This window comes from Protopterus annectens, chromosome 7.part0 (assembly GCF_019279795.1).
Source record: "Protopterus annectens isolate FY-2018-M chromosome 7.part0, PAN1.0, whole genome shotgun sequence".
Taxonomy (NCBI): Eukaryota; Metazoa; Chordata; order Ceratodontiformes; family Protopteridae; genus Protopterus; species Protopterus annectens.
This window is the reverse complement of record NC_056739.1, coordinates 695,944,936-696,017,024: the sequence shown is the minus strand read 5'-3', so window position 1 is coordinate 696,017,024 and position 72,089 is coordinate 695,944,936.

Sequence of the window (72,089 nt, the reverse complement as noted above, 5' to 3'; positions counted from 1 at the left end):
GTTAAAACAAAGGCAGTTACTCAAGCAACTTCCCAAATTTACAGTGGATATAGTAAGTGTACACACCCCAGTTAACATGCCATGATTTTGTGATATATCACGAGACCTCAGAAATCAGGTCATAACATTTCCTTCATTTCATATGACATACATCCTGTGCAATCCAACTGAAGAACATACACATCAGTTATGGGTAACATATGGTAAATGCAATAGGTACAATAGGCTGACTGCATGCGTGTGCACACCCTCAAAGTAATACTCTATTAAAGCACTTTTTTATTTAATCACAGCATTCAGTCCTCTTGCGAAGGTGTCTATCAGCATCACACACATTGACTTGCCAATGTTTGTACACTCTCCCTTGCAAAACACCTCCAACTATGTTAGATTGCAAGGGCATCTCCTGTGCACTCCCCTCTTTAGGTCTCCCTGCATATTTTCTGTTGGATGTAGGTGTGGGCTCTGGCTGGACCAGTGCAGAACATTGCATGTGTTCTGGTGAAGCCATCCTTTTGTTGATTTGGATGTATGGTTTGGGCCATTGTTGTGTGGAAAGGTGGAATTCCTTTCTATCCACAGATATGTGGCAGACACCAGAGGGATTGGAGCTACAGGGGACCAGTGTTTGGAACTGTTCATAATCCCCATCCAACTTGCCTACAGCCCCAGTTCCAGCTTGTGAACAGCAACCCCAAAGCAGGACACTGCCATCACCATGCTTCACCATGGGGGTAGTGTTGTTGTGGTGATGCGCAATGGTGTTATTGTGCCATGCAAACCTGTCAGAATTGTGGCCAAGGAGTTCACCCTTGTTCTCATATGACCATAACACATTTTCCCACTTGCTTTTTTGAGACCTGATGTATTGCTTTCAGACTTTCTCCAGGCACCTGTATGAGTGTAACAGTTGTGTGCATGGTCACATGCATGACCTTAACATGCCTGGGATATTGGTGAGCCACAACAAGAAAATCCCATACTTACCAGCTTCAGGCTGCTGTCCCAAGTGCAGACCATAGGGACCTATGTATTTGTGGGGGAGAGGTATTGTCAGCAGATTCACATATGGCATTGGTACAAGATGAATACTACATTTCTGCACAGGTACAGTACACACTATGATATTACACAATTTGCTGTCCTTCACCATAGATGTGCACTTGTGTGCATTACTAAACCCCACCCACTAATCCATTTTGCACTGACATATGCATCTAGAGACTCTATAGAAGACAGTTTGACTGCTACTTCATTACATTCATGTGCACTTTGGTCTTACCTGCACGCTACTCGCCTGTTGCCTGGATGCCACCCACCTCCACGACTGGTGTTTCACATGTTTGATGTTGTGTGGGGGCTTCCCCAAAGTTGGCAAGGAGCTTCACTGTTGCAGTAAGTAGGGCCTGTGTGGCTGGACCCCCACTGGTAGCAGTACGGTCCCTTGCTACAGCAGCAGCCCTTTGCCAGGCACAATGTATCAGGTTAGTTGCTCTATGCCTGACCTGATTATACGTTTGTCCATTGTGGCCCAAGATGTTCATTCTGTTGACAAGATCATCCCACAGGGCAGTCCGGTCTCACAGATTTTGCTTGCTATGGCCAAAAAGAACAGCATAGTGCGTTACACAGTTTCCGTGATGGCTGCTGTCTCTGCAGCAGTGTATGTGGGTTACCTCTGCATGGCATCTGGAAGACATAAACAGGAAAACACATCACAGGACCTCAAACATTGCCCAGAGTTCTTTACAGATCCAGCACATGAATATTGCCTGTTGTTAGCCACAACTTACAAACACATCATACCCCTATACCTATCAGCACTGTATGGACATGCATTGTACTCCTTGTTCTGATGTGTCATGTTCCCCACAGTGAGGGCCAGTACATTACATAAACCACCATTCATCACTTACATTTGTTTAGAGGGATGACAGTGGCCATGTTCCTTGCAGATAGGATGTCAATGGTGCGCAGGCTTTGCTTGCATACAATATGTAATGGATCTGGAAGCATATGCCTGGGTTCATGTAGGATGCAGACAGGAATGTTATCAGGCCCCGAGGGAGCTTGCTTTATTAACTTTTATTAGGCATTTTGCACCTGATCCACGATGATGAGGGGAGGAGTGCATGTGCTGTGCATATCCACCTATACTGATGGTGAGCCAGGGTGATGTTTGCCCTAAACCTATCTACAGCAGGTTGGCTGTAGCTATGGTGTGTGTGTGTATGTGATGTGAATGACAACCATTACAGGGTGGGTTGGGTTGTTACCTCTGAGACTGCAAACATATATGAAGATGGCCTTGTGATTGCCCTTAGTGGACATGTGCAATTTGTACTCATAGTTAGCCTTACAGTAATCCACCTGTGACCTAATATGCTCATTCAGACAAAGGATGTCATGCTTCCCAGTTGGTAAATGATCTTACTTTGCCCTGTACAGCCAATATAGCATCCCATTATGTGCTTTATGCATTGTTGCTGTCCAGTAAAGGGGATTACTCTACTTTGGTGGAGACAGGTTTTACAAATAAGGTATTACTGAGGCCATACAGCTATGTGGGTGGTCATAAATCTGTTTGTGGTAGACATGGACACAAAGTCATAACACAGCTGGACACCTCTCCAATTTCAACGTGATACTCATGCTTATTCTAGAACCCATGTCTGTGTCAGGGCAATGCAACAACTATTAACTGTAGAAGTGTAACTCTGTTGGATGCACAGAAACTAATATTACACATGTGTACAACATGTACAGCTTATTCACCTGACGTTTTGCATCCCATGTCAGTTGTTATTAGGCAGCCAGGTACACCTACACATAAATACATATGCACTGATAATACCTGCTCTACATTTCTGTTCTATGTCAGTATGGCAGACTGTAATTACACTGTTGCTGCTCAGTCATTCATGTCAACCTATTAGGGCAGAACATCTGGAGGACATCACACATACATGGTGGGCTATGGGCCAAAATTAGTGACACTTTCTTCTTATTGTTGTAACACACATATGTCATTTGATAGTACAGTAGCCTTTGCATTCACAGACATACCCTGGAGGATGTCTGATGCTCATATGACAGGCATAGAGGAGAAAGGCTAAGAGTGTGATAGTGAGAGCAGGAACTGTTAATGTTGTGAGTATGACTGGTATGGGGACAGAGCTAGCTGATATGATGGACAGAGGAAAGGTGAATATATTGTGTGTGCCAGAGACCAGATGGAAGGGGTGTACGGCTGTGTGTATCAGAGTCGGGTACAGATAGTTCTATCATGGTGTGTACGGGAGGGGAACTGGTGTAGGGGTTAACCTGAAGGAACATTATGCCAAGAGTGTTTCTGGAGGTGCTAAGAGTGTTGGCTACAGTGATGTTTAGGAGTCTGGGAATTGATGGTGTAATGATAACAGTTGTTAGTGCATATGCTTCACAAATTGCATGTGTGATGGATGAGACAGATGTACTTTGGAGTGGTTGGATGAAGTGGTGATGAGTGCACCCATGGGTGAGAGAGTGGTGATTGGAGCAGATTTCAATGGACATGTTGGTGATGGGGACAGAGGGGATGCAGGAGTGATGGGTAGGTATGGTGTTAAGCAAATGAATGCAGAAGGTGAAATGGTGTGGAGTTTGCAAAAGAGGTTGAGCATGGCTGTGGTAAATATGCAGTTTTAAAAGACCGAGGGGCATAGGGTGACATACAAGAGTGGAGGAAGATGCACACAGGTGAATTATCTCCTATGCAGGTGGGCCTGTTTGAAGGGGACTGGAAACTGTAAAGTGGTGACTGTGGAAAGTGTAGTTAGGCAGCATGGAATGTTGGTCTGTGGGATGACATTGGTAATCAAGAAGAGGGGGAGCAGTGTGAGGGCAGCACCATGGATCAAATGGTGGATACAGAGAAAGAGTGATTCTGAGGTTGAGTTCAGGGAAGAGTTAAGACAGGCAGTGGGTGGCAGTGAAGAGTTAGCAAATATCTGGGTAACTACATCCGAGCTAGTAAGGGAGATGAGTAGAACAGGGCTTGGTGTGACATCTGCACAGAGGAAGGAGGATAAGGAGACCTGGTGATGGAATGAGAAAGTACAGAGGAGTATACAGAGAAAGAGGTTGGTGAAGGTGAAGTGGGATTGTCAGACAGATGAAGAAAGTAGACAGGAGTATAAGGAGATGGGGTGCATGGCAAAGAGAGTGGCGGCAAAGGCTGAGGATGGGGCATCTGAAGGGCTGTATGTAAGGTTGGACACCAAGGATGGAGAATGGGACCTGTACCAGTTGGCTAGACAGAGGCACGTAGATAGGAAGGATGTGCAGCAAATAAGGCTGATAAAGGATAATGGTGGAAATGTACTCACAAGTGAGGAGAGTGTGTAGAGCAGATGGAAACATTACTTTGATGGGCTGTTGAATGAAGAGAATGAGAGAGAGAGAGAGAGAGAGAGAGAGAGAATGTTTGATTATATGGGTATGGTGAATCAGGAAGTGCAACAGATTATCACAGTGGAAGTAAGGATAGCTATGATGAGGTTTAAGAATGGAAAGGCTATTGGTCCAGATGACATACCTGTGGAAGCATGGAAGAGTTTATGAGAAAAGGCAGTGGACTTTTTAACTGGATTGTTTACTGTAATCTTGGAAAGTGAGATGATGCATGAGGAGTGGATAAAATGTGTTTGGGTACTGATTATGAGAATAAGGGTGGTGTGCAGAGCTATAATAACTACAGAGGGATAACACTGATCAGTCACAGCATGAGGTAATGGTAAAGGGTGATGGAAGCTAGGTTAAGAAGGGAGGTGAGGATTACTGATCAGAAGTATGGTTTCATGCCAGGAAAGAGCAGTACAGATGCAATGTTTGCTCTGAGAGTGTTGATGGAGATGTACAGAAAAGGTCAGAAGTAGCTGCATTTTGTCTTTGTGGACATAGAGACAGCATATAACAGGATGCATAGAGAGGAGTTGTGGTATTGTATGAGGAGGTCAGGAATGGTGGAGGAACCCATAAGAATGCTACAGGATATGTACAAAGCTAGTGTTACAGCAGTGAGTTCTCCATTGGGAGTGACAGGTGTATTTAAGGTGGAGGTGAGAGTACATCAGGTATCAGCTATGAGCCCTTTCGTATTTACAGTGGTGATGGACAGGTTGACAGACATGATCAGACAGGAGTCCCTGTAGACTGTGCTGTTTGCAGATGACATTGTGGTCTGTAGTGAGAGGTAGGAACAGGTTAAGGAGACCCTGGAGAGGTGGATGTATGTTCTAGAAAGGGGAGGAATGATGGTCAGCAGGACTAAGACAGAATATATGTGTATGAATGGGAGGGAGGATAGATGAATGGTGAGGATGGAGGGAGTACAGTTTGCAAAGGTGGATAGGTTTAAATACTTGGGAACAGCAGTTCAGAGTAATAGTGAGTGTGTGAGAGAGGTGAAGAAGAGAGTACAAACAGGATGTGGGTGATGAAGAAGAGTGTCAGGAGTGATTTCTGTCAGACAAGTACCATTAAGAGTGATAGGGAAGGTTTACAAAAGGGTAGTGAGACCAGCTATGTTATATGGGTTGGAGACATTGGCACTGAAAAAAAATGCACGAGTCAGAGCTGGACGTAACAAAACTGACAATGTTAAGATTTGCACTGGGTGTGACAAGGGTGGACAGAATTAGGAATATGCACATTAGGGGGTCAGCCCAGGTTGGACAGCTTGGGGACAAAGCCAGAGAGTGGCAGGATTATGTGGGTTTGGACATGTGATGAGGAGGTATGCTGAGTATATCTGGGAAAGGATGAAGCTGCCAGGTAACAGGAAAAGAGGAAGGCCTGAGATAAGGTGTATGTATGTGGTGATAGCGGACATGCAGGTCGTTAGTGTGACAGAGAAAAATGCAGAGGACTGGAAGACATGGAGAGAGATGATCTGCTGTGGCAACCTCTAATGGGAACAGCCAAAAGAAAGAGAAGGTGATGTTGTAATGTCAGTGTTCACAGGTTTCCAATTATTTGCCAGACATAACACAACTCTTGATGAAAGAACTACAAATATGAGGCACACATATGATCAGTGTGCTTAACACTGGACAGTTGAATGGTATGAGCTCAGTATATCACATGGAGTTCAACACAGCTGCGACAGTATTTCAATATGCAAATACCCTGTATAGGTCCATCACATGTCTGAAACAAACATGTGTATTGTATTTGTATTCACAATTAACATATGGATATCTTGCACAGTCAGTATTGTTCAACAAACACTCCAGTAGCGGTCATATATGAGCCATCCTTTCCTGGGGTGACTCAGGGCCCTGAGTTGTGTTCTATGTCACTGCAGATAGACACAGATGCTATGGCTATAGGTTCTGATCAGCAATATATCAGTACAGCAAGTGTTGTTGAGACATAATATTTGTTGAACTTCCTATTTTCCACATTTACATACCCCCACTACATTCCATTACATGCTTAATAAGTTTGACATACCTGTTTTTTTTTCAATTTAGTTGGTATAATCCTTCACTTTCAGTGTGTAAGTCTTTCTGTCTGTCTGTCTCTCTCTCTATCTCTGAGACAGATGTAGGATATACATCTTATTTGCATAGGCAGCAGCTTGCCTTTTGTAGGTAATGCTCATGAGCAGCTGATGGCCTGTGCACCAGTTGGAGTCCCCCACTTGCTAATTGCATGTAGAACAGCTGTGGTATTATTCCTATACCCAATAGCATGGAAAGACACTCCTATAACTGAGTATTTTATGTGGGCATTGCCCCTTTTTCTTGCCTGTGAGAAGGACTTCATGGAGGTGTGTGACAAACAGCATCACAGAGGGTAGTTGTAAATATCTCTTACAACAAACACTGTGCAGACAGCCCAACAAACTGTGGGAGAATGTTCCAGACATAGGGACAGAATGTAAGTATTGCTGTTATACAATTGAAGTAATGATAGTTTGACAGGGTTTGTGTGGATATGGCTGCTCTGCATGATTTTAAGTCTGACAGTATTATGTGGTTGACATAACTCTCAACTATAGGGCTATCCGCAGACTGGCCAGAGTTTGGACTCTTATATTTGGTGTGTTACTCACACATTTTGTGCCATTGGAAATTCAGTAGCTTACTCTGAGTATTACAGTCAGTAAATGGTAACATCTATATATGTTTCTGAATTCATATCCCTCAGAAAAGATATGTTACAACAAACCCTGTTACACCAGCAACTTTCTCAGTTTCTAACAGCAATATGTCAATAATGCCCCTATGTTTCGGCCTCTTCCCCCAATTATGTCAGGGTCAGTCCAGATGTCATGCAGTAAGAGTTGGCTAGGTATGGTATATCATTATATAGTGACTTCATTCATGATATCATCCCAATGATGTATCAGACTGCCAGACATGTTATGTGTAGGAGGCCTTATATATGAGGACAAAGCCTGGACATTCTGTGGGACTCTGTACAGTTGAAAGGTCTGTGTATTTCTAGTGATTGTTGACAGACTGTCAGGATTGTGTAGCAGTGTATTGTGAATGTGTTATATGGTCTGCATAGGGAGGGGGTAGATGTAAGTGTTACGGGGCCTTTTCTATTTGACTTTGAATACTGCTCCAGTTTCAGGTGCTCGGTCAGCTGTATATGTTTGTAGGGGCAGACTGAGGCATGTCCCATACAACAGTCAGGCATCAGACTACACTGTGAATTGAGCCAGTATATGTAGGGGTAGTGTATGAGTGGCAAACATGATGATTTTGTTCACACAGTCCATATACTCCACTGTTCATCTGGCTTATCAGTATGTCACTGTGAATGTGGTGAGATTGGTTATGGGTATTCACTTTCACACTGGTGTCTGTTTCTCAGTGCTATTACATCCCTGTAGTGCCTAATATATTTGCAATTAGATGCATATTCCCCCATAGCAAAATTGGATTAGTGTTGTGTCAGTCTGCTTGTAGTTTAGACAGTGCTTGGTGACATGCCTAGCAGCTGAGTGTAGTTTCATAACTGTGATGTTATGTCCAGATATTTGTCAGATGTATCGTTGCCTGGCCCCATAAGCATTGTGTATTTCTGACACATCAGTGGTATAATGTGAAGATTTATGTCACTAACTAGTGGGAAGTAATTGGGTTTTGGACTTGGGCTATTCCAGTCAATATGTTAGTACTGACTGGAGGGTGTTACTGCATCAACTGTGTCACCTTATTTACTCCAGTATTTGGGATATGCCCCCATTTTCATGGCTTTACCCCCCCCCCCATTTGTCAAGCTTGGTCCAGATTTTTTGCACTAAGGAGTTCTGAGCATGCTTATAAACTGGCCAGATTGTTTTAGACTGTCCAGGTTTATTGCTTATATTTCTGGTCTTTTCCACAGAATCATTATTTTCATTTCTCTGGTAAATCACTGTGATGATGTGAGGATTTATGCCAGTAAATGATGACATACATTTCAGTTTCAGAACTCACATCCTTCAAAACATATATGCTGACACAAACCCTGTTACTGTAGCAACATTCTACATTTATAACTACTGTACTTGCATTATGTCCCTAGCCTTTATCCAAAATTCTTGCACTAAGAGGTGGAGAGGTATGGTGCTGAGGTAGGATTCCACTACATGTTATGAACATCTATCTATCTATCTATCTATCTATCTATCTATCTATCTATCTATCTATCTATCTATTTACTATGAAAATGTCTAACGCTAAATGGTCGAACATGAATTGGTTGAAATCACTATCTGCAGGAATTAAAAAGTTGAAACTGTTTTAGTCGAAACTCATAATGTCGAATTGCCCATTTCCCCACTGTAGTATGATCTCGGAGTTGGTATATATAACTGGTCTTTATACTCTGCTCAATCAAACCCTCTCCCCATTAACTTACATGGTTTCTCCCAAAACATTCTTTCCCCCACTAGAATTGGTCATGCCCAACAAAGGGAGACCATCATTGACTGGATTCTCACAAATAAGAATCCTAAAAACTATACTGCAGGGACCCTTCCTAATGACCTCAGTGACCACCTTGCCACCTTTATAATAAAACACAAATGTTCAACTACAAATCCTCCCATAACTAGACTAGTTAGGAACAGCAAGAATTTTGTCCCTGACAAATTTTTAGCTGAACTCAAGGCTTGTAACTGGCATATCCTAAAAATCATACCTTTAGATGAGAGCGTATCATACTTTAATGACACCTTCCTCAAGATACTTGACTCTCATGCTCCTAACCGACTTACTAGAACTAAGGTACGTATAGCACCTTGGCTAACACAAGATACTAAATCTAAAATTAGACTCAGAGACCTGGCCTGGAACAAATGGAGAACCACAAAACCCCCCTTAGATCGCATCAAGTTCCTGCAGCTTAGAAATTCAACCAAAGCAGCTGTTATGTCTGATAAAAAGCAATATTTCTGTCACCTCCAAGATAAACATCAGTATAATCCTAAAAAATTCTGGGCTGGTTTCAATCACCTCCTTCATCCAGGTGAATCTACTACCCCCACCCCTGAAAAACTCATGGATAAAGATCCAACTGAAATAGCTAACACTTTCAATTCTTTTTTTACTGAGACCATCCAGTCCCTCGCCAGTAAGCTTGCCACTTCCCCCTCGGTGGTAACCTCAACCAATGAATCAACCCAAACTACCTTCAACCTACCCCCACCTCCTATATTCGCATCCTCTTGAAAAAACATAAACCAACCACCCTAGCAGCTGACTCACTCCCAGCCAAATGCTTACAAATTGCATCTGATGCCATAGCCTACCCTGTCTCAATATTGATCAACCGAACCATATCAGAAGCTTCTATTCCCTCTATTTGGAAAATCTCTTATATCATCCCCCTCCATAAAGGAGGGACCTCCACTGACACTTCTAACTATAGACCCATAGCCATACTGTCTCCTCTAGCCAAAATTATGGAGCGCTGTGTCCACAAACAACTCATTACCCACCTCACACAAAATAACCTCCTATCCAACACCCAACATGGCTTCCGCCCCCATCACAGCACAACCACTGCTCTCCTCTCCTTTGTTGACTCAGTCAACCACAACCGCAATAACAAACTTATCTCCTCTGCGCTCTTTCTAGACCTATCAAAAGCATTCGATATGGTCAACCACCAACAATTGCTCCACACACTGGAATCCTTTCATCGTAGTAAACCAACAATAAGTTGGATTAACGCCTACCTCTCTTGCAGAAAACAGGCAGTTCAATGGCACAATAAGCTATCAGACCTACTCCCCACCAATATCGGTGTTCCCCAAGGATCCATCCTTGGTCCCCTTCTTTTTTCCGTATTTATAAACGGTCTACACTCTATCATTCCTAAAGCCACCTGCATTCAATATGCAGATGATTCCACCCTTATCTGCTCTGATGTCTCTCTTACCAAACTCCAAGTCACAACCCAAAACTGCTTTTCCACAGTCAAAAAATGGTTCTCAGAACTTAAACTCCTACTCAACCCAACCAAAACCAAATTACTTTTATTTTTCCCCACTCCAGCTACCGCCCAAGGAATAGATCCCCCAGACACCAACAATCCAACCTTCCACGTGTCCTCCAACAATGGTACCATAATCTACCCCGTCTCCCACACCAAACTGCTAGGGGTTACTATAGACCACAAACTTAAAGTCGATATGCATGTAAATCTAACCATTAAGTCGGTCAACAAAAATCTCGGATCCATGTATAGAATAAAGACCTTCTTAACCCCACACACCAAACTAACAATTGCCCGAACCCACCTCCTCTCCACACTCCTTTATGCCTCCCCAATATTCTCCTTCCTCCATAAGAGGGAGCTCAACAAACTTTCTACTACCTACAATCACATTGCCAGATTCATAACGGGAATGCCCTATTGCACACATCACTGCCTAAACCTAAGGACACTAGACTGGCTAGAACTGCCTAATATTCTCAAACTCAATCAACTCACTGAGGCTTTTAAAATTATCAACCATCCAGAAAACCCCCCTGCACTGAACAAACTACTTACCCCTTACTCCAACCTTACATCCCTCAGGTCCTCCAAAACTCTACAAGTATTTACCTTTAAATCTAACAACTCCGGTGGTGAAGCACTATATGCTAATTCCATTGGCAAATCCTGGAATGCCCTCCCAAACAACCTAAGACTTATGTCCTCTCTGCAACAATTTAAAATACACCTCAGAGCTCTCCTGAAGTCCCAATGGTTATGCCCTTACTCTAATCCAGACTAATAGTGAATGTCCCGACTTCACCTTGGCCTCTACAAGCCTCCACCCAACTCTATCACCTAAAAGTCCACATTATAGCCCTCTTAGTTCTTCTGTTCAAAGTCTGTATCTATCTTAAATTATAACTACTTGTTTGCTTTATCTTGCCTTTAAACGTCAGTGTATGTACTTGTTTCAACTTTGTACTTGTATTCGTTTTTGTAACCATGATCTTGGAGCTTTTCTCCCCGGGCCTCCACTGAAAATGGACATGTATCCAGTTGGACTGGCCCGGTCAACAAATGTAAAATAAAATAAATAAAATAAATAAGTAGAGGGGTGCAGGGGGCACAGCCCCCCACATGGGGGGTACACGGGGGCATAGCCCCCCTGCAAAATAGTAGAGATGGGCTAATTTTTTTGTCAATTAAATGATTTTTGACATTTTTCACTTTCAATGTTTTGATTTTTTGACATTATATTTCAACCAAATGACCATTAGACCTTACTGCATTCGACATTCTCATAGTGACCCTATATATGTATGTATATATATATATATATATATATATATATACATATGTATTTATATATACATATATACATTTCCTTTTTATATATCGATATATAGTTATATAAATAAATATATATATATATATATATATATATATATATATATATATATATATATAAATATATAAATATATTCTATATGTATTTGTTTTATATGTATATCTCAATATATCTGATGTATATACTTTTTCCTATTTATCTATCACCATACACAACTATATGTGTATACATTTTATATAGTAAACATGACTGATTCCACAGTTTGTTCCCTACTATTCTATACCTCTACTGAATGATATATTTGAAAAATCAGCATTCATTGCTACAGTTCATAGGGTGTAGTAGTACATTGCTCTGAATATGGTGTACAGTGTCCTGGGGTTTTGACTTGGGAAGGCTGATTATGTTGTTCCTGGGCAGAACAGTGGCTGATGGATACAGTGTGATTAAGGAAGTTGTAAGCAGGTTTGTGTGTCGCTAAGCGATGCCAGCACATGGTTAATTGTACAGGTGCTTAACCTGTGTAGGCATCACTTCACATCTTGCAAACCTGCTTACCCCCATGCTAATTTCTTTAAAAGAAAAGAAAAAGGGATGATAGGAAAGTGGTGAAAAAAGGGGCATACAGAGGGAAAAACAATATGAAACTTAGCTACGGATGTGTAGGATGGTTGTAAGGATAGTCCATACCTGTCTATTTCTTCAACAGCAACAGCTGCAAATGTCTACAAAATTTGGAGGTGAATTTGGACACTCAGACCCCTGAGAGCGGGATGAGGACAACAGTAATATGTTGTCAAGCCAATTGGACCAGATTATGTGTCCATTGGACATGTGTGCAAAATGGATAGCTATGTATGGGGAGTAATTTATTTTGGGAACAGATGCTCATTTTTTTTAAGGTGAGAGGGGGATGTTGGGAAAGAATAGTAGGTATATTTGGGGAGGTAAGTTGGATAGAAAGATGGACAAGACAGCAGATAGGGGAGGTATATGACACGTGGGGGTAAACACCTTGGATGGAGATGGTGGTTGTGAATTGATCCCCCATGAGACCCCAAATGGATACAGTGGGACTGAGGTCCCCAGACATGTGCAGTCACCACTGCACCTTCATGTCTCCAAAGGTGGCTGTGCTGGGGGCTGATCAGGAGGGGGAGACTGACCCTCAAGATGCACCACCTGGCCCTCATGCTGGCATAGCTGATTTCCAATCTCCTTTTGGAGCTTGCTACACACCAAACCCTGGAGCTGACTACTGATGACAGTTTTCTGTTTGTGCCCGCTCCCTGGGGGGCAGTCCCCATCTCCTGAGGCATTTCCACTCGAAGGTGGTGCAGGTCCAGCAGATGAGGAGGTCTTGGGTTGGTCTAGGACCCAGTGCCACAGCCAGATGAGGCAGGACAGGCAGATCTGCTGGGATCAGTCTTCCCAAATGTGCTATAGTATACATATGTTGGTTAGTCAAGAACAACACATTCCAAGATTAGTTATAACAGCATGCATGGCTGTTCCAACTGACCCCATAAAACAGATATGAAACAGTTTCATAGCAAGCAAAACACATGCATATATGGAACCACAGTGGCCATTATAATGGTATGCAAGTTACATTATAGCAACAAACCACCAATGATAGTATTTGAACAGGGTACATTAATAATCAAACAGTTAAATATTTGTAGAAGAATAGGACACATATCCTAACAGTAGGTTTGGAGAAAAACATACCCATTGATCTATGTGTATAAATTATTGGTGCAGTTAGGGATGGGGAGAGAGAGAGATGTCAATTAACAACTGTATATGCTTCAATTGTTCACAACTGCACTATTCATTACTTTACTCATTACTCTCCAGGCATGGCCTCACTTTACATCTACCTATGGCCTGGGGTTGGGCAGTGGTATGTTTGTACACATTGTATTACTAATGCCTTTCTAAGGCTAATATAAACATTTCCTTACCTGGCAGACCTGTGAAGGAAATATCTGTTAACACTACATGACTGTTTCTACCCATATTCACATATTCAGGGATACATATGTGACACTGACAAGGGTGCCCTGCACTCGTGCTGTGGGTGTGTCTGCTATTGCCTTACTCTGCCTTGATTTCTATCTGTCACTCTGGGTGTTGGCAGCAGTGACCAGTAGCCATGACAGTGTGACACTTGGAGGAGACTACTCGGTGTATGTACTTCTCTTGCTGTCATTTGCAGCCTTGGGGTTGGAAAGTAGGTGTTGTACACAGTGTACAAGTACAGCCTTCTTACAGCTAGTATAAACATTTCCTTACCTGGCAGACCTGCGGAGGAAATATCTGTTAACACTACCTGACTGTTTCTACACATATTCACATATTTTTTTGTGAAATTATGCAGATAGCTTACTACCACTCATGGGATTCGAACCATGCCTGTTTGTGCAAAAAGGGACAGCAAAGTTGTGTGCCATCACAATGAGCTATCAGAAAACTGCAGGCTTTTGTTTGGCTGTTTTCTACCTAATACTCTCCTGTTTGGACAATCTGACCTTGTAATTCTGACATTCATGCATGGCAGATAGCACTTGTATTGTGTAGTACTACGTTGACATATTACAATCTGGAAACAATGGTTAACACAACATTACTATTCAGGAATCAGATCTTGGTGCATGGAACATTTCATATAGTTAATCTCCTGTTGTACAACTCCACAGTCTTTGTCAGATGAGCCTCAATGGATTAATGCTGTCAGAGCCATAGTTGCTGGGCAGAACCTGTGAATCATACTACCAGAAAGTAAAATAAACACAACAGTCTGGGATTTTTAGCTTTATTGAAGAGTACTGACACTTTTATTGATATATACCCTGCACGTCAGTATTACTCTGCTAACTTCTCATTTACTCATTACAGACAATACACATTTTAACCTACTGGCAGTTGACATTCTACTCCTTTCTATTTATTTGCCCTGAATACTACATGCTAGGTTTGTACTTACCAACCTCACGACACAGCCTTAGCAACCTGCTGGCATGGGTGTCCACATTTGCGGCCCTGTCATCTGCAGCTGTACAGGAGATAAAGAAACATTTATGCATACCTATCCATCACATACACAGGCTGGACTTTGGCAAACACTAATTGATACTGATGCTTACACGTGTCTGGGACATTCCCTGCCCATGCATCTTGGACCCACTGGACCAGGAACTCCCTCTTCCTACTCTTGAGGTCAGTGAAATGGTGCCGGACCTGCTCACCAGTCTGAGGGATGCCAGTGACACTGGTGAGATCACATGCAAGACAGTCCCAGGCCTCCACTTTGTATTGGGAGCCCTGGTACTGGCCCAGCAGCAGTCTTCCCTCATGGTCTTTCACTAGGAGTCCAACCATGACCCTGGACTCATGAATGCCCCAGCACTGCACCAAAAAGCGTGATGCCTCACCAACTCTTGCCGTAGTGCCTGCATTGATGAGCTACAAATGGTTATGGGCTGCATTCCTGCCTGCAAGGTTGAAATACGGATGATTTCCTGCTCTTTGCCATCATTGGACCATTTCTGAACATGCTGAGCTAAGCTAAGTGATGGGCAAACCCGCTTAGCTAATGTTGGCAGTGCTTACAGGGTCAGATGTTGAGCACTGCTTACCAATGCGCAAATCCACTTAGCTGGTCTACTCTTTACTTAGAACTTCTATTTAAGCAATGCTTACACCAGCTAAGCAGAGCTGAGCACTAGTTAGCATTGCTCAAATTTCATTTTATAGACTATCAGATGTATGGGATTCATTCATTACTGACATACCATAATTTAATGTTTACCTTCCATGACACACCCTATATGCTTTCATTTACATTTATTTTTATATGACTATACTGTATGGGGCACTTGTATTTATATGAGGGTTTCACATCCTTTCTGGACTGACCCCTCAATTTTGGACCTGCTACACTACACTGGTTGATAAATATTATGCACTACCTCATTTAATAAAACATGAGACTTTTAATACTGCTTTTATATGTAAAAGTGAGCAGCTTTCATTAGTGCGTGAACTGTAAACCCTTGCATATAAAGCATAAGCTCTAACCACTGCACTTTCTCAATTTGGTAACTTTAATTGTATATTTCTATCTAGCACCTTGGGATATTTAAGCTATCCTAAGAACAGTTGTGTGACATGCACACCCACTCAGCTATACTTAAACTTTACTTGGGATGATACAAAAAAATTAAAGTGGATTTTAACTTTTTCTCACTTTAGGGGTATGCACATACCTCCAATCTCTTTGAAAAAGAAACTGGACAAAGCCATAAGTAATGGGGGGACAAAAGAATAAAAATAGGGATGATTTTAAAATTTTCTCTTACATACCTTTAAAGTTGATAGAATAACGGGTTTTGCATTAGCATGACTTTTCTGAAGTGTCTGAAATCTGTAACAAATGCCTGTCATTATATATTATTTTAGCCTTCATTGGCCAGATATGTGAGGCAAAACTCTAGACATTCTGCAAATATCTGTACAGTTGTGCGGTATGCCCACATGTTGTTTACATTTCAAAGTGCCATAACGGCACTTTCTGAGTCCAGGGGTGTGTGTGTTACATGTGTGGGCACTGCTGTAACACACCCCTGCACTCATTCACGTTTCATGTCCATCTAGATTAAATGGCAGTGCACCTTCATGCATATGCAAAGTGCGCTGCTGTTCTAAATGGACATGAACCACTCCTTGCAAGAATAGCCGTTTCTTGCACAAAGCTTCGTGAATCCCAAGGTTGTTCTTTATATCATTAATGTGTTCATATATTCTCTGCTTCGGCTTCCTTTCTGTCTTTCCAACATAGAAGGCTGTACAGTGAACACAATTTGTTATGTATGCCACCCCTTTTGAATCACATGTATTATATGTCATACTAATAATTTGTCTATTCCTAGCTTCCAAATTCACAAAACTATTATGCTTAATATAAGTGCATTGTGAACATTTTCCACACTTATATGTTCCTACTTTAACACAGTTTGAAATATTTCTTGTTTTTTGTTCCATTAAAGGTTAGATCCTTTCCTAAATATACACCTAAATGGGACATTAAATATGCTTTTCAAATCCATTCAACTGGAGAACATACTCCATTCTTTCTCCATAATACTTTTGATATATAGGTGTCACCATTAAATTCAGTAACAAAAGCATGTTCATAACTAGTTGGTTGGCTAGTATTTTCTGAATTCTACACTCCAGTAGTGGTTTCCATATCTAAAATTGGGGCAAACTTATTTATACAGCCTCATTATATATGTCCTTTATCAGAAGGGTTGGGTAACCCCTGTCTTTAAATATGTTAGCTAAAAACTTAACATTGTGCTTCAAAATCATCATCATCATCTGAAGTTATCCTGCTAATCCTGATGAACTGACATACTCTTTTTTTGTGTAAAAGGGTGGACACTATACATAGGCACTGGAAGATGTTGAAGACTGGAGGTGGGGCGAAGGGTGAGAGGGGCACAGTGATCTAAAAAGGGTATTTTTTTATAACTATTTACTAGCACAACATAGGTTCACTTGGAGGACAATTTAAGCTTATCCAATTCCCTTTTGGTGTTTGAATTAATGTTTTATGATTGGTCTTACCTATCCCCTGGCTGATAATTGTATTTTAGCCCTGATGATAATAACTGTGATCATACCATAGATAATTTGAGGGGACCCATGTAAGAGGTGCAGCATTAAGGAACTGCCTCTATCCATTAGTGCCATGAGGAGCAATCCTGGAGTACATTTTCTATTACCCATCCTTAGATCCAAGTAGCATTTGAATATGGACGGATGAGCTTTGTTTTATTTTTATGGATAGTCTGTTCTGGAACAGTGGTAGACTCTGTGATATATATCAATCTCTCCACAACATTCAATTTAGATACCTGGACTGAGTATTTCTGATGCCATTTGACTTGCTGATGTTCAGTAGGTCCATCTGTATTAGGCCAGAGGATGCCTTGTATGCCAGACACATCACCTCTAAGCACTCTGTAGGATACTGAGTATAGTAATAAATCTTTGAGGTGGTCCATGCATGACCTGTTATTTAGGACTTGTATCCTTTTAGTAAGGTACCTCTGAAGGTATTCCAATTGTTGCATGGGGCTGGACAGATACATGCCAAAGTGGGCATTATACAAAATGATTAAACTAATGAGAGCTTTGTAAAGGGGGACAACAAAATCTTTAGATCTAGTTACAATCAATTTGTTTATAAGCTGTGCAATATAGAAATACTTTCTTATGACTCTGAGCACATGCTGGTCAAAAGTTAGGTCACTGTACACACAAGTTTGCAAATGCCAAACAATTGGGTCAGTTCTCAGAGGGCATTGTCATGATTTTGATACCAGGTATTATTTGGGACAAACCTTTCTACATGATGGTTGAGTCATTTGGGGATTCAATAACTGCTCCTACCTTACAGTCATCTCAAACTTAGCCGGCCAAAGCCCTTTCGTTTTCCCTTTTACTTTTGAGATGTATATGCCAAACAGAAAAAGTCTCAGCACCGAACCCTGAGGGACTCCATTGGTGATTGTTCTCTTCCCCTGTTTTGATCTCCTGCATCCTGTGAGCAAGTTAGCAATCCAGCTAATGATGCAAGTGTTTGCTCTTACATTATTCATCTTTTGTACTACACTTGAGTAGGGGATTGTGACAAAAGGCCTGACCAGGTCAAGGTAATGTGGTGTGAACTGTTTTACTTTTATCCATTGCTTTGGTAACAAGAGTAAAGCTTAAAATTTGCCCATGATTTTGAGCCTTTTACACTTTCCTCTGAGCTGTTTTTAAACACATTTTTAGGGCCATGCATACATGTATGTGTTCTTTGATTCACCTTCCTGATTGTATTAAATTATATTCCTTGTATAATACAGCACCAGTTGTTAGAATGTGTTTTAAATCTGTAGTTTTAAACAGTCTTCTAGTAAGCAATGAAACAAATGTATGAACCAATAATGACAAAACTATCCATTACAGGAAAATATATATGCAAAATATCTGCAGAGGTAAATCATCTAAATAATTCCAAATTAAAGGGATCTCTAACTAATGAAGAGGTTGCTGCTATGAAAAAACTTTATATTTCATTGTTTCATCAACAAATAAAGTGGCTGTTGCCCTTGAAGAATAAATTGCCTATGTTACATTAAAATGATAAACTAGTAATATTGGAATAGAGAATGGATGGCAAACTGATAACTGGTTCATGGTTACTAGGTAACTCCTCCAAAGGAGGACATTCATAGGACTGCAGCATCCACTCCCTTTAAAGTAAAACACAGTACAGTATCAGCGATCCATCTGAATACTGTGGGAGTAGAACCCACAGCCTTCTGCATCAAAAGTAAGGCTACTACTTGTTGTGCTACTAACAATGAAGCCAGACTCGGAATAAGCAGCACTAAATGTTTCTTCCACTGAAGCTCTCAGCTCCTTCAACATTTTTTTTATTTATTTAACATTTGTTTACCAGGAAAGTCCGACTTGGAACAAAGCCAATTTTCAGCAGAGGCCCAGGGAAAAATGCTCCAGACATATGTCTTTGTAACATAGGAGGAAACCAGAGCACCCAGAGAAAACCCACACAAACACAGGGAGGACATACAGACACCACCTAAGCCAAGAGTCTAACCAGAGAACCTCTTACTAGGAGACAACAATACTACCGCTGCACCATCCACTTACACAACTAAATATCTCAATTTCACAGCAGAAGAAATCTGCAAAAAGCCAACCTTTATTTGGGGGAGGCAGAGGCCCAAAACCAGGGACTCATTTTAAATATTGCTTGTATAATCTTAGAAAGTTGCTAAAATAGTGTTTTATGTTACCATGTGTTTCCTAAAAACACAAGAAGACTGAAACTTAAAGGGTTAGTATTAAATATTGCTTGTATAATCTCAGAAAGTTGCTAAAATAGTGTTTTGTGTCACCATGTGTTTCCTAAAAAGATAAGAAGACTGAAACTTAAAGGGCTATCATTATTTAGTGAATTCTGTTCTCAATGATTTACCAGGAATCCACAAATTTTAAGAGGAACAGACCAAAAGTATAAGCCACATATTCCGTGAAAATCTAGAAGTTGTGACAGAGTTGAATTAGCTCTCAAGTGGTGGTATGGATAGTGAATGCAGGTCTTTGTAGTTAAGGTACAGGGTTTGAGCCTGGGTAATTCTAACTATTGGTTATAAGTAACTGGAGGCATTATTCACACACACCTTCCTTCCCACAAACACAATATAGTACCTTCCCATGCAGGGAGCACAGTACCTTCCTTCCCAGGCAGCAGCTAAGCGGAGCACATAAAACGTCTCCCTTACCATGGTTGACTCTATTTAAAAGTATAGTTTTTCCGCTGTGTTTAAAAGTATAGTTTTCCCACTTGCAATTTTGTTTTCAAATTCACATTAGCGTGCAAAGCACTTAAGAGTCCTCTGTTGGGTCCCCCTCCTTTCACAGCTGTAAAAGTTAGGGTGGGGCACTCCCTCCCCTTCGCTGTATGGTTCCAGCACATATGGCACTATAGAAGTGGAGGAAAGAGTTAAAATATGTCTTCTTCCTAAACACCACAGATTTGTAATTACCATTACTCTTCTCAATCGCCACATCCAAGTATTCTAATCTTGAACTGTCTATCTTATACGGAAATTTTAGGAAACTGGTAGTTCCAGTAATATAATCCATAAACTCATGGAATCTAGATTCAGTGTCCACTTTTTTATACAATGACATACTATGGGTTCCATCAATATTTGGTATACCAAAGGTGCTTAAAAATGTTTTAGACCCACCTTTAAGTCCCATAGTTCTATTAAGGGCTCGGTCACAGCATCTTTAGCCAAATATTTGGATGTAAAGTTGAAGGCAATTCCAAGGGGGGGGGGGTGATAATATATTAAAAGACTCCTGGGATTTTTTGAGAAGCACAAAAAATAATTTATATTATGACCATGTGGTATTTATCATCATCATCATTCTCTTTCGGCTTTTCCTGTTAGGGGTCACCACAGCGGATCATCTCTTTCCATTTCTTCCTATCCTCTGCATCTTGCTCTGTCACACCAACCGCCTGCATGTCCTCTCTCACCACGTCCATAAACCTTATCATAGGCCTTCCTCTATTCCTCTTACCTGGCAGCTCCATCGTTAGCATCTTTTTCCCAATATACCCATCATCCCTCCTCAGCACATGCCCAAACCAAAGCAATCTCGTTTCTCTTGCTTTGTCTCCAAACTGTCCAACATGAGCTGACCCTCTAATATACTGATTCCTAATCCTATCCATCCTAGTCACACCAAGTGCAAATCTTAACATCTTTAACTCAGCCACATCCAGCTCTGACTCCTGCCTTTTTGTCATTGCCACTGTCTCCAACCCATATAACATAGCTGGTCTCACTACCCTCTTGTAGACCTTCCCTTTCACTCTTACTGGTACCCGTCTGTCACAAATCACTCCTGACACTCTTCTCCACCCATTCCACCCTGCCTGTACTCTCTTCTTCACCTCTCTTCCACATTCACCATTACTCTGAACTGTTGATCCCAAGTACTTAAACTCGCCCACCTTTACCAACTCTACTCCCTGCATCCTCACCATTCCTCTACCCTCCCTCTCATTTACAAACATATATTCTGTCTTAGCCCTGCTGACCTTCATTCCTCTGCTCTCTAGAGCATATCTCCACCTCTCCAGAGTCTCCTCAACCTGATTCCTACTCTCACTACAGATCACAATGTCATCTGCAAACATCATAGTCCACGGGGCCTCCTGTCTGATCTCATCTGTCAACCTGTCCATCACCACTGAAAATAAGAAAGGACTCAGAGCTGATCCTTGATGTAATCCCACCTCCACCTTAATCGGATCTGTCACTCCCACTGCAGTCCTCACCACTGTCACACTACCCTCGTACATATCCTGTACCACTCTTACATACTTCTGTGCCACTCCCGACGTCCTCATACAATACCACAACTCTTCTCTGGGCACCCTGTTATATGCTTTCTCCAAGTATACAAAGACACAATGCAACTCCTTCTGACCTTCTCTGTATTTCTCCAACAACACTCTCAGAGCAAACATTGCATCTGTAGTGCTCTTCTTTCCTGGCATGAAACCATACTGCTGATCACTAATCATCACCTCCCTTCTTAACCTTGCTTCCACTACTCTTTCCCATAACTTCAAGCTGTGACTAATCAGTTTTATCCCTCTGTAGTTACTGCAGCTCTGCACATCACCATTATTCTTAAAGATAGGTACCAAAACACTTTTTCTCCACTCCTCTGGCATCCTCTGACTTTCCAAAATTTCATTAAACAATCTAGTTAGAAATTCCACTGCCATTTCTCCTAAGCACCTCCATGCTTCCATTGGTATGTCATCTGGGCCAACAGCCTTTCCATTCATCCTCTTCATAGCTGCCCTTACTTCCTCCTTGCTAATCTGTTTCACTTCAACTGATATAGTAGATCTATTTGGTTGTATACCCCATGATGTGGGAATGACATGATTTGAAGAAGCCATTAATGAATTTGGGTGTTTGAGCTTTAATGAATGTCTTGCGTGCGTTTAGATTTGATGGAGATAGTACTAAAGAATAATTTTGTGTTCTTTGAAGAAGAATTCTTCCAACAAATCAGCAGTGTCGCTATGGGAGCTAGATGTGCTCCCATATATGTGAACATTGTGTTAATGGTTTGGGAATGTAAATTTATTTGTAATTCACCATTTAGAGACTTGTGGGTACTTCACAAGCATTTTCTTGATGACATTGTTATTTTTTGGGTGGACACTGAATCTAGATTTCATGAATTTATGGATTATATTACTTGAACTACCAGTTTCCTAAAATTTCCATATAAGGTCGACCGTTTAATATTGGAATACTTGGATGTGGCTATTGAGAAGAGTAATGGTAGTTACAAACCTGAGGTGTTTAGGAAGGAGACATATTCTAACACTTTTTCCACTTCTCTAGTGCCCACCCTTTTACACAAAAAAAGAGTATTATAAAGGGTCAGTTCATCAGGATTAGCAGGATAACCTCAGATGATGATGATTTTGAAGCACAATGTCAGTTTTCAACTAACATGTTTAAAGACGGGTCATCCAACCCTTCTGATAAAGGACATATATAATGAGGTGAAGGATGGCTGTGTAAATATGTTTGCCCCAAATTATATGTATGGAAACCATTATTGGAGTGTAGAGTTCAGAAAATACTAGCCAACCAACTACTTATGAACATGCTTTTGTTGCTGAATTTAATGGTGACACCTATACTATCAAAACTGTTATGGAGAAGAAATGGAATATGTTCTCCAGTTGAACGGATTTGAAAAGCATATTTAATGTCCCATTTGGATGTATATTTAGGAAATGATATAACTTAAAAGATTTAATGGAACAAAAAGACAAGAAATATTTTAAACCATGTTAAAGTCAGAACATATAAGTGTGGAAAATGTTCACAATGTACTTATATTAAGCATGATAGTATTGTGAATTTGGAAGCTAGGAATAGACAAATTATTAGTATGACATATAATACATGTGATTCGAAAGGGGTGGTATACATGGCAAATTGTGTTCATTGTGCAGCTTTCTATGTCAGAAAGACAGAAAGGAAGCTGAAGCAGAAAATATATGAAGACGTTAATAGTATAAAGAACAAGAATAAAGAATACGTTGTACAGACATAGTTTAGATTGTCCAAGGGCAACATTTTCATTTTTTGTTTTAGAGGAGATCACTGTGGATGTTGGGGGGTGGTATTTGAAGCTCATATAGAATATAGAGAGCTTTACTGGCAGATTGCTCTTGAATCTAATAAACCCCCAGGTTTAAATGAAACCCCCAGATTTACTAATCTTCCGTGTAAGACTAGATTAGTCTTACACGGAAGTGCCAGTGTAAGAGTATGATGGCAGCGCACCATGCATATTAATGAGGGCATGCTGCCTTAACTCTAAAGCTTACACGGAGAGTGGACACGTGTAGGGGGCGTGTCAGACTGCCGAGCAGTCCAAAAATCCATGCCCCTGCAATGAAGAAATGCCGCAACTTCCAGTTACATGAGTGAGTCCACTCACATGTGTATAATGTAACACTACACTCCCCCATATGTTAAACAACTTACAAAATAAAAAAATAAAAATAATTTTTATTTTTTCTTTCTTCTGATATAGCTGCCCATAGTTGCGTGGGTTTGCCCATGTTTGCCCATTGCTTAGCTACAGTTAGCATCTTAGACACCAGAAGAGGATAATAAGAAAAATATATGCAAATTAAGCAACATAGCAATAGCGTAGTGGTTAGAGCTTTTGCACAAAGAGGAGGCATTCCCAGATCAAGTCCCACTACTACACGTTCCATTTTCTGTGGGAACTCTGTATACAAAAATATTTCCTGACATTTTTTATGCATAAGTTTTGTAAAAAGCATTGACATGTTAAATGTAGTAGTGCATGAATTATATATATGAAGGTGAAATGTTTATGCATTCTGAGGCATGCGTACCCTAGTTTAAGCAATTTGAAGCACTGCTAAGCACATTTTACCAGTATTTAGCATATTTAAATACAATTGCACATAGCTGCGCACCACGCTAACCAGTGCATTTTGTGCGTAGCTGCGCACCACACTAACAAGTGCAAGGTTGGGCAACATAGGGCAATGTCAGGCAATGTTGAGCAATGTTGGGCAACGTTAAGCAAAGTCGAGCAAAGTTGGGCAAAGTCGATTAAACACGCTCACACCTGCTTTGCTGTTCCTTAACCAGTCAGGTCTGCATAGCAGGAAAATAAAAAGCAGTAACAGGGGTCAAACTCAGGATACTGTGCACTAGAGTCACAGTACTTAACCACTAAGCCATGACAGCATTTCACAAACATGCACTTTCAACAGAGACATATCTATCAAAGGGATTTTGAACATTGCCAACATCAGCTAATCAGGCGTGCCCACAGCTGAGCTTTTTCAAAACTGGCCAATCACAAATAAGTGCGGGAAATGAGGCATATTTAATCTCCACAGGTGGGAATACGTGCTATAACTGGTTGTAGCTTCCTTCTGCAGTCAGCATGGCTGGTGTGGGTGAAGGCACTTGATTTAGAGCACAACACTGGGGCATCCAGGAGTCAAAAATTATGGTTTGGCTCCATGTCCACAAACACAAGGAAAGACTCCTGCAGGGCCAGTACCAGGGTACCCAATATAAAACAGAGGCCTGGAACCATCTTGCCCGTGATCTCACCAGTGCCACTGGTGTTCCTCAGACTGGTGAGCAGGTCAGGTACCATCATTCTGACCTGAAGCGGAGTCAGGGTGATGAACATGACCAGTGGATCCAGGAATCCCGTATGATGCCTAATGCCCCAGTACTGAGTAAGTAGCCATTGTATTAAGTAGTTAAGAATTGCCATGCTTGTCTATACTATGGATAGGTATTTCTCAATATCACTGCATTTACTTCCCAGCTGCAGGTGACCAGGCTATGAACCTGCAAGCCCATGAAGATAGGCTGCAAAGGCTGTGTCATGAGGCAAGTTAGTAAGTATTCTGCATGTACTGTTATATAAAATAAAGGAGAGAGCCTTCAAAAAGTCATTTAACCAAATAAATAAAGGTGTAATACACCTTTAATAAATGTATAATTCCTGGAGTTCGTCTGTGTCATTTTATTTTATATGTTGTACTGTTGCATTCTACAAATAGTACTGTTGTATTAAACAGTGTCAACACACACTTGGGTAGGACCATATAATGTGGATAAAGGGAGTGCCAGTAGCTTTTATGCATATTTACAGCCCTCAACTCTTGGTTCATGCCCAGCATGTACAGCTTAATCTGGCACACGAGTAGCTTGGTATTGGGTTCCCCAGAAATGTCAGTGTGCTGCCAGAAATGTAGGGAGCTGTTAACATATAACTGATACTTTCACCTGAACATATCTAGATAATTATATGAAAGTAGAGCTGTCAGTGTACCATCTTAGCAGTAGTGTGTGTGAGCAATTCTCAAAATATGTTGCTTGGACAGTTTGTATGTAAGATACAGCTCATGTATATAATAATCATCATCATCTTCTTTCGGCTGTTCCCATTAGGGGTCACCACACTGGATCACCTGTTTCCATTTCTTCCTGTCCTCTGCATCTTGCTCTTTCACACCAACCACCTGCATGCCCTCTCTCACCACATCCATAAACCTTATCTTAGGCCTTCCTCTTTTCCTGTTACCTGGTAGCTTCATCCTTAGCATATTTTTCCCAATATACTCAGCATCCCTCCTCAGCACATTTCCAAACCAATGTAATCTTGCCTCTCTGGCTTTGTCTCCAAACCTTCCAACCTGGGCTGACCCTCTAATATACTTATTCCTAATCCTGTCCACCCTCATCACACCCAGTGCAAATCTTAACATCTTTAACTCTGCCACATCCAGCTTTGACTCATGCCTTTTTGTCAATGCCACTGTCTCCAACCCATATAACATAGCTGGTCTAACTACCCTCTTGTAGACCTTCCCTTTCACTTTTACAGGTACTCGTCTGTCACAAATCATTCCTGACACTTTTCTCCACCGACTCCATCCTGCCTGTACTCTCTTCCTCACCCCTCTTCCACACTCACCGTTACTCTGAATTATTGACCCCAAGTATTTAAACTCATCAACCTTCGCCACCTCTACTCCTTGCATCCTCACCATTCCTCTATCCTTCCTCTCATTCACACACATACATTCTGTCTTAGTCCTGCTGACCTCCATTCCTCTTCTCTCTAGAGCATATGTCCATCTCTCCAGGGTCTCCTCCACCTGTTCCCTACTCTCACTACAGATCACAATGTCATCTGCAAACATCATAGTCCACGGGGACTCCTGTCTGATCTCGTCTGTCAACCTGTCCATCACCATTGCAAGTAAGAAAGGGCTCAGAGCTGATCCTTGATGTAACCCCACCTTCACCTTAAACCCATCCGACACTCCCACCACAGACTTCACCGCTGTCACACTACCCTCATACATATCCTGTACCACTGTTACATACTTTTCTGACACTCCTGACTTCCTCATACAATACAACAACTCCTCTCTAGGCACCCTGTCATATGCTTTCTCTAAGTCTAAAAAACACAATGCAACTCCTTCTGACATTCTCTGTACTTCTCCATCATCACTCTCAGAGCAAACATCGCATCTGTAGTGCTCTTTCCCGGCATGAAACCATACTGCTGATCACTAATCATCATGTCCCTTCTTAACCTAGCTTCCACTACTCTTTCCCATAACTTCATTCTGTGAATGATCAATTTAATACCTCTGTAGTTACCACAGCTCTGCACATCACCCTTATTCTTAAAAAATCGGTACCAAAACACTTTTTCTCCATTCCTCAGGCATCCTCTCACTTTCCAAGATTTCATTAAACAATCTGGTTAAAAACTCCACTGCCATTTCACCTAAACACCTTCATGCTTCCACAGGTATGTCATCTGGGTCAACAGCCTTTCATTCTCTTCATAGCTATCCTTACTTACTCCTTGCTAATCCATTGTAATTCATGATTCACTATCCCTACATCATCCAACCTTCTCTCCCTCTCATTCTCTTCATTCATCAACCTCCTCAAAGTGCTCTTTCCATCTCCTCAACACACTCTCCTCACTTGTGAGTATGTTTCTCTGATTATTCTTTATCACCTTTACCTGCTGCACATCTTTCCTAGCTCGGTCCCTCTGTCTAGCCAATTGGTACAGGTCCTTTTCTCCCTCCTTAGTCTCCAGCCTTTCATACAACTCTTCATATGCCTTACTCTTAGCCTTCGCCACCTCTCTCTTTGCCATGCACCTCATCTCCTTATCCTCCTGTCTACTTTCTTCATCTCTCTGACAATCCCACTTCTTCTTTGCTAACCTCTTTGTTTGTATACTCTCCTGTACTTCCTCATTCCACCACCATGTCTCCTTGTCATCCTTCCTCTGTCCAGATGTGATACCAAGCACCTTTCTAGCTGTCTCCCTTACTAGCTCTGCTGTAGTTACCCAGCTATTTGGTAACTCTTCACTGACACCCAGTGCCTGTTTTAACTCATCCCTGAATTCCACCTCACAATTACCCTTTTTTAATTTCCACCATTTGATCCTTGGTGCTGCCCTCACACTCCTACTCCTCTTCTTGATCACCAGCGTCATCCTACAAACCACCATCCTATGCTGCCTAACTACACTTTCTCTGGTCACCACTTTACAGTCTCCAATCTCCTTCAAACTGGCCCTCCTACATAAGATAAACTCTACCTGTGTGCATCTTCCTCCACTCTTGTATGTCACCCTATGCTCCTCCCTCTTGTTAAAATACATATTCACCACAGCCATGTCCATCCTTTTTGCAAAATCCACTACAATTTGATCGTCTGCATTCCTTTAACACCATACCTACTCAACACTTCCTCATCCCCTCTGTTCCCTTCACCAACATGCCCATTGAAATCTGCTCCAATCACCAGTCTCTCACACTTGGGTACAGTCATCACCACTTCATCCAATTCACTCCAAAATTTTTCTTTCTCATCCATTGTACACCCAACTAACATTCATCATTACACCATCAATTTCCAGCTTCATAAACATCACTCTATCCGACACTCTTTTCACCTCCAAAACACTCTTAGCATACTGTTCCTTCAGAATAACTCCTATGCCATTTCTCCTCCCATCCACACCATGATAAAACAATTTGAACCCACTTCCAATACACCTAGCCTTACTCCCCTTCCATCTGGTCTCTTGCACACACAATATATCAACCTTCCTTCTGTCCATCATATCAGCTAGCTCTCTCCCTATACCAGTCATACTGCCAACATTCAAAGTTCCGACCCTCACTACCACAGTCCTAGCCTTTCTCCTCTATTCCTGCCTTCGGCCATGCCTTCCACCTCTTCTCCTCCTTCGGCCAACAGTAGCCCAATTTCCACCAGCACCCTGTTGGCTAACAGTACTGGTGGTGGTCGTTGTTAACCCGGGTCTCGACTTATACAGTATGGAAATATTGACTGGTGTCTGCATGAAATGATTTGGCAAAATTTTATGCCGGATGCCCTACCAGATGCAAACCTTCCCATTTATTTGGGCTTGGGACCGGCACAAAGAAATGCACTGGCTTGTGCATCCCCAGTGGCTGGGTTAGCTCATGTATATAATGATCTAGCAAAATCCAATTACACAATATAAGGACAATGGGTAGTGTAATAATACATGTAAGGGACATATAACTGCAGTAAATAGGAATGTAGTGAAAACTAGTAGGATATATAAGTTATTAATTTAGCTATTTTTCCCACCCTACTGTATGTGCATAAAAAATGCAATTCCACACCTCAATTGGTATGTCTAATCTCAAAACATTTGTTGAGACATATGTCCTATTGGTTTATAAATATTTGCATTTATTTTCTATGCATGTACCCTGTTAAAATACCACAATATTGGTGGCCTGTTGCCATCAATTAAACCTGCATGCTGTTGTAATGTCCACTATTGTTCTATATATGCATGTATTATGCTTGCTTTTCAACTGTTGAAAATTGGGTGTGTTGGTTTAATGGAAATACTTTTGCATGCTGTTATAACTAATTGGGAATGCTGTTTACTGTTACTAACCCAAATCTTTATTAAACTCTCCAAAACATAGTTCGTATGGGAATGCTGGTCCCAGCGCCCCACCTGTCCCACCTCAACAGACCATGACACCTGGCACCAGCAGATCTGGTGCCCAGCCTGGGACCTCCTCCTCCATTGGCCTTCTGCCACCTTCAGCTGGAAGTGCTGCAGGGGATGGGGCTCAGCCCCACCCTGTGCAAGCATGGGCGGAGGGGCATCTATCACCCTTTGGACGGTCCAGGCTGTGGTGCGTAGAGAGATTGAATGTTCTGTTGCAGAACCTCTACGCCCGCTTGAGGCCCGAGTGGTGCAACTCCCGGATCAGCCTGCCCCTCCTACACAGCCTCCAGCACAGCCACCCTCTGGGCCATGAAGGTGCAGTGGTGACTGCCCATGGGTGGGGACGTCAGTCCCACTGTTTCCATCTGGGGGCTCATGGGCTTGTGATTTCCAAACATCCCTCCCCGTCAAAGGTGTTCATCCACCACATGTGTCATATACTGCCCCTGTATGCATCTCGTTTGTCTTGTCTGTTTACTTCCCCACCTACCTCCCCAAATATACCTACTTGCCCTACCCCACATTCCACTCTCACCTGAAAAAAAAAAAAAAGGCAATCTGCTCCCAAAAAAAGAATTATGTCCGTGCATAGCTGCCCATTTTGCACACATGTCTACTGGACCCATGAAATGTTATTTAATTGGCATTACAACATACTTTGTTGTCCTCACACCTCTCTCAGGGGTTGAAGGGTTCATATCTACCTCCAAATTTATTGCATATGCACAGCTGTTGCTGTTGAAGAAATGGGCAGCTATGGACCTTCCCTACACCCGTCCTGCACATCCCAAGCTATTTTCCACACTGTCTTTCCCTCTTTTTGCCCCTTTTTCACCACTTTCCTATCTCCCCATTTTTCTTTTCTTTCAAAGAAATTAGCGTGGGGGTTAGCAGGAGTAAGCACTATTAAGCAGTAGTGAGCGGGTCTGTGCGGATTTGTGCTTGTTTGCACTTGGCTAAGCAATGTTAAGCATTGCTCAAACCCATGCAAACCCACTTACAACTTCTTAAAAGTGCCTTAGTCACTCTGTATGTGAGGGCCCTTGCTCTGCTCAGGAGCAAAATAAAACACCTCTGTAAGTCTCCAACCCCGGACCTTGCACACGCTACACAACATGAAGTACCACTAAGCCACGGTAGATATACATCAAGTTGGTGCTTAAATAATTATATCATTCATCAGAATGAGTCAATGTAAAGGGAAATTAGGAATACCATACCGCACAACTTGTTCTGTGGATGCTGACCAACAGTTGTTGTGGGATTACATTACATGACTGTGATAAGAGAAGCAGCCATTCTAGGAGGAAATAATGTTACACCATCACTTTACAACTCCACACAGTATCACAGCAGGACAAACACTGGCATATCTGTTTAGGGCAAAGGCCATACCTCTCAACTGTCCCTAATTTTCAGGGATGTCCCTGATTTTGACCCAAATTTTAGCTCTGTCCCTCTGAATCCCTCCTAAAACTACTGACTTTGGGCAGAAAGGTGGTGAATTACACTTAATGAATAATGACAATAATTAAGAGTTAGACACTTCTTTTACTTCAGAAAAGGTGTAGCAATTCATGTGCTCTGATTCTCTCAATGTTTCAACTTAATGGCACTAATATTTTAAAGGTGACCCTGACTGATCCTGACTTTTTCTTGACTTTTCCCTGATTCTGTTCAAATATGTACCTGATTGGTTGAAAGGTCTGGCAGAGGCAGAAACACAGAGGCATATTAGCCTTTCTACTGTTACACACTGTGCAAATAGCTTTGGAAGGAGTTTTGGAAGCATACCCTTATGTAGGAATACAACACTGAAATACAAATGGATGTAGCCATGTACTGGTAGCAACCAACTGTAAGAATGCCATTGCTTTATTGCTGAAAAGACCTGTGTGGTGCACAGACAAAAAATAGCAGGCTATTCTCTGGCTATCATGTGGATAGGTCCACAGTTGGGAGTTATGCAGACAGACTACTTGCCTTGATAAACTAACATGTACACAGCAACCCTGTAAGTCCAGCAAGATAAAATCCACACAATACTACTTACGCTCTCTGTACTTCTGCAACCCTACCCAAATGTAGAATATACCTGTGTGTGCAGGGTCTACCAAGGATGCAAATAAGTATACTCACTGTACTGAAATGTGTCCAGTTTTTCTGAGCAGCTCGTGCTAATGTCAACACTAAAAAAGCACAAACTGTTTAGAAGTTGCTGTTGTGTCTTTTGGCTTATCCTGGTTAGGGGTCGCCACAGCGGAACTCCGGTCCGCTAATGTTTGGTAGTGGATTTTTACATGCTGAGTTACCAGCCCTGATGCACAACCTTCAATGAAGGCAGTATAGCCGTTCACAAACAATTATTGTGCCAAAGGAATACATTTCTATAACTTGCTTTGTATGGCAGTTAATTGTAACAGTTGAAAAGAAAGTACATCTTTCCATGTATCTTGGGGTAGCATTTTGAGGGGTGAGTACATTTCTACAATGACAAGTGGGTATTGGAAGCAGCAACATTAGGTCTGAGCACAAAATGTAAATCTCTGGCTACACCCCTGGCTTCTGATATAACAACTATACCAACCTTCTGTCTTAAACAATGATGTCCACAGCAAACAAGGATGATCTCCGTCTTGGAAAGCTGAAAGGGCCATGCCTACATGAGTCAGCAATTTATAGTAATGGGTTGCTATGACAGTGATTACTGCAATTACTACACAGCAGGCTGCATGCAATTAGCAAATGGGGGCCACTAATTGGTGCAGAGACCATTGCATGCTCATGTGCAAATTCCTACAAAAGCAGGCTGCAATCTCTGCCAACAAACTCAATCACTCTATTGCAGAGACTGACAGAGAGAGAAACAGAGAGAGAGAGAGTGAGAGAGAGAGAGAGAGAAAAGGAAAAATAAATAATACCAAATTATACAAAGGAAAGGTATGTGACACATAAATATTTACTGGCATGTAGTAGATGTTATTGAAGAATAGTCTACATAATGTGAAACATTCATATGTGGCAGCAGTACTTCTTTATGCACAGATGTTCTGCTTAACAACCAACTGCTATGGACAATACTGTGTGTACCTGTGGGCAGTGGGACATAACTGTGAAATGTGTAGCTCAGCATTAAATATCAAAGTTCTGATCCATGTTATCTGTGTTCTGTACAGTAGTGTGGCCAATGGCTATTGGGAGGATTAGCGCTGACATTATATAAACATGGGTGTGGCAGAACAACACATGCATGATAGTCATATTAAAGTGTAGCTTAGCATTGGCAACTGCTGCAGCAGTCTAGTATGCTTATCTAGCATCTGTTGCCATATATACCCCCCTAATGTTAGTCTGTGTTCATATGTGACACCTGTTTGTGTTGCAGCAAGGCCCAACAGTTCAGCTGTGAGGTCCAGGGACTTACAACAGTGTGGACCATGTGTGTGTATGCCACGCACATACGAAGAAACATATATGTGTCATACATATTCACATCTATATATGTGCATAGAGTAGGGGACATATTGCAACTGTTTGCAAAGGAGGGAGAGATATATGTTGGTGAAGGTTAGTATGCGCATATTTGTATGTAGGTTTTAGTGTGTGACAAACAAGACTGCATACAGTGCTGGTATATGACATGCGGTGGTTAAACACTGTGAGTGGTTTGTTCAGTTTGCAATGTTGAAGCCAGTAAGGCCTGCTAAAGCTACCTGGGCTGTGAACACCTTCAATGCATTTATCCCAAGACTGTGCGATTTTATTACATTACTGTACACCTTACATCCTTTGTATAATTGATATTCTCACTATGAAAGGTGAAATGTATATGTGCCTATATATATGTATATGTAGACAAATGGATGAGCTAGTAAAGATGTGCAGCAGCTAAGGGTGATAAAGGATAATGAGGGAAACATACTCATAAGCGAGGAAAGTGTGTCGAGTAGATGGAAAGAGTACTTTGAGGGGCTGATGAATGAAGAGAATGAGAGGGAGAGAAGGTTGGATGATGTGCGGATAGTGAATCATGAAGTGCAGTGGATTAGCAAGGAGGAAGTAAGGATAGCTATGAAGAGGATGAAGAATGGAAATGCTGTTGGTCCAGATGACATACCTGTGGAAGCATGGAGGTGTTTAGGTGAAATGGCAGTGGAGTTTTTAACTAGATTGTTTAATGAAATCTTGGAAAGTGAGAGGATGCCTGAGGAATGGAGAAAACGTGTTTTGGTACCGATTTTTAAATATAAGGGTGATGTGCAGAGCTGTAGTAACTACAGAGGAATTAAATTGATCAGTCACAGCATGACATTATGGGAAAGAGTAGTGGAAGCTATGTTAAGAAGGGATGTGATGATTAGTGATCAGCAGTATGGTTTCATGCCAGGAAAGAGCACTACAGATGTGATGTCTGCTCTGAGAGTGTTGATGGAGAAGTACAGAGAAGTTCAGAAGGAGTTGCATTGGGGTCTTTGTGGATTTAGAGAAAGCATATGACAGGGTGCCTAGAGAGGAGTTGTGGTATTTTATGAGGAAGTCGGGAGTGTCAGAGAAGTATGTAAGAGTGGTACAGGATATGTACGAGGGTAGTGTGGCAGCGGTGAGGTCTGCGGTGGGAGTGACGGATGCATTTAAGGTGGGGGTGGGATTACATCAAGAATCATCTCTAAGCCCTTTCTTATTTGCAATGGTGATGGACAGGTTGACAGACGAGATCAGACAGGAGTCCCTATGCACTATGATGTTTGCAGATGACATTGTGATCTGTAGTGAGAGTATAGAACAGGTGGAGGAGACCCTAGAGTGGTGGAAATATGCTCTAGAGAGAAGAGGAATGAAGGTCAGCAGGACTAAGACAGAATATATGTGTGTGAATGAGAGAGAGGATAGAGGAATGGTGAGGATGCAGGGTGTAGAGGTGGTGAAGGTGGATGAGTTTAAATACTTGGGATCAACAGTTCAGAGTAATAGTGAGTGTGGAAGAGCGGTGAAGAAGAGAGTACAGGCAGGATGGAATGGGTGGAGAAGAGTGTCAGGAGTGATTTGTGACAGACGAGTACCAGTAAGAGTGAAAGAGAAGGTCTACAAGAGGGAAGTGAGACCAGCTATGTTATATGGGCTGGAGACAGTGGCGTTGACAAAATGGCAGAAGTCAGACCTTGACTTGGTAGAGTTGAAGATGTTAAGATTTGCACTGGGTGTGCTGAGGATGGACAGGATTAGGAATAAGTATACTAGAGGGTCAGCCCAGGTTGGCAGGTTTGGAGAAAAAGCCAGAGAAGCAAGATTATATTGGTTTGAACATGTGCTGAGGAGGAATGCAGAGTATATTGGGAAAAAGATGCTAAGGATGAAGCTGCCAGGTAACAAGAAAAGAGGAAGGCCTAAGATAAGGTTTATGGATGTGGTAAGAAATATATCATCCATCACAATCAGTGTAAGGTCCAGTAAATGTATTACTATTATACCACACAACTTGTTAATGCCAAACCCATGGCCACAATATGTGCACAATTAGGAATATAGGTCAAATACTACTGTAGTACACTGTGAATGTTGCTAGATATGCAGTTATATACACATATGTCAAAGGACATGTTACAGACATACCCACACACACATCAGACATAATTACAGGACACAAAGGTATGACAACCCAGATAAGCTTTCAGTGTGTACTATACAGTACTGTGTGTCAGTACGTACACAACCTTAATCTTGAGAAATGTAATCTGTGATGAATACAGGGACCACACAAAACAGTGGATGCAAGCAATGTTGACATACACCATATTTTGCTGTACAGGCCCAGAGCTTCATTTAGTACTACAGTACACACAGGATTTGCATTCAACATCGGTATCAATCAATAATCATAGATGTAGTGCTTTAGCCTCCAATGACACACCCTAGTTAAAACCAAGGGACTTAATCACACTATATGCAATAGCACTTGTTCTGCCTAGCAACAGAATACACAGCTTTTGCTAGGATCAAAGCAAGGACCCATAATACCATAACATAAAGAGTTTCCCACTAAGCTATCCCACAGATACATATCTTTGACGTATTCACAAACATATTGACCATCACAGTCAGTCAACAGTATAGAGAATCTATTGCAAAAAGTAGATGTAGGTGTGCATGAGTATATATAAATATAAATATATATATATATATATATATATTTCTTCTTCTTCTTCTTCTTCTTCTTCTTCTTCTCCTTTTGGATGATCCCATTAGGGGTTGCCACAGTAGATCATCTATTTCCATTTCTTCCTGCCCTCTGCATCTTGCGCTGTCACACCATCCACCTGCATATCCTCTCTCACCACAGCCATAAACCTCATCTTAGGCATTCCTCTTTTCCTGTTACCTGGCGGCTTCAGCCTTAGCATCTATTTCACAATATACTCTGCATCCCTCCTCAGCACATGTACAAATCAACTTAATCCTGCCTATCTGGCTTGGTCTACTAACCTTCAAACCTGGGCTGACCCTCTAATATACTTATTCCTAATCCTGTCCACCCTCGTCACACCCAGTGCAAATGTTAACATAAATTGATTAAGGGTAGAACTCCAACAGATCCTGGAAACTCTCACCCTATAAGCCAGACAAATGTTATCTGGAAGGCTATGGAGCACAGCATTATGGAACTTATAAACAGAGACATTATGAACCTGGAAACACTGCACCATACCCACTTAGGTTTTCTAAAGGCTAGATCATGGCTCCTACACCTAGTAGACTTCAAGCCAGTTAATAAGGCTATAGGTGAGGGAGGGGAGGTCCACACAGCCAAGCTATAGCTCACCAGCAATTCATACCCATCCCACATTCTGGTATTATACATAACTTCAACAGACTGACCATAAACGATTGTTAGATGATGGATTGACAACTGACGCACAAATGTAGGACACACAGTAACATTTGCAGCCTCCATGTACAATTCTATGCCAGTAACAAGTGGTATTCACCCGCACTCAGTCCTGGGACCACTCCTGTTTGGCATATAGCTTTCTTAGGTACAAGCAAACACAGTAGGGATATGTCTGCCCACGTTTGATGAAAATGCATACTGTGAGCTATACTTTATTCTCCAGATGACACACACATCCTCCAAAATGGTATCATAGAGACAGATACCTGGTGTCAAACTCATGCTGTAAAGCTATAAGCCAAAGAAAGCATAGTTATCCACTTTTAGAAAACAAAGTATCCCCAGAGTACCACATAGGTAGTAGCTCCCAAAATGTGGAACAGGTACTATTGTATACATAGAGCCATGTGTTTAGTCATCTCTCCTTTGATAATCATATTACCAAAGGGTTTTGGAAATCCCTCTGTGGAGCACATAAGCAATAAAGGGTTTGCATGCAGATCCACAGAGGTTGTTGCACACCTATAATGATTAGTCATCTTTGCCAGACTTTGTTTGCTTTGGAACAGGATTCAAATATACCTCAAGCATAAACCCTCACTCACATTCTTCAATAGAAACTGTGATGAGTGGATGTGAAACAGAAGAAGTAGCCCAGGGATCACTGCAGTGGCTAAGCTCGTCACAAGCATATAGAAGTGACCTAAGGTCTGGAAAGTGCCAGCATGCTCTGGCAAAGATAACAGATGCTTTCATGGAGAAAGCAGAGTACCCACCTATGAAATAATTGAGGTCATATGTATGTATGTGGCTTTGCCCCACAGCTACCTTACATGTGTAATGCACATACAGTTGTCATTGTGATATGTCATACACTAGAAAAATCAAAACCCACTCCACAATGACAAAAGTTGTCACACATCCTCACACAGCCAGGAAGTGCGCAATTCAAACTCCTTCCTAACACCCTTATGATACTACAGCAGTATGCATTTACATGACACACTATACACATCACTGAGATTTCATCTTCCCACAGGTATATTTGTAGGATGGTGATATCATCAGACTTGACAAAGATGAGTATACCACTTTTAAGGGGTGTGAGTAGTCTCCAAAAAGGTTGCTCTCTTCCAGGGAGACACACACAGTTGGCAAGTGCAGGATTCAAACCCCTACTTAATTACGTTATGATACTACAGCAGTACACATTTACACAACATGCTTTATACATTACTGGGAGTTTATTTTTCCACAGGTATATTTGTAGGATGGTGACATCATCAGATTTGACAAAGATGAGTATACCACTTTTATAGGGTGTGAGTAGTCTCCAAAAATGTCACTTTTCCCCAGGGAGAGACTCACACACAGTTGGCAAGTGTAGGATTCAAACCCCTACTAAACTACAGCATCACACATTTACATAATGCGCTATATACATCACTGGGATTTCATCTTTCCACAGGTATATTTGTAGGATGGTGACATCATCAGACTTGACAAAGATGAGTATACCACTTTTAAGGGCTGTGAATAGTCTCCAAAAAGGTTGCTTTTTCCAGGAGAAACACACACAATTGGCAAGTGCAGGATTCAAACCTCTACCTAACTGCATTATGATAATGCAGCAATATGCATTTACACAACATGCTACATAAATCACTGAAATGCCATTTTTCTACACGTATATTTGTAGGATGGTGACATCATCAGACTTGACAAAGGTGAATATACCACTTTTAAGGGGTGTGAGTAGTCTCCAAAAAGGTTACTTCTCCCCAGGAAGACACACATACACTAACACAGTTGGCAAGTGCAAGATTCAAACCCCTACTTAATAATGCTATGATACTACAAAAGCATGCATTTACACAACATACTACACACACACTGCAAGGATGCCATTTTTCCACAGATATATTTGTAGGATGGTGATCATTAGACTTGACAAAGATGAGTAGACCACTTTTAAGGGGTGTGAGTAGTTTCCAAAAAGGTTGCTCCTTCTGAGGGAAACACACACACTCACAGTTGACAAATGCAAGATTCAAACTCCTACCTAACTAAATTATGATATTACAATAGTATGCATTTACACAATGCACTCTACACATTACTAGGATTTTACATTTCCACAGGTATATTTGTAGGATGGTGACATCATCAGACTTGACAAAGATGAGTTTACCACTTTTAAGGGGTGTGAGTAGTCTCCAAAAAGGTTGTTTCTCCCCAGAAAGACACACACACAGTTGGCAAGTGCAGATTTCAAACCCCTACCTAACTACATTATGATTCTACAGCAGTACACATTTACACAGCACACTACACACATTATTGGGGTTTCACTTTTCTACAGGTATATTTGTAGCATGGTGACATCATCAGACTTGACAAAGATGAGTATACCACTTTTAAGGGGTGTGAGTAGTCCACAAAAAGGTTACTTTCTCCCCAGGGAGAGACAGACAGACACACACACACACACACACACACACACACACACACACACACACACACACACACACACACACACACACACACGTGGCAAGTGGGGGGTTCTTAATCCAAACTAAGTACGTCTTTACACTTCAGCAAGCAATGTGGAGTTACAGGGTGCAATATAGACATTACTCACTGGCAGTTTGCCCAAAGTTTTTTTTTCACATTTTCTAACCTCAGCAGGCTTATCATACTAGGTGTATTGTGAGTGTATTGTATGCATAGGCCATAACCGTATCATATATGGGTTGATGCACCACATGCTGGCATACACAGGGTCAAACCGGTGGCTAAGCTCTGTCAACCCAATACTGGACAATACAGGCAAGAGGAGTAGGGGCATACAACCACAACACCAACAGTCTCACATAGACCTACAATATAAGCACCAGCAAAACACACACATAAATACACATTACCATACTCAGAGAATACAAATATCAATCTGAAAAAGAGACAGTGTCCTCCTAAGCAGACAAGCAAGCAACATGCACCTCCAAGCACACGCCAGAAAATACATAATACACTAAAGCAGTGTGCCTCACAACAGGCCCTAAGGCAAAACAACATACCCAACACACTAGTAATAGGTGATTCCATAGTCAGGCACAGAGATGTTCCACTCACTCAGCTGGACAAGGGGAAGGTTACTGTCAGTTGTCTGTCAGGTGCTATGATCCACCACATAACACAAACACTTACATCACTCCAGAACAGATACATATATGATGTGTTCTTTGTACATGCCAGTGTGAATGGTCTGAGACATACCTCCAAGGACAACATGACAAGAGATATATAGTAGCTCTATGATCATGTAGCCCAGGCTGGTATGACCCTGATCTTAAGTAGCATCTTACCTTCACTTACATGATACTGCAATATAAGAGAAAGATGATAAACTTCAACAAATGGCTGAGCTTCTGGTGTCATTCAAAGGGGATCCAGTCTCTGTCTGCCTGTGACGACATGATAGACAAGCATTGTTGCTTCGCTAGAGATTGTTTGCACCTGTCACCCCTATGCTTCTGAATACTGGTCAAGGCTCTTGCTGTCCCCATATTACCTTTTTTAGGCAAGGCTCAAAGGTTCATAGGTTCATAGGTAGGTACTAGGCAATCGACCCTGGGGCCTATACAAGCCCAGCCAAAAAGATACCCTGGCTTTTGCCACCCAAGAAATGTAATTTCCTGTGCCACTGTCGAGCAGAGACACAGAAGTGATCCCCTGGGTGACTTTCCTATTTCCCATCCAATCATCAAGATTTTTCTTGAAGAGTGCTAATGAGGAGCTTTATTTGATATAGATAAGTAGTTTATTCAGGAGTATGGGAAGTCTCTGGGACAGGAATCTATTCCTCTGACATGTTCTGTTTATTGTGGTGACAAGGTTTAGCACCCCAGAGCGTGTAGCTGGGAGGGAATTGGGATTTTTTAAGTGGAGCATGTACAACAGTTCTGGGTTTGACATAGCTTTGTATGTTAGGCAGAAATCACCTCCGAGTAGGCGATATGTGACGGAGTAAAACTGGAGTTTTTGGAGACGGTCTGTGTAGGGCATGTGTTTGAGGCCAGTAATCCTGTTTGTGAAGTATTTCTGTGGCCTTTCCAGTTGTTGTAGATGTCTTGTGAGGTACATACCAAAAGGGGCGTTGTACTCTACAATGGATCTAATGAGTGGTGAGTAGGGGGGAACAATGACCTCTTTTTTTCTGCATGAGAAACCTTTTGTGATGAGGTGTGCTATGTAGAAGGATTTCCTGACTACTGTGGTGATGTGATTATCAAAGGAGAGACTACTGTCCACCTGTGTCCCAAGGTCTCTTATCACACTTTCGGTGTTAAGTATACTACCACCTATGTTGTAGTTCATGGGTATAGAGTTTTTACCAAAGGGGTTGACAATGCACTTTTTGGCATTGAGCTTGAGGCCACGGCTTTGACACCAGGCATCTGTCTCAGTGAGACCCTTTTGTAGGATGTCCACATCATTAGTAGTTTCGATTATGGCTCCTAGTTTGCAGTCATCTGTGAACTTCATTAGCCAAAGACCTTCTGTGTTAGCCTGTACTGTAGATACCAAATAGGACAGGACCTAGGACTGAACCCTGTGGTACTCCACTTGTCACTGGTCTAAAGTCAGATTTGGAGTCTGCTACTTTCACAGTGTGGGATCTGTCAATGAGCCAGTTGGCAACCCATCTTGTGACATAGGGATTTATACCTAGTTTAGTGAGTTTATCTATAATTCCAGAGTGGGGGATGTTGTAGAAAGCCTTGGCAAGATCTAGATAGGTTGTGTGAACCACCTTCCCCTTGTCTGCGGCTTTGGTGACTGCTTCAAAGAAGTCTGTCAGGTTTAGGAGACATGATCTGCCTTTAACAAACCCGAACTGGTTGGGGTCCAGAGTTTGGAGATTACCAAATGTCTTTGTTTATAAGTTCCATGATGATACGTTCCATGGCCTTGCAGACCAGGCTCATCAGGCCAATGGGGGTGCTAGTTCCCAGGGTCCATGGTGGCTCCTCCCTTGTGTAGTGGGATTACTGTCACTGTGCGCCATTCAGCAGGCAAAAGCCTAAAGTGAGGCTATGACTGAACATGGTACTTAGGTGTGCTGCCAGTTTATTCTGTAGTTTGTGTAGAACGCAGCCTGGGATGTTATCTGGTCCCATGGATGCTGTGTTCCTGGCTTTGGAGAGTGTGTTTTTTACCTGTGCAGCCATGATTACAGGGACTTTGCATTCTTCCAGTATAGAGATGGGCTTTTTAATGGGTGAGATGGGGGTAAAGTTAGCACTGAACCTATCTACCAGGATGTTGGCAATATCAGTTGGGTCTGCATATTTAGTGCCATTGTGCTGTAACTCAGAGCAGATCCGAGTGTTGCCACTGAGATTCTTGACATAGCTATAGAATGTTTTGTGGTTGTCTTTAGAATCAGTGGCAATTTTGTTTTCATAACTAGCTTTGGAGGATTTTATCGGGGATCGCAGCTTCTTACTGAGGCAGACCAGGGAGCTCCTCCACTCATGGGATTTTACTCTCTTTTGCAACAGTTTCTTCCTTCTGTTGTACAGTTTGTTTATGGCAGGGGACCACCAGATTGGCTTCCTTTTTTCAGAGGATAGTGTCTTGGTTCTTCTTGGGATAGCATGATCCATGCACTCATGTAAGTGCTTATAAAGTGCAATTGTGTAGGATTCAGTAGTCATAACTGTATTGTCCATCTGCATAGGTGTCATGAAGTTCACCACTTCCGTCTTAAGGAGCATGAAGTTGGCTTTGGAGAAATTTTTTAACATGGTTTCCTTAATGGGGGAGTGGGGGCAGAATGTGGATATGTAGGGTAATTAGCTTATGGTCGGATCAGACCAATGAGGCATTGACTTCATGTGTGGAACACCGGTCACTCAGGACAAACCAAACCCTGTAACCAACACAAATAACCATAAAGTGAGCTGAATGCTACTCATTGCCAGAAGTCTTAGTCTCCAAATGCACACACTCAAGGCACTTCTCAGTATGGAGAATATTGATATCTGTGCAGTAACAGAAACCTAGTTCAAGGCTCCAGAGAGCACACCAGCACTACCAGGATACTACTAATTCCATACCTTCCAGCATCGGAACCTGGATCATAGCACATAGGGTGGGGATGTATCCATATTTATCAAGGATACCTACACCTTTCTCTACATGCTCTCTACAGGATATGTACCCATAGAATGTTGCACAGCAACGTTCTTCCCACTCCACAAGGGTGGGGCCACAAAAGACCCTTGGCATTCCTGCTCTATGAGCCTGATGAGTCTGATCTGCAAGGCAATGGAGCCAATCATAATGGAAGTTGACAATAAAGACATTGGGAACCGTCACACAGTTGAGCACACCCAGTTTGGCTTTGTCAAATGCAGATCATGCCTCCTGAACTGGGACAATTTCTTTGAGACAGTTACCCAGGCTACAGATGATTGAAAGGGGCTCCACACAGCCTGCCTATACCTCGCTAAGGCCTTTGACACCATTCCCCAGTCAGGTATCATAGATGAACTCACCAACCTGGGCATAAATCCATATATCACAAGATGGATTGCAAACTGGCTCACAGATAGATCCCACAAATTAAGAGTTTCTGGCTACATGTCAGACTCTAAACTGGTAACAACTGGTGTCCCCCAGGGTTCAGTCCTGAGGCCCCTCCTGTTTGGTATATACTTCTCAGAAGTACATGCCAACACAGGAGGGTTGTGGTTGACTAAGTTTGCTGGGAACTGTAAAATGTTTGCCATAATAGATTCCCCAGATGACACAAATATTCTCCAGAAGAGACTCTATGAGACAGATGTGTGGTGTCAGAATCATGGCCTCAAGCTCAGTATGAAAGAATGCATAGTAATCCCCTCTGGGGAAAACAAAGTACCTGCAAACTACCACATAGGTGTTACCCCCTAAAAACTGACAAGGTAATAAGGGATCTGGGAGCACAAGTAGATAGTCATCTTTCCTTTGACAACCAAGTTGCCAAAGTGATTAGGAAATCCTATGTGGCCCACCTAATCAACAAAGGGTTTGCATCAGGATCAAAAGAGGTAGTAGTGGCCCTCTACTCTGAAGTCATTAGACCCATCATTGAGTACAATGCATCACTTTGGATGTACTCGACTAAGCATATCCAGCAGGTGGAGAGACCACAGAGGTACCTCACCAAGAGGATTACTGGCCTCAAAGAGTTGTGTTATGTGACACAACTGGTAAAACTAAATCTGTTCTCCGTTGCGTACCGCCTACTCAGAGGCACACTCTGCCTAACATACAGAGCCATGTCCAACACAGAACTGTTGAATATGCTCCATCTAAGGATAACAAAATTGAGTTGCACTACACACTCCAGGGATATGAACCTCATCACAACAATGAATACAACATGCTGGTGGGAATAGAGTACCATCCCAGAGACTTGCCTTACTGTGGAACAGAGTCCCAATGTACATCAGACAGAGCCCCTTGCTGACACTCTTCAATAGGAACCTTGATGAGTGGATGGAAAACAGACAATTCACGCCAGGCATCACATCAGCAGCCCCACTAGAAAGGGGCTTAGGGTACTAACTATTAGAACTAGGGCTTAGGACACTAACCAATAGGGTGGTGAAAGCTGCACAACTTGCCTAGGCTAATATATTCTACTACATACCTATGAACCTATGTAACAGGTACATGTCCACAGATAGTAGATGTGTACTTCATTGTACAGTCATGTTGTACAGCAGACACATGTACCACATACACTGTAATGCTTACAGATACTGGTGGCTATTATGTACAGTGGGTGAGATGTGCACCTCATGTCTTTTGTGCCATTGGGATGTGTGCTGGGTGGGACAGTCCTGGATGGCTCCCTGTCATGGTCACCCTCTTATACACATCTCTGCCCATCCATCTTTGGCTTCTTATACTGTGTTCCCCCTGCATATATAGGTATATAGGTAGATAATAGGCTATCTGCTTGAAGGCATATATTAGTATGGCCAGAGTGTGCAGCTATCACCACACATGGGGTTAGTTCCTTATGCCTCTGAGTAATAGAGCTGATGAAGTGATCCATGGTGTGACAGTTCAGTTTCACATACACTCATCAAGGCTCCTCTGGAAGAGTGTCATTGAGGGACTCAGCTTAATGTAGGTTGGGAGCCTGTTCCAAAGCAAGGGAAGTCTTTCAGTTAGTAATGTATCCTTCCAGCATGTTCTATTTATTGTTGTGATGAGTATATCCCTAGAGCATGTGGCACAGTGAGTTTGGGTTTACTTCAGATAGAGCATGTACATCAGTTCTGCATTGGACATGGACCTGTCTGTTGGGCAGAGATCGCCTGTGTAGACAGTATGCAACAGAGTGCAGATTGAGTTACTTCAGTCTTGTTGCATGGGGCAACTGTTTGAGGCTACTAATCCTCTTGTTGAGGTACTTCAGTGGTCTTTCCAGCTGCTGAAGGTGCCTAGTCAGATTCATCACAAGTGTGTTGTGGTACTCTCTGATGGATCTGATGACTGATGAGTAGAGGGAACCTCCTTTGACCTACATGCAAAGACTTTGGCAATTTGTGGGAACACATAGCATGATTTTCTAACCACTTTGTGAATGTGTTTCTGAAAGTAGAGATGACTATCCACATGTGTCCATAGATCCCTTATTAGCTCCATATTTAGGGTGTTGGCACCTATGTGGTATTGTATGACTGTAGCTCGAGGCCATAATTTTGACACCACATCTGTCTGACTGAGACCCTTTTTAAGGATGCCTCTGTTGTCCCAAACATTGATTATGACAACCTTTTTGCAGTCATCCACAAACTTTGCTAACCATAGCCCTTGTGTGTTTGACTGTATTTCTGAAAAGTATATCCCAGACAGGAGGGGTCCCAGGACTGAGCCATGGGGGACAGCAGTTGTTACCAGCTTACAGTCCAACTGGGATACCACAATTCTTACCTTGTGGGCTCTATCTATGCCCCAGTTGGCAATCCATCAGATGACATACGTGTTTATGCACAGATTGTTGATTTTGTAGATGCAAAATGTGTGTGGGATGTTGGAAAAGGGCTTTTCAAGCTCTATGTAGGCTATTTGGAGCTCATTTCATTGATGTATGTCCTGGGTAACTGCCTCGGAAACTGTCTAGCAGGTTCAGGGACCATGATCTGCCCCAGACCAAACCAAAATGGGTAGAGTTGGGTGCTTGTAGGCTCCCAATAGCTCTGTTTATGAGTTCCATAATGATGGACTCTATGGCCTTGCATATTTGGCTTATTAGGCTTATAATACAATAGTTCCCATGGTCTGTTGTGCACCAACACTTGTGGAGTGTGCCAAACATTGCTGTAACCCATTCAACAGTTTAATATTCTGTACAGAGGGTGAGTCTCAACAGACTTTTCAGTTGCAGGGTCTGTTTGTTTTGGAGTTCACATATGACACAGCCAGTGACACCATGTCATCCCATAGATACCATATTTTTAGGTTTGGATAGAGCTGTTTAACCATTGTATATGTGATTTCTGGGTTTTTACAATCTCCAGGTATGGTAATGGATCCTTTTGTTAGTGGGGGGGGGGGTAAATATGTATGAACCTGTCTGACAAGATGTTGGCAATGTCAGTCATGTACATGTACTCATTTACACTTTGCACTGACTCAGAACATATATGAGTTTACATTGATATTTATGACATGGCTAAAGAAAGCTTCATTGTTCTCTATGGACACTTTGGCAATAGTTTTGGCAGAGCTTGGCTTGGATAATTTTAGGAGTGCTCATTGTTTCTTGATGATACTGATCGGAGATTTATTGACCTTCTTTGGATTTTCACTTTCTTTGAACAACATAAGTACTTGTACTACACAGTTTGATTATGACAGGGGTCCAATATATTATATGGGTCTGTTTTCATATCACTGTGTGCGCAAGGCAGGATTGGTGAATAGTGACATGTGTCTGGAGTAAGAACTGCAACTGCCAGATATGTGTGGCCCACTTCTGTACTCAGACATGGCCTAAGTGTGTGAGCATGCCCAGTATGACCTTTCAGTATGTTGTTGACTGAAATTTGCTAAATTTGTTTGTGTGTGAGCATGCCCACTATGGTCATATATATGCTATATATGTGTGTGAAAATTCAAGTTGGTTTTTACTTTAGGGCTCACCTTTGCGTTGTACATCGACAGGAAGCACGCTGTGCCTGCAGGGCTTCCATGAGTCAATTTGCATAGACTTATCAACATTTCTACATACAGGGGGGACAGCTATTATTTGTACATTTCTACCCAGGGGGCACACTTGATTGTTACTGTGGGTGTACATAGGATGAGGGGTACACTTGACACTTATACACATTTGCTAGGCCTGCACTGCTATGTCAGCTACTCCATTTCAGTCTGTACTTTTGCCTATCATACTGGCTTGAGGCATACCACTGTACTACAGACCTTAGCTTCCAATTACATGCATATTAGTTTGTGACTTCATAGCCTACCCAACCCACATCACACTGCTTGGCCTGCTGTTATCTGTCTGCATAGGCCTGGGGGGAGGTTACTCATATGCCTCTTCAGAGGGCATGATACAGCATTTGTTTGTGTTTGCGTTTGTCTACAATTGACCTGCTGGCTGTGACTGTTAGGTATGTGACCCTCCCAACTGGTATGTGTGAGTGACTTAAGTTGTGTCGGTGCCAGTGAAATGCTGTCATGGCTTAGTGGTTCAGTACTGTGACTATAGTGCACAGTATCCTAAGTTTGAGCTTTGTCACTGCTTTTTATTTTCCTGCTGAGCTGACCTGACTGGTTAAGGAACAGTAAAGCAGGTGTGAGCACGTTTACCCGACTTTGCTCAACTTTGCCCAACGTTGCCCGACGTTGCGCTGGTTAGCGCGATGTGCAGCTATGCCCAATTGTATTTAAATATTCTGGTAAAATGTGCTTAGCAGTGCTTTATATTGCTTAAAATAGGGCACTCATGCCTCAGGTAGTGCTGTAGGGCTGCCTATGTCGGATGCACATAGTACACTCCCTATACATGTTTGAAAACAGGTAGTGTCAAGTTAGGTATCCCTTTTACTGTATGTGTGAGTCAGAGAGAGGTGTCATTTCCAGGGTTCCTACTGAGTCAGTGTATGTGCTATGCGTTGCCTCTTTTCCAAGGCCAGGGCATACTGGGCACGCCTCCTTCTGCCTACTGGGGCAGGCTCAGGTTGTTCCTCCTCTGAGTCACGCTGTGCCTGTGCAGGCCTTGGCAGTGGTGGGGGGCTGTTTGACCCTGCCCCATGCTGTTCCAGCTGCAGCTGTTTCCACAGGATCATATTGTGTAGCATGGCACATACCATAACAATTTGGGTACATGCAGTTGGTGAGTACTGCAAGGCTCCACCAGATGTGTCCCGGCACCGGAACCATGACTTGAGCATCCCAAACACATGCTCAATTATGTTTCTTGTTTGTGGGTGTGTCTCATTATGGAGTTCTTGTTCAGGTGTGTGTGCATTTCTGATGGGTGTCATCAGCCATGGCTCCAGTGCATATCCATCAACCCCCACTAGTTGACCCTCAGGGATGTCCCCATTGGCAAATCTCTGGTACAGCTGGGTCATATGCCAAATGTGGGAATCGTGATAGCTTCCAAGGCATCCAGCACACATATTCATTATTATGCCCTGGGCATCGCACACAAACTGGCAGTTGATGGAGGAGAAGCCCTTGCAGTTGATGTAGACCCTACCCCGCTCACTGGGTGGTGCTTTGATGCATATGTGTGTGCAGTCTATTGCACCAACTACCTCAGGGTATTCTGCTATTTGGTGAAAAAGACACATATTGCTGGCCAATGCCTCATGGGAATTGGGGAAATATACGTGGTCACCAACATGTGCTGACATGGCATCCAGGAACTGGTGGAGTACCCGGGATGCTGATGCCTGTGAAATCCCCATCATATTACCAGTTGGTCTTTGTAAGGTACCTGCAGCTAGTATTCTTAGGCACTTAGTATCCACTGGGATGGGTTCCCCTCTGTTGGTTCTGTGTGTGAGGCGTGGCTGGCAAAGCTCAACATTTTGCTGTAGGAGGTCTCTGTCCACCCTATAGTGCTCCACTATCTCCAGCTCATGTAGCCCATGGTAGGTTACCCTGGGTCTGTACACTCTTCTCTGTCTCCTCACTGTGGGTTGCTCAGCAGCATTCACAATATCACCACCCTCAGCACCTTGCACATGTTGGTTTATGATAACAAGAGCAGCCCTTAACATTTTGTCTGACTTAAGTTTTTTAAGCTTTCCCTCTTTGTATACTGCAGTGTTGCAGAGTTTTTCAGAAAAAATAGGGGGGAATGGTGTTTGCAGAGCTTAAAGTGCTGGGCTGGGCTAGTCTGCTGCCTGTGTATTTGGTTGATTCTGATATATTTCAGCTGGCAGCTCTTCTAGTTCTCCTTGGTTGACTTCCTACTACTTCTTTTCCTTCCTTTTGCCTTTCTGTTTCCGCCCGGGGCAGCACCGCACAAACGAGCACAAACGCGCACTCACATGTGCACATGCTGTGTGCATGTTTATAAGGAGTTTCCTATCTTTTAACAGTGTGCACCTTGGGTTTGAGGTTTTCAAATAGGACAACTGTAGGCATGCCTCTTGTAATCCTGAGCAACTCAAAGCAAACACAAGCCACTGTGCTCCAATTAGCTTACAGCCTGCCTGACACACCTCTTCATGATGTCACCTATATTCTACTCTTCTACTCACCTACTCCTCCTCTTACACTCTTGGCACATGCCTCACATGCTGGGGAAAATTGGGATTCACTATCCTTATCCTCATTTGCATAGGATTGCCTAGTAATGCATGGTTACATCTCTTGCACTGAGCTTCCCCCCTTAGCAACCACTACTCATTGGCCATGTTGTCTTCAGCCTGCCATCCACCTGCATGGCAGAATAAGCTTTTTAGTGAAAATTCCTATTTTTGGCTTTTTTCAAATTATTTTCTTGTTTTTATAAGCGCCGCTGCTGCGCTATGCTTAAACATCGGAGATCAGAGGAAAAAAAAAGTTAAATTGTTATATTTTTAAACATTATATAATGCCAATGGCCTTATATCTGGCCATTGGCATGCTTCCTCAACTGTATGCATCCTTTATTTGGAGCTGTCATAGCTCCGTTTAGCTATTTGCAGAAATGTACTCCGTTACCAATGGAGTACATTTCTGCAGCTAACACTAATCTTCCACGGACAGGTTAGTATTTCCTGGATCGCAAATTTACCTCATTTGCATGGCTTTCACCAGAAAATGAGGTAATTTGCATACCATGACGCTGTCCGTGCAAGAGTAGCTTTAGCAGCTCTCGTGCACGCCCCTGCCAGCTGTACCTGGATCGCATGGCAGACATATTGCCGGCGTGAGCTCCTACACTCTTCTTGCAGTCCGTGCAAGCTTTTGCAAATCCGGGGGAAAATGAGATCAGCAAGGCTTTAGAATTCCAACTCCAGGTGTTTGGAAATATTCTAAAATATTTCAAAATATTTTATATTTTATCCTTCCCATGTTTTTATAGTATTTTTGTTGAATATTTATAAACCAACAACTGTTTATGTAGTATTTTTTTAAGCAAAATGTTCTCACAGCTTTTATTATAAGGTGTATGATTGTTTTGTGTTATTTGTGATTTGGCTGCAAGATGGTGCTATTGTACTGAATTTTAAGAATGATTAATGTGTTTTCTTAATGATGGATTTTAATAGTATGTTAGTTATGATAGTAGAAGGCTTAGGATAATCTTTATTGAATAATTTTTATTAATAGTTCTTCTTTTATAAAATTTTAAAGGTGGCTCATGTAATCTTTATGCTTTCTGATTTAATTAGTTTATTACTATTTGTCATTTGATTTTAATGTTTAATTAATGCTGTTCAGTGACTGGCTGATTTAAATGGATGTAACTATATATTACTTGATGGTAGCATTCACTGGGTTTTATATCTGATGAAGTTTTTAAAGGAAACACAGTAACATTAGAGCATTTATGTGTATGTGTTACTCGTGTTAACAATAAAACCCTCCTGTATTCTGGACCGGTTTGGCTTGGTGTTTTTCAGGTTCATCCAAGTTAATATGCAAAGTGTCTGGAAACTTTAGCCGGTATTTCCTTCCCATCTCTTTCACCTTTCTGATGACAGGAACCATTGATGTATACTTCAAGAAAAGAGCATTGCTGTAGTCAGGCACAACTTTCATATTAATCCATATTAGTTTAAATTCAGAACACAGGTCCCTGACTTTACAAAGGACACATTCTCAGTCATTGCAATCCAAAAAATAAACAGTCATGCTTAGCAGCATTTGTGCGGAAGTTTCTTGCCATAATCTTGTGGGCCCTTTCTAAGAAGAGTGGGTAGACTGATTACATTCCCTTGGTTATTTGCTGCTTCATGAAGATCAGTGGCTCACTTCCTTTCTTCCCCACTGAAATTCAAAGAAAACATGTTTTTCTGATGACTGCAATTCTCCAACTTATTTATTTTAGAATCCAAGACAAAGGATTTATTTTGTAGATCCATTATTTGGGTACTGTGCAAATTACAAAGTAACTTTTGAACAGATAGTTCCATGCCCTGCTGTGTGATCATGTTAGTGACTTATTTTCCTGTTTTTCTGTATTGTGTCTTGCAAAACAACAGTCTATATCAAGTTTGTTAATTTTTTTTTAAGAACTGTGTTCTGTTGTCAGTCACTTGTGTTTCAATCACCATTCTGGATGGGGCTGAAGTGCATATCAGGGTAACAGTCTTGATTTTCTTTAGAATGTTAGCTTTATCCAAAGATCTAATAAGGTAAATATTCTCTAGAAGTCCTTAACAAGCAAAGGAATCCAGCTGAATGTCGAGGAAGTTCACAAAACTGTAAAATAATCTTCCATGGAAGACGGACATATTACAAGCTCATGCTTCCTTTCACATTCTCATGCACACTCTCTGTCTTGCAATTAAATTTTGTAGTTCAAAATATCATAAAGGACAATTATTTATTGCTTTTTTTACCAGGAATGTCTAAATGGGCACAGGACCTATTTTCTGCAGTGGTCCAGGAAGAAAGACTCCAATGTACAAACAACAGTAATAGACAGAGTGACACTAACACTTGAAAGGTAATAATATACAATAGTCATTACATTTTTCAAATGAGGGAGACCTGCATTTTAAATTTGATAAAGTATATTTAACAGAAAGCAATATATCTTACAAGAGGTGCAGTGGTGAGAGAGCTAGAGTTGGGAAACAGAGGACAAGAGTAGTTTTGGGTGAAGGAATATAACAAAAGGTTGGAAAGACTGAATCCGAGTACAGATAAGAAGAAGATATGCAGGGAGTTGAGCAGTGATGAGGTTTAAGATTTAAAATCTATACCAGTGGCATACATGCCCTGCTGTTAACATTAATCTGTATAATTGGACCAAGCATATGTGCAATATATGCACATGGCAAGTATTGCTTTGAGCAACCTGTAGCTATAGTTTGCAGTTGTTATGACGTATACTTAAATGTAAAACTTCCGATAAAATAGTTGTATTATTATGATAATGCATTTTATGTCACATATGTTAATAATTTTATCTTTTTCTTCTCTCACCCCAACCTTATCTTTTTTTTTATTTTCTATTATGTGTTGTCCAAATGTCTCCATGTCATCCATATGTAACACATCAATAAATGCTTCACAGCACAGAGAGGTAAGTCAACACCAGTGGATCAGCCTGTACCTGCTCCACCAGCTCCAGCACCAACTCCCAGGACATCTGAGATCCAGCCTTGCAGTACTAACTCTGCTGCCCTGCACTACCTCAGCCCTGAGGTAGCAGTACCCCAGAAGGTGATGCTGTGGTATCTTCCGGGAGTACTGATGGAGGTGGGGATTTCATCACCCACCAGAAGATGCGAGGGCTGGTGTGTAGGGTCATGCACAAAACCATTGGTGTATGCCTATGCCAGATGGAGAGGCTACTCTCCCTAATGGTCTGTTGGAGGAGAAGTCATCAAGCACTCCAGCAGGCAGTAGAGTAAGGTGACAGTGATGACAGTCTTGTGGGTGAGGACTAGATTCTCACTGTCACTATGTTTAACGGGAATGAGCTTGAGTTATCCCCTCCCTCACCCCAATCATGGTGTCCCCCAATCTTTCGTGTCCCTCACCACCCATGTGTCTTGTCTTGCTTGTCCTGTTTGTTTTCATTTGCTTACTCACATACCCACCTTACTTGACCTAGAAATAATGATATCCCTTACTCAGCATTCCACTCTTTCTGAAAAAAGAAACAGATGGGGACTTGTCCACAAAAAAAAAAAAAATAAATATATATATATATATATATATATATATATATATATATATATATATATATATATATATATTATCCCATACATAGCTCTCCATTTTGCACAAATGTGACACTCCTGACTTGATCCAATTGGTTATACAACCTGACTGCATTATTGTCACCCCTGTTTGTGTAGGTGGCAGTCCAAATTCAGCTTATATTCTGTATATATTCTCATTTTACATTGTTGAAGAAGTGACTAGCTGTGGTTCTTTCTTACCTCCCTCCTGCACATACATGTATTGCTTTCCCTTTATTCTTCCCCGTTTGCTCCCATTACACCACTTTCTTATCTATCCCATTTTAACACCTATAATCTGGTCAAAAAATAGAATCACACACACAACACACATACATAGCCTGAAAACCAATGCAGCCCTTCACTTTTTGTCCTCTATGTTTGCGCACAGTTTGGCTTCATGCACCAATGCCAAGAGATGGTGAATGGCTCTTTCTTGCTGTGGTTACCTCTGTGCAATGCTGCTTAAAGATGCTGCACTATGTCAGCATAGAGTAACACACTGTGAATGTAGCTTAAAGTATAATTTCATTGCATTATCACTACTTATTCAAAATTATTTCATACACGTGGATTGGAACCCTATATCACCTGGGCTCCAAAAGAAATGCATCAATGCATTTACACCTGCTGTCACAGAGTCAGCTAAGCAGCAGGTGTGTTTCATACACTCAGTACTACAGCTCATAATTTTAGCAATGAGCCTCATGGTTGCCCACTGCTAACCTACACACAAACAGTGAAAGCAGTAGAAATGTGTATCTCACATGCGCAAACACTTTTCTAATCATTTGCACAAACCTGCTGTGCAATGGTGTGCTATGCAAATAAAGATGTAGCTAGGCATACCCTTTGTACCCTACTGAGTAAATTTTTTTCTAAGCATCACATTAACATGACGTTTTGTCAGCTCATTTCACGTTTAACATGCCTTCAACAATAGGTATGGTATGTCTAATCTAAAACAAATGTGCGTAATAGTTCTAGGGGGAATAGCTGACAATGTTTCTTGCATTTATTCAGTGCTTTGGGGGAAGTATTATGAATGATGAGTCCATTTGTAATTGGTAAGTGTCCAAGGGGATTAGGAGTAAGAGTTTGTGAGTACAGAATTGAAGTTGCTTGCTACATCCTTGTATGCAAAGTGGACAATAGTATGTATTACTTTTATTTATTGTCCATTTAGTGTTCATTACATGGTACTACATGTGTAAATATACAACAAATGAAGGCCGTATCTCAAACAATGTCACATATTGACAATGCAGCCTTCTGTCACCTCCACCCATGCACTGCAACCCTGGTCTCTCACTACTTGTTCACAAATATATCCACTGCACTACATAAATAAATAACAAATGTTGTGTTATGTACCATGTACATCCTTAGACAGGCATTAGACATTCAGATTGTCCAATACTTGTAGTAATGTGGACATCTGTTTGCATAGTTTGTAAAGTGGTCTTGTAAAGCATACCTGCACATTGGAACACAACCACCAAATACTACACCTTGCACACTCATCAATCTGGTAACATGCAGGACTTTAAATATCTGGACATACCTACACATCCATGTTATGCAGGCCTCCCAACATTTTCTCTCCAACATCCAATGCTGATATCATCCACTGTAAATGCTTCTGCAGCCTTGTAAATATCCAACTTGTGCCATGGCACATGTGTTACGTACTGAGTTCTATAGTCTGCATAACTAGATAGTTATGGGTTCTGTTCTCACTATAGTCGTGTGTGTGTGTGTGTGTGAGTGTGTGTGTGTGTGTGTGTGTGTGTGTGTGTGTGTGTGTGTGTGTGTGTGTGTGTGTGTGTGTGTGTGTGTGTGTGTGTGTCTGTCTTTCTAGTCAGAAGAGCATAATTGTGTATCCTGCAGACAGTACTTCAATCCCATGAAATACCACTATTTGGACATGCCTACACATCCCTTTCAGACAGGGCTCCCAATTTCTTCTCTCCAACACCCAGTGCTGATGTTATCCACTATAAATTCTCCTGCAGCCTTGTAAATGTCAGACTTGTGCGTTGGTGCTTGTGTTAAGTACTGACTTTTATAGTCTATGTACTTAAATTGGAAGGGTTTTTTCTCACTACAGTCAACTGGTTTGTGTATGTGTGTGTGTGTGTGTGTGTGTGTGTGTGTGTGTGTGTGTGTGTGTGTGTGTGTGTGTGTGTGTGTGTGTGTGTGTTTGTGCACTTGCTTAGCATTATAGACAGTATTTTCCCACAGCATGTGGGACACTGCTATTACCATCTTCCTTTCACAAGATTCTGCTGATGTCAACAGCTATAAAATGATGTCTGACACTCTCCAAGTCAACTTGAGCTGTGGTGCTTGCCTTAATTAAAGTTATCTAGTCAGTGTACTTAGATAGGTAGGGGTTCTGTTCTCATTGCAGTCAACTGATATGCTTGTGTGTTTGTGCACTTGCTTGATATTAGAGAGAGCACTTTACCGCAGAATGTGGGACGCTGCTATTGCTATCTTCCTCTCACAAGATTCTGCAGATGTCATCAGCTAGAGCTGATTTGTAGATGTGCAGTATTCCCATCAGGGCAGGGTCAAAGACTGGCCTGTAAGGCAGACACAGGTCACTTCATCCTATACAATACAGAGTACAGTGACAAGGCATTCAGTCTAGCCACATATGTCATGACATGGTTTGTAGGCCCTGTAGTTTCCTGCTTTAAAACCACTGTTGTCTCTCCATCTGCTGCAGGTGTCTGGCCAGGTACATGCAAAAGGGCACATTACACTTTATTAGTGTTCTGATGAGGTTCGATTACAGTGTTGTTAAATCATCTTAAAATATGGATCCTATGGCCTGACTTATGAGGTGCATGGCATAGCCTTTCCATACCACTATGGAAACTTGGTGGTCGAAGTTCAGATTGCTATTCCCTGTGTTCCCAGGTGTTGCACCACTGGGTTTCATCATAGGGGGAGTGTTATCAATGCTGTAATTAGCAGGAAATTCCACTTTGCAAAAGGCCAACCTAATGACATATTTATCCCCTTATTTGTGTTACCATCATTGGTGGAGTCAATGATTGCACCCAATGTGCACGAATCAGCAAACATGGTATACCAAAGTCCATATACTTTGACTTGGACTGTTGAGAAATAGTTTGCTCACAGTAAAGGGACAAGCACAGATCCTTTGGATATGCCAATGGTGACAGCTCCACTGAAAGAGGTTGATTCACCATGTTTCAAAGTATGTGTTCCATTGGTGAGTCAGTTAGTTAACCATCTAGTGACATAAGGTTTAATCCTGAGCTGGGAGAGCTGGGATTGTGTCCAAACCCTAGCCCATATCCAAATAGGTACTATGTACTGTCTTAGCTGCATCCAGACCTATGACACAGAATCAATGGGCTGTGACAACATCACAGATCACCTATGGCGTGAGTCAGAACATACACATACCTGACATGGTTGGATATGCACTTCAACACACCCTCCACATAGACTAAGTTCCCTTAGAAGTGTGTACATCAACATGCATCTGTCTGAGTTGGGGGCAGCACATGATGCATGCAGGTATGGACACATCCTGCCTCTTCTCATCTGTGAGGTAGCCCAACATGTTATCATGGACCTTTTCTAAATGCATAGTAGTAATAATATAGCTGTGTTCAACAGAAATTTGTGAGTTGTTCATGCTACATCCATGTCTGTTAATGAGTGAGGTCATTGAGGGCATGCATGCAGACAACACTATCATCCTGTGGAACTTGACCAGGTCAAGGCATTTGACATGAATCCACAGTGAAGTATTCACTCAAAATTGTCAGATGTGGCCATGAACACCTATATCACCAAGTGGGTAGACCACTGAATCAAATACATGGCCTCTAAATCTGTTGAAATGTGTGGAGTGACCTATATCATGTGTCCAGTGCTCAGCTCCATACATCAGGGCTGTCTGCTAGGCCCTTTCCTGCCCATTATATAAATCACAGACATCAAGTATGATATACACATACTGTGTCCAAACAGCTTTCTGGAAGAATACAGATTGTTGGCAATCATTGACTCAAACTATGATATCAGCATAATACAGGCAGTATCAACACACACACCAAAGATTCTTGTCACAGCCATGGCAACACATGAAATGGAACAAAAACATGGGAGTATTCTTTTTGTTATGCAAAGAAATGCACAAAACAAATATAATGTAGATGTCACACCCTATAAGAAGACTGACTGGTATGCGACCTGTGCCCTGGGGTATATGTATGGTATGTGGAACATCCACCAGCATGTGGCCACAGTGTTGGCTACTCCCTTGTATGTAACACAACTATTGAGAATGTGCAGAATATCCACATCAAAGGCCATAATACTTCCACAGCTCACAGCCTTCAACACATCAATACCTGAGTACAATGCACACTTCCTCGTGTCCCTCCCTACACATTTTCCATTGATGTGTAACTGAAGTGTACTACCTTTGGCACAGTGAGCTGTCATACATCTTATTGGCCATACCTAGGTATTCATTTTTTTACATAAATATTACTGTCTGATGGTGCAGGACCCCCATCAAGGTGTTATACAAGATGGACATGTGATAGCTGTTCCAGTGATGCACACAGTACCTACATAGCTGTTTAACAACACTGATGCCTTGGGTTACATTCATGACAGTGTGGATTGTGCCAAAAATATATCTGCCAAGCACACCAGTCAACTAGCCTGAAGTCATAATAATGTCACATACAGGTATAGCAGGATCCCTCCTAACACCTCCAGCATATGTTAGTATCAGGACAGTGTGCTTGATTACACTCGTAAATAGCTGAGATGTCATAATAGTTGTACAAGTGTTTTTGCAGAACCATCTATGATCACTCAAAATTATATATGTTATGTCAGACACATGGGATTACTGGTGGTATTATTCTGATATTTCCCTTCATTGTGCATGCTTCTTACACTGTTATCCATGAGCCTGTAACTGTGTCCCACTTATTGGAGACCTCTGCTGACATTACACTCATATTCAGGCAAATCATTCTGCACAGCTTCACAATATGTATCCTACCCCAGTTGTATATAACATCCCTGATAGATGTCCTCAATATTTTTCGGCAGGATGCTTATATCACAAAGATATCTTGCCCAGTGTTATGCCACCTTGTCTGACAGTCAAATAATATATACATTGTCACTCTGCAGTCGGTACTGTGCCATGTCAGTATGTGATCAGTGTTCCTGCTACAACTGTCTTCCATTTACAAGCCTTCATCTATACTACGTTACAATGTTTCATCTGTCTTCTTTCCCTGTGTTCACTTCTGTGATTCATCTGTGTCCCTATTCAATACACACACTCCGCCTGACTCTTTATTTTAAGTAGCAGTCCATGTACCCTTACAGATCATTTATACAACTTACACAGAATATCTGGAATGGAATTCAGCAATACTCTTCACTGTATACAATGTCCTGTACTGTGCTTGGAACAGATACATCATTATACGATAAGCCCTGGTAATCATTGGGAGATTCCACTCAATCCCACAAACCATGTTTGCTCTATTGTTAACAAGTTCACTATCCATGTTGCTTTGCATGGTTTTCTGGCCAGCAACACTGTTGCCAGCCATGAAATTGTTCTTGTTTACATTTAAATGTGGTGAGCAGCATGAATATGTAATTAGCGCTGCTGCTCACAGTGCAAGCACGTAAACTCCATGTAGATTTATTGAATCTCAGGGAGCATTTAGATATGTAATAAACTCTTACTGAAATATAGCATTAGCAAGGAGGAGTGGGCATGGGTTGTTCTTGCAAAAAACTCAATTTTTGTGGTGTTCATTTGCTACAAGTTACTTTTAAATTGCCTGTGAAGCCTGTACTAATATGACTGAAATTAGCAGAAGTAAGGGTTTGAGGACTAATGAAACAATGTTTATGCTTTACCAAGTTCTGGTGAGGCCACACTATGAGGTACTACAAGCAGCTACCATACAAAAAAATTGGACATTAGGCTACTGGAAGGAGTCCAGAGAAAAATCAGCAACAGCATGCATGGGACAAAGGGAAGAAGATGTGACCCAAAGCTAGTGGAGCTCAGCTATTATCAGAAAACAGCAAAACAGGCAGAGAAGAACCTGATATGAGTGAAGAAGGTCATGTCAGGGTGATGTGAGGAGATAGATTTGAAAAGAAAAGACAGAGGGGAAGAAGACACCTAGAAGCAGACAGTGACATTAAATTCTTGCTTGATGTAAGAAAGTACTTCCAAGCAGACTAGACTATTAGAACAGACGATACAGAAGGAATCTACAAAAAGACTTAACAGGGAATGGAGCAGGCAAATGAATAGTTATGGAAGTTGGTACAGATGGAGGGAATGTAGCCTGTTTAATGTACTTAAAGGTCAGACTAAGTAGAATTATTGTCTCTTTCAGCTATTAAGCAACTATGATATAATGTGTTGAGGATAAGAGTGGGAGGAAATATATAATGCATATATTTCATAATCATATGATAACGTAGCATACTGATTTTTATGAAAAGGTATAGAAAAGTAAGAGTTATATTTAAAAGGGTAGGTGCTACAAGCCCTCAGCAAGCATGTCAGTGCTATGTCCTATGGGGAAGTAGAATTTAGGAAGTGCAGTAGATTAATACTAGGCTTTAGGCAAGTGGGGTCATTATACCCCTGGGTTGTATACTTTGTAAAACTGGAACAACTGGGAAATCAATGGGAGTTAAAAAAAACAAGGTTCACATTTCCTTCTGCTAGGTCTACAGTAGTTTCCTTTTAAATAAGACAACTCTCCTGTCTGTAAAATCTGTATCCTGGCCACTTCATATCTTTCATTTTGATGCACCACCTCTAAAAAGTTTCATTCTCTGAATGAATTGCACATAATCCCTGGGTCCCATGTACAAGTACCACAACAATAGCTGAAAATGCAGATTTTCATTCTTTGTTAACTGGAAAATACCAACTAGAATGGTTTCAGTCTTACGATGCATGGGGTAGTTTTTGCAGGAATCTAATGTCTGAAGTGCCAGTTGCAGCACATTTGCAGCTTTTATCTTGCCTGCTCAGCTATTTTGTTAGTTATTTAGAAAATAACATAACACAGTTACAATCAAGTGATATACTTACTGGATGCATTATTCTATGAATCAAAACATCCAGTGAAACTATTAACCTTCTTAGCACAAAATAAGTACTGTCCTGTTTTGGCCATGAGAACTTTTAATTTAGTGTTTCTGTTTTCAACCACCATAAATGCTAGTGCATTAATAAAAGCAAGCACATGCATCTCTATATGTGTGTACATATACACATAAGAAAAATGTTTTAAAGAAACCAAATGTTGTTAGATGCATCTCATGCAAGGTATGTACTGTAACACACCTTCTGTAGTTTACCACAAGCTATGCCTTGTGGAACCAGGCAGTTATGTGGCTGCTTCATTCAGCTGAGACAAAGAGGAGGAAAATATCATTCCATAATGCAGTGGAGTTTACTGAGATTTATTTATTTATTTTTTTTTTACATTTGTTAACCGGGTTAGTCTGACTGGGCCCAGAGAGCCCTTTTTCAGTGGAGACCCAAAGAGAAAAGTTCCAGAAAGGTAATTAAAAAATAAGAAAAACCTAACAATTCAAGTTGTAAGATAGTTACTACAAAAACAGAGATAAATATACAATACAAAAATATACAAGACAAAAGTACAGTATTTTGAGAATACAATAACTATATGTTTGAGAAATCTGGTTAGAATTAAGTTATTTACAAGGAATGTAGCAATGCCTAAAATAAAAATAAAATTCAGAGTAACATCATGGCATAATACAACAAAGATGCATTTAATAGCATAGTTACTAACTGCAGAGAGACTAGTATATGTAGACAGTTTAGTTAGATACCAGGCAGATACGTTAATTGAGAAAAGAAGAAGAATTCATTAGGTAATTTCCTGACAAGTACATATCCATGCATGTTGGAAATAAATTTTTAGTTGCTTTTTTGAATTTGCCACTTTTGTTAGTGGAGCGAAGGGACAATGAAAGTTTGTTCCATGAATATGCAATTGAACAACTGTATTTTTCCAATATTTTTGTTTGGCTTGGTCACCTGCAGAAGGTTTTGTTGTGTGCTTTTGAGATCATGATTGGGTGTGTAGGGTATAACTATGGATGTAAGGGCAGGGCAGGAGTTGGGGCTATTTAGGATGCTGTGTGCAATTTGTAGTTGTGATATTTGAAGCATGTGGAGGAGCTCAGGCCATCTTAAGCTTTTCAGGGATATACAATGATGGGATTTGTAGCTATTACTGGCTGTGAATCTTGTTATCTTGTTATAGGTGGCTTCTAGTTTGGTTAAGAGATTTTTTGAAGGTTAGTTAGTATGGGAGCACCATACAGCAGGGATGGTAGAATAAATGTTTGAGCCAGTATAGGTCTAGATTTATTAGGTATATATTTGTTGTTGCGGTATAGAAGACCTAGTTTTTGATTGCACTTTTTGATACAGTTTAAGATATGTAGGTCGAATTTTAATTGGTTATCTATAGTAATGCCAAGCAATTTGGTGTTTAAGTCGGTGGCAATAACTGTATTATCTAAGGATGAGATGGTGAAGTTGTCTTTAGCTGGATTGAGGTTTTTTGGAAGAAAAAGGAGAAGTTTGGTCTTTTTGGGGTTGAGAAGCAGGTTGTTTTCAGTTAGCCATTGTTCTACTAGGTGCAGAGATTGCTGAGTGACAGTGTGGAGATTTTGTATATTGTCAGAAGACATGTTAATAATTATGGAATCGTCTGCATACTGTATTAAGGTAGAGTGGGAGGGGCAGGAGACATGAAAGTTATTTGTAAATCTGTTAAAAAGTAGGGGACCCAGGATGGACCCCTGGGAAACCCCAGTCTTAATAAGGCAGAAAGGTGAGAAGGATGTTTGCCATCTGATGGACTGATATCTGTTTAAGAGGTAGCTGTTAAGCCAGGAGGTAGCAGAGGTAGAGAGACGTAGTTTGTTTAGGAGGATGGAATGGGGAATGGTATCAAATACTTTGGATAGGTCAAGGAATAGAGCTGATATGAGTTCACTATTGTCTCGGGCTTGGGCAATGTTGTGTGTGAAAGATAGGAGGGCAGTGGTAGTACTGTGCGAAGGCTGGAAACTGTGCTGTATGTATGTAATTAGGTTTTCCTGTAAAAGGTGGTTTAGTATTTGTCTATGTATACATTTTTCCAGTATCTTAGATAAGGGGGATAATATGACAGTAGGCCTGTAATTTGAGGGTTTTGTAGAATTTCCTCCCTTATGGAGGGGTATTATGAAGAATTATTTCCAGATATCTGGTACTATATTTTCTTTATTTGTGGATGGTAAGAAATTCAGCCCTACATCTGACCTGCTATCAAGACACCTTAGATTCTTTTGCATCCAAGACCAACAAAAGAAAGTGGAGAAATTTGCAAAGAACCCATGCTTAATTCTGATATCAATAATCACCTTTCAAAAAATTCAAAATAAGGAAATGTATTGCTGAATTTAGATCAGAAGCAGAAAAAGCGTTTTCAGTGCCGCTGCAAGGACTGTACAGCCTTCAACTGCTTTAGCCTTTAATTAAAAAAAAAAATATATATATATATATATATATATATATATATATATATATATATATATATATATATATATATATATATATAAATAACACTGCTGTGTTTTCATATCACCTACTTTGGTTTCTGTTCTTCTGTCCTCATTTCTTCTTATTTCCTACAGTGTGCATCTTACCACCCATCTCAGGCACTTTATCTCCATCACCTCTAGCTTTCTGAACTGCTCTTACTTTACAGCCCAGGTTTCTGTACCATACAGTAGTACTGGCTGCATCACTGTTTTGTACAGCTTACTTTTCATCTTATTTGGCATTGTTCTGCCATACACTACACCTGACTCTCTGTCCAAGTTGGTTGCAGCCCCTCTGATACTTGCTTTGACCTCCTCATTCATACTTCCCTTCTTCTCAACTACCTGTCCCAGATACATGAAGTTATTAATGCATTCCACTATTTTCCCTTCCATCTCAATTCTCATCTTTTTCTGATTTCCCCCATTTGCTGCCATTATAACTGTTCTTATCTGTACTCAGTTTCTTCCCATGTGCCTTCAATGTTTTTATTCTATCCCCCTATCGTTTGAGGAAGTTCTTGCTCAGAGTCTGCCTTTAATGCCACATCATCTGCATAGATCAGTTTTGTTGATCTGTCCCCTCCAACCTGTTTGCTAATGTAGTCAATCACCAGTATAAACAGCAGTGGGTTCAGAGCTGAACCCTGATGCAAACCTACTTCCACTGAGAACCCATCTTTGAGGCTGAACACCATTCATACTTGAGTTATTAGATCCTTGTGTATAGCTTGCACTAAATCTACTAATGTTTCTGGTGCTTCAAACCACTGCAGAACTGCCCAAATCAGCTTTCTTGGGACCTTGTCATATACTTTCTCCAAGTCTAGGAATGCTCACTTGGACTCTTCTCATCACTAACTTCTTCTAACCTATAGATGAGGAAAGAGTCCACATCTCAAACTCCTAAACTTTCTGTCTCACTGCAAACATCAGATCAGTTGTGTTGCATTCTGATTTGAATTTCTGTTCATCTTCCATTTTCTACTCTGCATATTCATTTATCAGTCACCATCTCCAGAACTTTCATGCAATATGACAGACGTCTGATATCTCTGTACTGCCCACAGTTGTGAATGACTCTTTTGTTCTCGAGCACTGGTACTAGTATGCGTATTCTCCAGTCACCTGGGATATGCCTTTCTCTTCATATTGCTATGAGTATCCTCGGGAGTTATTTCTTCCCTATCTTGCTCAACATTCTTGTCATACCTGCTGTTACCTTGTCTGAGTCTGCTGCTTTCCCTGACTTTATTTTCCTTAGTGCTGTTCTTACTTCTTCTGTGGTGGGTCCATCCTTTTTTCTCACCATAAGTTGTGTCTGTGTCAGGGGCAGTATGGCTTCTGTGGGGTTTTCCTTAGTCAGAAGCTGCTGGAAATACTCCTTCAATCTATCTTTGATATCCTGTGGAATGGTGAGCAGTTTGTTGCTGGCATCTCTTATGAAAGGTATCTGACTATCTTTTTTATCTTTTTTAACTTTGCCTTGCAACCTGATAAAGTTTCTTTGTACATCTACTGACAAAATCCAGAAGCTGGTAGAGTTCCTCTGATGCCTTGTTCTTTGTAATTGCAATTCCTCTGTTAGCCTCGTTGTTAGCCAACCAGCATTCCTTCTTAGTCTGATCTGTCTTTTCCTATCTCCCACTTTTTTTGCACTCATTCTTTCTTTTGATGACTTCCTGACCTTCTGCATTCCACCATCAGCTTTCCTTTTGTACAATATTTCTATACCTGGCTCAGCCACATATCTGTTATATAGTCCTCACACATGCTGTTTTGAGGCACTGCTATTCTTCTTCATCTCCACCTGTTTCTCCTCTTCTTGAGGTTCCATAGCCCTCAGTAACTCCTTGAACTGTTTTGCTTTCATTCCAGTTAATTTCTGCATATTCAGCCTGGTTTCTATTGGCTTAAGGGCCTTCTCTGACAACTGCTTGCAGCTAATAGTGACAAGCCGTGGTTTATGCTGTGGGTCGACTCTTTTGCTGGGGATGACTTTGTAATAACTGATTCCACCACAGAGCCCTTTCCTTACTAGGAGGAAGTCTACCTGAGTTGCATGTTGGCCACTCTTGTAAGTGATCTTGTGACTATCTCTCTTTTTGAGCCATGCGTTGGCTGCTATCAAGCCATTTGCCAGACAGAAGTCTAGAATGGCCTCTCCTTCTTTATTCCTGTTGCCAGTGCTCATATCCTGTTCTGTCTGTCCTGATATGTGCATTAAATTCACCCATTATCAACACCAATGCACGTTGCCTTATTTTATTTAGTAGGTCCTGCAACTGCTGTTTGAACTGACTCTTTTCCTCACTGTCACAACCCTGCTGTGGTGCATAGGCTGAGATTATGAATACTGTCCTATAAATAGACCAGAGTAGGATTGCCATAAGTCTGTCACTCTCACATTGCCTTCTGAAGCATCTCTCTCACCACAATTTCCACACCATTTCTAGTCTGCCCTCCATCCGAGTAGTAGACTCTAGATTCCATGCCAAATGGCTTTGCAACAGTGCCCCTTCGTCTTATCTAGTGGATATATAGATGTCCAGCTTCCTGTGTACCATCATGTTATCCACTTCCAAGTTCCATCCTATCAGTGAACCTACACTGAGTGTAACAATTCTTAGCTCAACAGAGCTATTTCAGGTAAACCAAGCTGGGCAACTGGACACTGACTGGCCAGTAGCTTACTGACCCAGGGCTGCTACGCTTTATTGTGAGCACACACTGAGAAGTAAGTAGACAATAAAGGCACATGCACACCTCCCACCATTATGGATCCCTTTTGATGATGTTATTCAGCATGACCAAATCACCTAGAGACATATTTTACATTGTTGAGTGGCTAGTCCTGCCACAGTGTACAGTCTGTGATCCATGTTTTCCTACCTTGAGGATACTATGCACCATGATAGATGTCCAAAGTGATTGGTTTACACAAATCTTCCCCCTATAGGGCAGCATATAGAGTCTGTGCTGCCCACAGCTCCATTCTTGGGTGAGTTTGAGATAGAAACATTCAGCAGGTTTTGTGGAGATGAGAGGAACTCCACACAGAGATGGAAAACATGCAAACTCCAAAGAGGTACTGGCTGGAGGTCAAAATCAAACTTTGTACCTTGTGCATGGGAGGTGAAAATCTTAACCATTACGCCAATAATTTTCCTCAGGTGGGCTAGCACACCTGACTCAAGCTTTCTCTGGATTGCCTATGTTTTCAGTTTCACAAATTATTATTGGTTATAGTTTCTGAATGTGGAGGGTTAAGGATGACATCAGCATATGTGTTTGTGTGTATCTCTCTCTCTATCTTTATATATATATATATATATATATATATATATATATATATATATATATTTATATATGCACCGTTGTTGTTATGTCTTTCGGCTTTTTCCAGTTAGGGGTCACCACAGCAGAACTCTGGTCCACTAATGATTGGCAGCAGATTTTTACATGCCGAGTTGCCAGCCCTGACGCACAACCTTCAATGAAGGTATGGCCATTCACGCATGTCTCCACGCAGAAGACGCTCTAGCTGAGAATCAAACTGGACAGCTTCTTACTGTGAGGCGACAACGCAAATAAAACAGGGTCTTATACTCTTTCCCCCACCGAAATACGCAGTAGGGCTTATTATGAGGGGATGCCTTATTTACCATCTACATATATTCATTTATTCATGTACAAAAATCGACATGTATTCATGTACAAAAATCGACATTTAATGATCTACACAGATTGATATGTATTTGTTACTTTTCTGTTATTTGGCAACAGTTCTAAGTAATGCGTTAACAGTTGTGTGAGAATTCTACATAAACATTGCAACAAACATTTCAACTTTAGAATATCTACACCTTGACTTTCACAGTGCAATATTTCATGCTTAACAGAAAGTGCAGAAAAATCTCAATACATGTGTACTGGAGGAGGGGCATATAACTGAAAGCAGAAGCAATCCGTTCTCTTGCCCCGATAATGGAAAATTTATTCAAAACAGTCATGTCATCTTCTTCTGGAACATTGTCATAAGTCTCCAACCCCTGAATTCTGACCTGAATTTCTTGCAACTCCATTTCCTGTAGAACCATTTGCCCCAATCTGTCATGCCTAGCAATAGAGCTCTCCTTAAATGAGCACTGCTTGTCCAAGTAGCCTGCTCATAGTGCATTAGCAACACAACTGTCAGTGATTTTATCCCATGAATTTTTCACCCAACTCACAACCTCTTGCAGGCTAGGATTCACAAAGTTTCCATGCGGATTTCTCTCCATTCTATTTTCAATGAAGTCATTGATTTCCATGCGTAAATGGTCCTTGAATGGCATGTTTATTGCAATATCAAGAATCTGGAGATAGTCATCACTGCGGGAATCATTATTTGATCTATTCTTCTACATGCAAGAAATTTCTTCATGTCTTTAGTGGGATGAGTGCTGGCTGAATCCAAGACTAGCAGACCTCTTTCGCCACCCTGAAAAACAAGGGGCAGCATCACATTGACCCACTTCCTTATAACTGCTTGTGTGCACCAGGCTTTTTCGGTTTCATGAATGTAAATGCCTGAAACACATTCAAGCTTATCTTTCTTGCCCTTACTAATGATAAGAGGTGGGCTTTTCTTTCCATCTAGATGAATTGCCAAAATACAGGTAACATGTGTACTCTCATAAGCAGTGGAGGGAATGTAGATTGACGAGGCACCCCTCTGATCAATGGTTTTTGAGATCCTTGGCCCATAAACACTGCAGTTTCATCCATAACAATCATGCTGGAGAGTTGGTATTTAGAAAGGTCAATGCCATCAACAAAGGACTTGAATGCAAGTGCACGTTTAATAACTTCAGTATCTTCCAGCTTGAACAGTGTTGTTAATCTTCTTAGAGACAGTTCATATCACTGAAGGAAACCATCCAGCCAATGTTGTGATGCTTTGAATTCTTCTAGGGATATTTCTAACTGTGGTGCCATTGCAAGGGCAAATGCTTGAATATCAGCCCTGTGCACAATCAAAGCTTTTACTCTCCTGTTAACAATCCATTCATAGATGATGTCTTCTAGCTTAAGAAGTAATGGTTGCCGACCTAATCCAATTTGCACTTCTTAGCATTTCCCTCATCGACCTGTTGACTGAGGTAATCATATGCTGCATGTCATTTTCAGACCATTCGGAGATCTAACTTCTTCTCTTTGCAGAAAGCTGTCAGATTCTTTCCACAGGAGTCTGCCACAATTCCTGGATGGAATAGCACTTTCTTTTTTGCACTCAGCTTGTTGGGGGGGGGGGTTAATCGAAGACTTATGAGACCGGAGTGGCAACACAAAATGGAGACGGTTAATAAGACACAACCACAGCCATTCATTATGAAGAGCGAGCGCTTTACGCATGTTGTCTGTACTTTGACCAATCAAAGTACACCTACCAGTGTTAATAGCCCAAGGATCTCAACCGTCAAGTTTATAATTCAACACGTCCGTCGTCTGTTGTTGACGATCTTAACTGGGGCTTATTTTTGGGGTACGGCTTATATCATGACCACCCTGGAAAACCATGCTAGGCCTTATTCTCTGGTTAGGTCTTATTTATGAAGAAAGACGGTATATATATATATATATATATATATATATATATATATATATATCTGTATATATATATATATATATATATATATATATATATATATATATATATATATATATATGGGTCTACTGCTTAACATCGAAAATACACTTCTCCGAAATTAAGCAGTAAACCCTGCACTTCAGCAAAAGTCCACTTAAACGAAAGTGCACTTTTGCTGAAGTCTACTACCCAAAAAAAAAAAACTGTGCCCCCCCACACACCCCTACTTAAATATACCAACTCCAAGATCGCACTACAGCATGGAAAAGGGAGTATTCCCATTCCGTGCTATAGTGTGCCTGCTGAAGTCAATGTTCAAAGTTTCACTACTTTGAACAAGTGGATTCGGTAAAGTGGAGTTCGAAGTAGTGAAACTTTGAACAAATTGACGGAACCCATATATAGATATATGTGTGTGTGTGTGTGTGTGTGTGTGTGTGTGTGTGTGTGTGTGTGTGTGTGTGTGTGCGTATATGTTTATTTATATTATGTAACAACGTTTTATGATATAAACCCCATGAACTTAATCCGTAACTAGATAAATAGTCAATGTAAGTAGTTAGTGTTGATGTCAAGTTATTGTAACCACACACAAAGCTACTAGCACTTAGCACAGGGGTGAACTTTTAGGATATAACACACCAGACAGAGTCCTATGCTGGCAGACTGTTTCTGCCCCCAGTGCATTTGTTCTTTTCCTATGATATATATCCTGAATTATTCAAATAAAGATGCAGCATATGTACTGAAATAATTATGCTGGAACAATCAAAATATGTCAAACTGGACACCATTATTTTCTTTGGTCTCTTATTTGTAACCTTTTAACTTAATTTAAGAGTTTTTATATAGGATACACAGTGTTCTTAATCTGGCAAAATGTTGCTTCTCTAAAAATGAAACTGTTTATGCCTTGTTCTGCAGTAATATCAGTGATGCTGTTATATAAATTGCAAAAATCATGCAAAAATATACCCATAAAATTAGACCCTAATGACCACAGAGCAAAGAAGGCAAGAGGCAATGAATTTAAGTGAGTCAGAAAAGTCAGACAGTTACATATGACAAATGGATAAATGTCAGCTATTTCCTTCTCATTTTACATAAAACTGGGATAGTTATCTACTAATTTTTGGATGAAATAAATTACTGTGGAAAAGACCAATACTTTTACATAGTATATGCATTAATCATAGCAGGAACATACACCTCGTACACTCACCCGGCTTCCTGACCAACATAAGGTGCCTGTTTGCTATGAATGATTTGATTGTTTTGTGGACAGTAAGGTTGCATTTCAGAGGTAGGTGCCTGACAGGAAGACTACACTGAGAAAACTGAATATCTGGGCGTGCTTCCTTCTTTAAAGTATTCAGGCAACATTACTTTCTGTTGATTATGAGTCTGTGGTTGTCATTCATGAAGTACATTGATAAACAATGCTAAATTTGAAAGCATTTTCTTCTTGGGGAAATGTAGACATCTCAGTTCAACAAAAAGACCTCAAGACACTGCTGGACAGTGTCAGATTTCACTGCAGGCAGTCACAAGTTTTATTGCTGCTTTAACTGTTAAGCCACCTCCTATAGCCAAAGCTAAATTAATCTACTATGACATTGCCTGCTTCCGATCCAACTGCTAACATAAAAGCATGTAAAATATAGCTATCTTCCACAGACCAGTATTAATACAGGAAGGAAAAGCACACATGCTCAGCTCTAGTGAGTGACTCTGCTGAGGCGTGAAGCTACAGTAAAACTCAACACAGTGCCATCAAGCATATGTGAGTTCACGATAGTAACATCATATTTCTAGAGATGTCATAAACCACCCTAATAACCATTATGTTGCAATTCACAAGCAAGAGGGGAGCAAATACATTTCCATGATAAAAAATGCCCATTTGTAATGGATTCATGTAAACTGCCAATAATAAGATACCCTTCCCCAGCAATCCACTTTCAATTCCTTATTCTAAGGTATGACCCCTCCAGTCCATGCTGCATCAAACAGGATGAAAATGGCATGGAGAACATGAAAAAAACAGGTGTTAAACACACCTCCATGTTCACAATAACAACTTCAAGTAGGATACATAGATTCCAATCTCATGTATGTGGACCAACCACTATCAACTACATGTTACACCTCAGCTTACCTAAATACATTGCACATGTAAGTTCATGATATATTTGCTTATATTTGCCTTCATAAAAAAAATTTTAAAATTTAACAAATATTGATTAAAGAAAAAGATATAACTTCACTAAGCCCTTCATTCAGTCATATTGGGTAGTTTCCTTTCAAGTAATGAAACTCAAATAACATCTTTGATAAGCAATTATCCTTTTTCAGTCATATTTAAAGGAAGATGATTTTTGTGTTCATAGCCCACTTCCATATTTTATCTTTTGTAGCAAGACAAATATTAAGCAGAGTGATGCCACTCTTATTTAGATCATAAGCAGCTATGTTTCTGCACTTAATATCCATTTGTTTAATTAGCTTAAGTGTAACAAGACCAGCAGTGGAGTGTGCAGAACCATAACATTTCTTACTTTTCAAAGCCACTCTTTGAGCATCTAATTACTTTAAGATAACACATACTTCATTATTGTAGTTTAAAGAAAAAAGTCTACCAGTAGCAGTTAAAAGCTGAACTGACACTTAAATAATACCACTAAAGCTTTCATCCACACCCACCTCTTATTGTATACCACTGAAATGTTCAACTTCAGCTGCCACATATATACCACTGAAGCTTTTAGCCACTGCCAGTCATGCAGGATCAGTAGCATACAGCTTTCCCACATATCCAAAATGCATGAAACAGAAGTGATTGACTGGGGATGCTATTGCTGTTACAGAGAACTGGTAAGAATAGAATTTAGATAGCACATTTTAGCAGATGATGCCACCTATAACATGGTGGCTGGACCAGCCACTGAGCAAGGTAAATGAACTTGAAAAAAATCTATGTAATTGTTGGATGACTGTACCCCAATTTTCTGAATATCAAAGGAGTCATTGTTCTTCAAGTCTAATCAGTGTAGTGCCTGTGTGATGACCGTGCCCTGGCCCAGCAATCAAAGAACCTCAATCCTCACCACTAACACCAGGGAGGTCATCTCATAGAAGAGGAAAGGATAACTAATACACACAGTAAAGTACAATTTCCATTAAGTGCACACAGAGATCACAGTCAGTCTGGGACTGGTTGCTCCCTTGCTCTCCAGGTCCCCAATAAGACTCCCCACTGGCACAGCTATAGGGTCCAGATCTCAGCCTAGCTGGCAAGCTAACCTTCAGTACCATCTCTGTCCAACCAGTGCTTTGTGTCCCTGCCCAGGTTGCTGACACACCACACACACACTTTGAGAAGAGGTTATACAACCACACAGACCCTCCTGGGAAAAAGTCTGGCACAGGTTCTCCAGCTGTGCCCCTTTACCCAGGCTATATGGTAGTAATTACTGCCACCACCAGCTAGTAAATATCAGCTACTCCAAGGCCCTTAAAAGGGTGTCCAATTATTACTGTGCAATATCATTATCCAATGGTAGTATGACTAACAGTCAAGGCTTACTTTAGAGTGGCCTATTACAATAACCTCTATAAATATGCAATGTACTCTAGAGCTTATCTCTACACAAAGCAGCCACAGGTAGAAGGTTTTAAAAATATTTAATAATAAATAATAAAAACATGAGACAAAGCTACTACACCACAGAGATATCTAAGAGTTCAGAGATCACACAGAAACTTAAAATAATACAGTAGGACAGGTCTGATTGCAAAGAAAAATACCTAAATAATCTTTATTAGCTTTAACTATTCCTACAAGAAATCACAGTG